Source organism: Rhinatrema bivittatum, chromosome 1 (assembly GCF_901001135.1).
Source record: "Rhinatrema bivittatum chromosome 1, aRhiBiv1.1, whole genome shotgun sequence".
Classification (NCBI taxonomy): domain Eukaryota; kingdom Metazoa; phylum Chordata; class Amphibia; order Gymnophiona; family Rhinatrematidae; genus Rhinatrema; species Rhinatrema bivittatum.
Genome location: NC_042615.1, coordinates 353,868,088 through 353,940,176, shown reverse-complemented (window position 1 = coordinate 353,940,176; position 72,089 = coordinate 353,868,088). Strand labels below are relative to the sequence as shown.

At 42.3% G+C, this 72,089-nt stretch overlaps 1 protein-coding gene across 1 annotated transcript; it reads left to right on the top strand.

Moving 5' to 3' along the window:
* The first annotated feature begins 29,917 nt into the window (after window positions 1–29,917).
* Window positions 29,918–65,243, top strand: LOC115080783 (vesicle-associated membrane protein 8-like). Its single transcript, XM_029585190.1, has 3 exons — window positions 29,918–29,974; window positions 35,841–35,999; window positions 64,876–65,243. Exons 1-3 carry the CDS (start codon window positions 29,972–29,974, stop codon window positions 65,017–65,019), a joined length of 306 nt encoding a protein of 101 aa, XP_029441050.1. The 5' UTR covers window positions 29,918–29,971; the 3' UTR covers window positions 65,020–65,243.
* Window positions 65,244–72,089: the final 6,846 nt, after the last annotated feature.

Below are 72,089 nucleotides of genomic sequence, written 5' to 3'. Positions count from 1 at the left end.
TGGTATTTTATGCATGGAAAACATGGCTTATGTGCACAAAATGTTTTCCACATATAAAATGATTTATAAACAAAAAATGCTTTCTGTGTGCATACATCGCACTTTATACTTGGAAAATAAGATTTGTGCACATAAACCATGTTTTCTGTGCTAAGCCTTTTCTTAGTACAGGATCAGGCCTATATGCACCGTTGTGGAAGTATCTTTGATTAGGTAAGTTGCTATCATAAATTTGGAAGTTACCGTATTTTATTAAATTGATTAACTGAAATAGCTATTTGGGTGACTATCAGTTTATGTAACTAATACTGTAGTTAGCTAGCAATAGAGACTGATGTTTTTCTGTTAAAGTCTATTTTGTGAAGGGTTGGGTTTAGGAGCAGAGGCCCCTGATAATAACAAAGCGTATCTCTCTGAATGGAGTAAAGCTGGCCAGAGTCCGAAGAGAAGTCTTGCCTTACAAATGTGCTACTTTTTTTGAAGGGGTTAATAAATGTGGATAAATGTGAACCAGTAGATATAGTGCATTTGGATTTTCAGAGGCTTCTAAAAAAACTAAAATGTCATGGGATAGGAGGCGATGTCCTTTCGTGGATTGCAAACTGGTTAAAAGACAGGAAACAGAGAGAAGGATTAAATGGTCAGTTTTCTTAATGGAAAAAGGTGAAGAGTGCAGTGCCTCAGGGATCTGTACTTGGATTGGTGCTTTTTAATATATTTATAAATGATCTGGAAAGGGATACCATGAGTGAGGTGATCAAATTTGCAGATGACACAAAATTATTCAGAGTAGTTAAATCACAATCAGATTGTGATAAATTGCAGGAGGATCATGCGAAACTGGAAGATTGGATGTCCAAATGGCAGATGAAATTTAATATGGACTAGTGCAAGGTGATGCATATAAGGAAAAATAACCCATGCTGTCGTTACACGATGTTAGGTTCCTTATTAGGAGCTACCACCCAGGAAAATGATCTAGGCATTATAGTGGATAATACTTTGAAATCGTCGGTTCAGTGTGCTGCGGCAGTCAAAAAAGCAAAAAATGTTAGGAATTATTAGAAAGGGAATGGTGAATAAAATGGAGAATGTCATAATCTACCTTATAAATGGGCCATGACCGACAGCCCGCAAATGCGCAGTAGAGCACAGCTCTACTGCGCATTTGCGGGCAGCGTAAAAAAAAAAAAAAAATGGCGGCGGCGGGTGGCAGCGGCGATGGCGGCGGCGGGTGGCAGCGGCGGCGGCGGCAGCAACGGCAGCGAACGACGACGAGGAGCAGCGGTGGCCAGTAGCGAGGGAGGGAGGAGAGAGAGAGAGAGAGGGAGGGAGGGAGGGACTGAGTGAGAGGGAGGGACGGACTGAGTGAGAGGGAGGGAGGGAGGGAGTGGGAGGGACTGAGTGGGAGGGAGGGAGGGAGGGACTGAGTGAGAGGGAGGGAGGGATTGAGTGAGGGGGAGGGACTGAGTGGGAGGGACTGAGTGGGAGGGAGGGAGGGACTGAGGGGGAGGGACTGAGGGAGGGAGGGACTGAGGGACTGAGAGGAGGGGAAGAGTGAAGGGAGAGGGAGAATGAGGGAGAGGTGAGAGACAGGGATGTGAGTAAGTGGAAGGGTAAGAAGTTGTGGAGCAGAGAAAAAGGGAGTGGAGGAGGGCTGAGGGAGAGGGGATGGGATTGAGACAGGGTGGGGAGTGACTGAGGGAAGGGGAGAGAGGTGGGAGTGACTGAGGGAAGGGGAGGGAGGTGAGAGTGAGGGGAAGGAGGCAGTGGGAGACAGAGAGTGAGTAAGACTGAGGGGTGGGAAGGGGGTGAGTGACTGAGGGGAAGGGGGAATGAGGGAGAAAAAGTGTAGGAGGGTGCTGTTTTCGAAAATGGACCGAAAACAAAAATGTAATGTAGCCCGTTGTGACAGGCTTAACGGCTTGTGCCTCTATATCTCTCCATGGTGAGACCACACCTTGAGTACTGTGTGTAATTCTGGTTGTCGCCTCTCAAAAAAATATATAGTTGCAGTGGAGACAGTACAAAGAAGGAAGAACAAAATGATAAAGGGGACGGAATGGCTCCTCTAAGAGGAAAGGCTAAAGAGATTAAGGCTTTTCAGCTCGGATAAGAGACAGCTGAGGTTATATGATAGAGGTCTATAAAATCTTGAGATGACTAAAACGGGTAAATGTGAATTGGCTATTTACTCTTTCAAAAAATAAAAGGACTAAAGGGCACTCAATGAAGTTAGCAAGAAGCACATTAAAAAAACATCTGAGAACATTCTTTTTCACTCAGTACACAATTAAGCTCTAAAATTCATTTCCAGAGGATGTGGTTAGGGCAGTTAGTGTAGCTGGGTTTAAAAAAGGTTTGGATAATCTCCTGGAGAAGTCCATAAACTGCTGTTAATCAAGTTGACTAACAGGTCAATTTTCAAAGGGCCATGCACGCAAATACCAGCGGTTACGCGCACAACTGCCAGGCCTCTCAGAAGGGGCGAGCTGGGGACGGGCCAAGAGCAGCAAGGTAAACAATTTAAAAAATGTAAGAGAGTTAGGTAGGGTTAGGGGTCGGGGACGAGGTGACGATATAGGAAGGGTAAGGTTAGGCATAGGAAAGTTCTCTCCCTGTCCACTCCTTAATTGGAGCAGACGGGGAGGGAACTGGGGGAGGCCTGATTGTGTCGCCATGCATGGGCTTTTAAAATTCCCCCCCCCCCCACCACACATGTGGAGGAGGCCATCTGCCCACACGTGCGCACGGATATCTTATTTTAAAATGCATGCACGCCGACACGTGCGTTTTATAAAATAGCTGTGTCCATGTGCGCGTGCTGGGAACCGCATGCTCGTGGACGGGTGCGCATTCCTTTGAAAATCGACCCCTTAGTCCGGGAATAGACACTGCTACTACTGGCATCAGTAGCATGGGATCTACTTAATGTTTGGGTACTTGCCAGGTTCTTATGGCCTGGATTGGCCACTGTTGGAAACAGGATGCTGGACTTGATGGACCCTCGGTCTGACCCAGTATGGCAACTTCTTATAAGAAAGTTACTGCACATCATTGTAGGGATTAGAAAAGGAAATGCTTGTGAGATAAGTAAGGAGAAGAGGGAAAATCATCCTACAGCCTCTGCAAGAGTGCCCTGCCTAGACTCCAAAAATACTGCAGCTAAGATAATTTGCTGAAAACAATGTTCCACAGTGGAATCTGAAAAACGCAGCCATGATTTGTTATTTTTGACACAAAGATGCACAAAAAGTAAGTTTGACTATATAAAATCCTGTATGTACCAATATTTAAAAGCAATGCTGCTCAAATTTGATGGGAGCTGAGCTGCTCCTGTTGAAGCTTATGATGTCTGGACCTTCTGGACACTATTGTTTAGAACCCTCATCTCTCTTGCTAAAATTACAAACAGCATCCATTATATGAACCCATATTTTTTCAATATGACTGGGTATTGTACATACTTTAAAGAGCTCCTTATAGCATACTTGATTAAAGACCTGAATGCCAAGATGTTATTTTTCTGAAGCCAAATACATAAAAAAAAAAGTCCAGATCCAGAAGTGTAACAAACAAGCAAATGCAAGAAAAATACTTAGGGCCTGATTTTAAAAAGCATTTACATGCGTAAAACTGGGTTTTACTTGAGTAAATGCATTTTACCTGAGTAAGTGGGCTTTTGAAAATAGCTACAATATATATCATTGACTTGTCCATAGGACTTATTCGCGTTAAATGCACTTTGCTTGATTACATGGCTTTTGAAAATTGCTGCAATAGTAGTTACATTTACGCATGTAATTCCTTTTGAAAATTACCCCCATTGATAATAAATTTAGCAATCTTAGATATTAGAGACAAAAGGAATTTCAAAAGAGTAAATGTCCCTTCACAACACTGAACAGTTTACTTAGTCAGGTCTGATGTTTCTACTGCTCTATCGGTCAAAAATAATCATGGGTCCCACAAATGCAAATTTTTACTTTTTTAAAAAATGTTTGTTGCTCATAAAAAATGAAGGGGTACTACCCGTATATTTGAGTTCCTACAGTGCTTGAATATAATACAATCTGTCAGATTGTATTGCATTCAGGCACTGATTATTTATGACCAATACAGTGGTAGAAACGTCAGACCTGACTAGGCAAACCCATTTGGTGTTATGAAGGTCCCTTTATGCTTCTGAAACGCCTTTTGTCTCTAATATCTAAGATTGCAAAATTGATTATCTGTGTGTTTTTCTTACATTCGTTTTTCTAAAGCTAACACTGCCACCTTATGGTCACTGGGAATTCTTTCTAATCAATTATGACTGCTGCTGCTTACAGGTCTTGACTCTCAAACACGCAGGCAGATGCAATAAGATGCGCACAGCAAAGCACACAGTTTTACCCATAGTTGTGCATGCATTTGTGCATGTAAACCTTACTTCCGAAGCAGCAAGCAGTTTTACTGCATAAAATGTACATGTAAAACTGTGCCTCCTGCTTAACACCCTTGCATGGAAAGCCCATGCAAATAAAAGTATTAAGAATTACCCTCCCCCCACCCCCCCAATGTAGAGAGGTGTGCTGGCTTAACTCATATTTCTTACTGCTGGAAATTTTACTCCTGGCCTGAAATGGAGTAAAGTCTCCAGCACAAGTTGGGCAGAAGCAAGAGTTTGGTGCCGGGACCTCAATATTGGTATTTTATGTGCAAAAAAAGCCTCTTTTCTAAGTATAAAATATGCATTTTGGACTGTGAGCTGAAGATCTTCCAGGAGAGGGATTGGCAGCTGCTTTTCATGTACTTCAAAGATTGCCTTCAGTACTAAACATCAAGGGAGAGTACTAGGTGTAGTGTGCTTGGATATCAGTAAGGCTTTTGACACAGTTCTGCATAGGTGACATAAATAAATTCATCACCTTTGGTAAAGTGACTGAATGGATTAGTAACTAGCTGAGTGAGAGGTAACAAAGCATAGTGGAAAATGGAGTATCCTCCAAGGAGAAGGGATTACAAGTGGTGTGACACAGGAATCGGTGGTTCAGATCTGTTTAACTTTTTCATAAACAACATGACGGAAGGGCTATCAGGAAAGATTTGCTTTATTGAAATTAATCTCTCTAAATATAGATCCTCACCAAATGAGCATAATCAAGACCACACACTACAATTCACCCGGTGTATAATTTTTGCAAAATGTTTTTTACATATAGGTGACCCTCTATATACCACCTTGGCACTGTTGATAACAACAATTCTATATACCAATTTCTTCTTTCTAAAAAATTTTTTTAGAGAGCAGGAGATGGTTTCATATATTTTATAACACCATCCAGGTGTCAATGTTATTTCTTTTAATCATTAACACACCTTCCGCCTCCAATAGTTTATTTTAAATTTTTATATTAAATGCCAAGCTGGGTTACAGAGCGTAAACCCTTTATTTTTAGACGCCGCCGGGAATGGTAGAGAGGAGCGGAGGCTCTATTGAGCACCGGAGAAATTGGATACCAGTTTTACAAAGAAAATCATTCATTAAGGAATAAATATACCCTGAGGAAGACAGCAACTTGCAAATGTCGAAACTTGCGCGAGTCGGGAGAAAAAAAGACATTCGCTAGAAAGCTAAGTACTTTGCAGTTGGTCCCGGGACGGCTTATTAAAATAAAAAAGTGCTAGACACAGAAAAAAATTTTTTTAACAATGGAACACAAACAGTGATTAAAAATAAAGGGTTTACGCTCTGTAACCCAGCTTGGCATTTAATATAAAAATTTAAAATAAACTATTGGAGGCGGAAGGTGTGTTAATGATTAAAAGAAATAACATTGACACCTGGATGGTGTTATAAAATATATGAAACCATCTCCTGCTCTCTAAAAAAATTTTTTAGAAAGAAGAAATTGGTATATAGAATTGTTGTTATCAACAGTGCCAAGGAGGTATATAGAGGGTTATTGAAATTAATAGCAAAATCTGCAACAGAGTAAATACCCTGGCAAGTGTAGAAAACATGAGGAGGTATCTAGTTTGCTTGAGAAATGGTCTAGAGTCTGCCAGCTTAGATTTAACACTATACAGTGGGTTGTGAATAGTTGAGTAGCGGGTTGAGAACCAGGGAAGCCAAGGTTCATATCCCACTACCATTATTTGTGACCTTGGGCAATTCACTTCACCCTCTATTGCTTGAGGTACTAACTTAGGGGCTTATTTACTTGGTTGCAATAAGAAACATTGTGTGTTATGAGAATTACAGCTCAAGCAATAAAAAAGTGGGCGTGTTTAGGGACATTTTGCAAATAGCGCATCGCACGATAACACTGGCATACAAATTTTTAGAAGTCTGCTTCAGAGATAAAATGTGATATCTATTATTGAAGTTGATATGCTGAATTCAAATAGGACAATTAAACCAGCTGATTAGCTACTGTTTCCATGTTATTTAAGTTTTTACATTTTACCTCAGTTTATTGCGTAGATAGTAGAGTTTTAATCATAAATTATAAAAATGTCTTTTCAAGTAGTTAAGATTGCATAATATTTCACTTGTCCTGTTTATGTAACACTTTAAAAGTTAAATCAGCAAAAGGATTATCAAAATATAATTTACTATGAAACAAAAGGCCAAAAACTATTATGTATGTATATGTACATAGTTTAGTACTTATTCAGTGGTTACTCATCTCTTCTTGGCTTGTCTCTTGTATTCATTAAATGAACATCTCTTGTCACTGTCCAGCAATGGTCTGCAAGCACTGATGGGTTCCATTTGCCCAGATACCATTTTTCCATTACTGCAATGTCCTGGTGAAATCATTCACCATGCTTCTCGCTTTCTGCTCCACAGTTTGGAGGAAAACAACCTAGATGACAGTGCAAAAAATGTATCTTTAGGTCTTTAAAATCATGAGAAGTCTAGAATGGGTAGATGTGAATCAGTTTTTTACTCTTTCAGAGATTAGAAGGACTAGGGGACACTCCATGAAGTTAGCAAGTAGCACATTTAAAACTAATCGGAGAAAATTCTTTTTCACTCAACGCACAATTAAGTTCTGGATGTTAGGAATTGTGGACCCATGGCCCAAGGTGGGGTTGTAGCTACCTGAAGGGTTGGGCCCCACAGGTCCCCACATCAGGAGGTGAGGCTGGCCAGGAACAGAGGCAAGTTGGGACTTCACCTGTGCCGACCCTCTTCCCCTCAGGTTGAGCCCCTGGGTGCCAGGGCAACTTAGGAGCACCCCTGTGTGGCTGGTCCCGGAGAGGATAGGCGAGTGAGTGCAGAGAGTGTCAGAGAGGTTAGGCACAGTTCGAGACAAGAGCACTCTCGGAGGGAGGAGGAGAAAGTCTCAACAAGTGCAAGACCACTGCAGCTCCGAAGGGAGTAGAGCAGGACCACGTGGAAGTGGCCTCGAGGAGAGAAGGTGCAGGAAAAGAGCTAGAGTGGGGAACCCGTTGTAGCCGGTGCCTGGAGAGTAGCAGCACAGGGGTACTGCCTGGGACTTGGCAAACCAGTGGCAAGGTCTTCTGTAGTAACTGCATAGAGGGCTACCCTGAGGAGCGGGGCTCCGAGGCCCAGTCTGAAGGTGTACTGCGCTGAGCCAACTCCCAGAAAGAGAAGGCACTGTAGCGAAAGTCATACAGGAGAAGTACCGTGGAGATTCCCAGGAGCTGCGGGGGCACTGCTGTTGGAGCTCACAAGTAGTCTGCTGCTGAACCTGGCCCCGAGGAGCAGGAAGCGCTGGGAGAGTCCAGATTAGGTTGCACTGAGCCAGCACCTGCAGAGCGGAGAGCGCTGAGAAAGAGTCCAGTAGGTTGCGCTGAGCCAGGACCCGCAGAGCGGGAAGTGCCGAGAGAGGAACCCTGAAGGAGAAGCGCAGAGGTCCGATGACAGGAACAATCGGTCCGTGGAGAAAGTGTGACACCAATAGGAACCATGGAACTCGTTGCCAAGTCGGTTAGTGAAGGCTACAGGTGAGGCTTAAATATCCCGGGTGAGTGATGTCATCAGGCGGGGATGAACCCAGAGTTCCCGCCAAGGACCCTTTAAAATCAGAGCAGGTATCGCGTGCATGAACGCACGTGCCTAGAAAGCCCCAGGATAGGAGCGCTGGTCGGCGGTATCCCGGCCGCCACATGGAGTGCAGGGAATCGGGAAAACCACAGTGGTAGGGACTGGCCACCGCTGCGATAGCACTGGAGGCAGAGGGCAAGGTCAGACATGCGGTGAGTTGGGCCTGCTATGGATGGCAGCAGACAGTGGTCATAACACTGGAATTTGTTGCCAGAGGATGTGATTAGTGCAGTTATTGTAGCTGGATTTAAAAAAGGTTTGGATATGTTCTTGGTGGAGAAGTCCATTAACTGCTATTAATTAAGTTGACTTAGGGAATAGCCACTGCTATTTCTGGCATCAGTAGCATGGGATCTACTTAATGTTTGGGTATTTGCCAGGTACTTGTAGCCTGGATTGGCCACTGTTGGAAACAGGATGCTGGGCTTGATGGGCCCTTGGTCTGACCCAGTATGGCAATTTCTTATGTTCTTATGTTGTAGGCAAGGCTTTTGTATGACTTGAGAGGGGGGGGTTTCCACCAATTCCTGTTACGATCCTGCACTCAGACCCCATCCCACAAGCAGGCCCTCACTCATCGCCATTGCTGCCAATGCCGCCGGACTCTGCTTAGCGCGGCCTGGACGTCCATGACACTCCTGTTGCCGCTCGCTGCTCCCCGGGGCCTTGCTTGTGCGGCCGGATGCCATTGATGCCATCTGCACGGCCTGGTGCTGCTGCTGCGGATGCTGCTGGGGCCTTCTTCGCGGCCCGGAGGTAGCCATCATTCCTCGTGGCCTGGTACCACGGCCCCTGCTTCCTCCTTTGTGGCCTGGAATGCTGCTGCCCGCCGACTTTCTTCTTCGCGACAAGGGAAGCCGCTGCTGCTGATGATTCCATCCCGTGGCTCAGAGGCTGCCTCCGACTCCTAGCTGTTCCCTCATTCTTTGCGGCCTGGAGGCTGCTGCTGTCCTCGGTCCTGCTCCACTCCCTGGGCCCTCCTCTAGGCGTGTGGCCATGCCTCTTCATCCAATTTAAAGGGCCAGCAGCAGGAAAATCCACGGCCCCACCAGAAGTCCTCATCAGCTTCATTTCCTGCTTCAGCCCTATAAAAAGGCTCAGTTCCTGTTCCTCAGGGCCTTCGGATCAGAATCCATGGTTGTCCATGTTCTTCCTTCCCGGTCCAGGTCCTCTGTGCTCTTCATGTACCTAAGATGGTTCTTCGTTCCATGTCTTGATGTTCCTGGTCTCGTTCCTCGTCGGAGCTCCTTCATTGCCTTCTCTTTGTTCCAGATGTCCCTTGGTCCTGATGTTCCACAGGTTCTGTTCCATTTCCTGAGGACCTGATGTTCCTGAACTCCTCATGTTCCAAGTCCTGTTCCGAGTCTTCCAAGCACTGAGTCCTCCAGACGGCCATCCCGAGGGTAAATCTGTATAGATCTAGTTCCTGCTTCTGGTCATTGGAGCCTCGTTTGGTTGGATCCCCTTCTGACACTTGTCTCGCTCCCACAAGACCAGCCTTCCCAGGTTGAATTAGGGTGTGCAAATGGACAGGGTGGTCCGAGACAAGCCCATGGGGTGCTGTGTAGGGCGCCCTGAGGGACAGTGCCTACCTGAACCTTCCAAGTTCCAAGTCCTCAGCCTCCGTCTGGCCTCACGCACTCATCGTTCCCAAGCGGCAGTCCAGAAGGGCTTCCGAGTGGCCAGTGGGCTACTCCTGAGACCAGCATTGCGTTGTTGGGTCTCATTTGGTGAGTGTAGGTCCAGTAGAGGGCTGACCCTGCCTTGTTCCTGTTCCAAGTTCCTTGCCTTAGTTTCAGTCCTGCTTTGTTCCTGCTCTGCCATGCTTGCATGCTCTCACCTCCCATGGGTGCCTTGGGGCTCCTCCCTGAGTTCTGCCATGGTTCAGGGGCTCACGCTCCCCCATGAGCTAGCGACCGTGCCTCCGTGCCCTCATCACCGGCCAGAGTGAAGACTTCTGTTAGACGCTCTGCTGGTATCCGTCACCCGGCCTGCTTCATCGCTATGGAGACTCCTCCTCTCTTCATCTTCTCACTCCATCAGGCCAGCCCAAGGGTCCACCGCTACGCTCGCAACAATCACTAACTGGAAGGCTTTCACAGTCTTTTCCTTGCAATGCAATGCATAGTTAAATTCATAATTTCTGGTTTAATTTGAGATCCTTTCCCTTCCTAAATCACTTATCCTCCACAGTTCCCAAGTCAATGATTGTATATACTGATCCAGAAGCATATCTTGAAAACTAAAGCCAATCAACAATTTTAAGCATCATTTGTGTTCTCAGTGACCCAGATTCAGTAAAGTTTTACATTCATTTTGGAAGCATTTTGACTGCAGACCAGTGTAATTTATTGTTTTGTTCAAAATCTGTCTGCTTTGTGTGATTTTTTTTTGTTTGTTTATATAAAGCAGCTTTTGCAGTTGTTCCTTTGACAGTGTATCAGGTGTTGGTGGAGAGAGGAGTTTGGCGAGTTACGTGAGAGAAGTTTGGTGGGTTAGCCAACTAGGAATTCCATTTCCTGAGTGATAAGTCTTGGTCTTTTGCTTGTTTCTTCATTATTTACCTTCCCCTTTGTCTGATGTATTTACCTGTGTGTGAAAGAAGTATTAGAGTTTGTGATTTTTTTGTCTTATTTGTCTGTCTGTCATTTTATGTCTAGAGAGTGGAAGAGGAGTGTGTGCATGAGAGGAGTGAGAATAGAGAGTGACAGTGGTGGGAATGAGCATGCAAGGCATGTGTATGGGGCGAGTTCGGTTAGGAAGGAGAGGCAGATTAGGAGAAAAGAGAGGGCTGGGAATGATGGAAGGCAGGCATGATAGAGGGGTGAGAGGTGGGAGAGGAGAGGCAGAGGAGTAGAGGTAAGATGGGAGAGATAGTAGAAGGAGGGATGTGGAGGGGACCAGACAGGAGAGTCAAGAAAAAAAAGTAAGGTAGAGCAGGTCCAAAGAGACAGAGAGGGCGAGGCAGTGGCCAGCGCAGGTGCAGGTAGGGAGGGGACGAAGCTGGGAGTAGAAGCGAGAGTGAGGGAGGGAGTGACACCACCCTTCTGCAAGTGGCAACCCAACCATCAGGCAGCCAAAGAGGGCAGGCAGAAACTGTGAACCCAGAAGTTCACCACCAAGGACAAGAAGGGACATTGAAGGAGTCCTTGCCAGTTACTTAATGCTTTTTGGGAACCAGGCAGCCAAAACATCTATGGTAGCAAAATGCACCATCTGGAAGATGATTGGAGATAGCATATACAGACACAGTGGTATGAGGAGGACGAGTTAACAGGTGTCTCATTGTTTTTGAGAATTGAAGGCCCAGCTGAAGGCAAAGATGGCAAACAGGAGAGATAAATGAAAGAGACAGGAGGAGGAGCACTGTGTCCCATAAAACTGATGCCAATGGAGGAGCGGCTGATTCAATGCTTGGGGCCTGATGTGTTGGAGGGCCTGCTAGACAAACAGGACACTGCAGAAGACAGGGGAGGTACGCTTTACAAAGAAATGCAGGACTGTTTGGGACATCAGACAACACCTTTGCATAAGATTATCATAATTGTAACTCTATATATGAAAATCTTATGGAAAAAGATGATTTTGAAAGAGTAATACTAGACGCTTATATGTGCTTTTATTCTTTTTCATAGACCCCAGCACTCAGGCCCAGGATCAAGCACCCAGCAGGAACAAGTGAAACAATAGAAGCACACTGAAGAGGAGAAAGACAAAGCTGCGAGGAGGCAGAGACCAGACAGCTAAAGGAGCTCCATTATAGAACTTGGGAGCAGCCAGAGGAGGAGAGTGAGCTTGAGGAGCACCTACATCTGGTCACCAGCATATACCTAGGCTCATAGAGAATACTGGTCTTTAGTGGGCCAACATGGAGACCCAGGATCCGCCCAGTGGTTTCAGCACACTGCTAGTGGAACCCTGAGACATCTCCCAGTCAGCTAAGGAGCATCCTGTAACTGAATCTCTGCCAGGAGTCTCAGGAATGATGAGCCAGGTGCTAGCATCAGAAGCTGGAGCACAGTAGGCACCTGATCTAGCAACCTTACATAGGTTAATAGACAGGCTGGAAAGATGGCAGACAGTTTACATGAGAAACAGGGGAGAGATCATTAAGCCGAGGAGGGCCCAGACACAGGCCATATGTGAACAGGCCATTACAATATCACAAGGCTTTAAGTCTTAGGTAGCAGCACTCAGCAATATAAACAGTATTCTCATGCAGGTTTGGCAGTCATTCGAGCAGGAAGCCCCAAGTTCAGCCTCATTGTAGATGACATCAACAAAGCCATGAAACAATCCTGGTCTGTCAGTAGAGTCCAGGGGACTTGGAAGAGAGGGCATTCAACCAAGTTAAAAACCTAGAAGGGGAAAAGCTACCTGAGGGTCCAACCAGTGGCCTCAAACAACTGTGGTTGCCCTGAAAATGTTGGCAGGAAGCTGAGCCCATCTGAGCTGAAGAGTCCCTATGCTCAGGGCCAGTTCTATAATGAGGCAGAGTGAGACGGCTGCCTCAAGCGGCAAAATGTTGTAGCGACAGAAAGAGCACCCCAAAACACCCCTGTGGTGGCCGCCTCACTTTGCTTTGCTTAAAGGATAAAGGATGAAGTGGTGGCACACTTAATGAAGTACTAGTGGGGTTCCTACACCCTGCCAGCAAGAAGGACTCGCGTGACACCAACACATTCAAAAGACGTGCTGGCAGGGGTCCCACTCCCAACAGCAAGAAGGCCCCATGTGACATTGGTGCATGACCTGCATGACCACTCCATATTGTGACTGCCAGTAAGAGAAAGAAAAGAGGGTATCAAAAGGGAACGAAAGGCAGGGGGTGTGAGTGAGAAGGCAAGGGAAGGAGGTGAGTGCCTGGGAGGAACATGTAGAGAATGGGAACATAAGGGCTAAGTGAGGGGGTGAGTCAAAAAGGAGGGATGGGAAAGGGAGAGAGTAACTGAGATGGAACAGAAGGGATGTGAGTGAGAGTAGAGGGAAGGAAAGGAGAGAGGTGAGTTAAAAAAGAAGTGAGGGGAGATGGGCATGAGTCAAAAGGGGAGGAAAGGCAGGGGGTGTGATGAGGTAAGGGAAGGTGGTGAGTGATTGAGAAGGAAGGAAAGATGTGAGGAAAGGGGACTGAATAAGAGGGAAGGTCATGAATGGGAAGGTAAGGGGAAAGGAAGGGGTGTTGATGAGAATGGAGGGAAGGGGAGGGAGTGAGTCAAAATGGAAGTAAAGGGAGAAGGGGTATGAGTGAGTAAGAAGAGAAAGGGAATGAGTGAGAGAGAGAGCATGTGTGTGAGCATATGTATATGAGAGAGCAAGCATATGTGCGTGAGAAAGTGAGCGTGTTTGAAAGAGAAAAAAGTTTGTGTATTGCCTGCTCCTCCCGGTAATCCATGACTAATCTCAGGCTGACTGGAAATCACAAGTTCCCAGGTATGGAGAGTGAGAAATTTTTTTAAATCTTAATTGTTTGATTATTGGGTATTACTTGATGTGTCTGCTGTTTTGAAATATTTTATTGGTTTATGAGAAATTTTTAAGTTTAGATGAGTTTAATTATCAGGTATTATTCTATTTGTCAGCTGTTTTGACATTTCTTTTCATTAGTATGGTTTATTATGATTGATGTTTTATATTTCTTTATATATTTTATGAGGAATATTTGTTTCTGTTTTTCCATTGTTACACTACATACAGAGTCTGGTTTATAGTTGCCAGTTCAGTTTTTGTCTGCACATTCATGTTTATTATCATGCTCTCTTTCTTTATTCTGTATTTGGTGGGGGTTCTATCTATGTTCTGTATTTATAACTAAGGTGAGGTATTCTGGTAGTGTGTAGTTTGGCTTGTTCTGTTTTCCTAACAGGAGGTGTATCAGTATTTTAGGGCCTGGTATAATATTTGCAGCATTTGCCTTTTCATAGATAGGATTGTTACTGTTTGAGTTCTGGCAGTTAGTGCTGTTTGATATGGGAGTTTACTATATTATAATTGTAATTGAGTTTACTCATAGCTTAGCGCACACCCAACATGCATTATAATAGGCCTAATATCAAATGAGTTCCAAGTGATGTTTTTGCAGGGTTTTCTGGTTGACACCAAGCAGCACATGTAATATAATATACATATTATTGTAAGTGATATTTGTATCTCAGAAGACCAGATTTGGAATGTCTTTTTTCATGTAATATCTCTTTCTGTCTCAAGGAAGTGTTTAATATGAAATTTAAAAATAAATGCATAAATTTTAACTGCATGTGGGGAGGGCTGAGGAGAGGGAAAGGTTGGCTCAAGACTGTAAGGGCTTACTAGGGCACTTAATCCCCTTGCTATGGCCTGTAAAAATGCACCATACACAGACCTCCACCATTCACCCATCTCCCACATCCCCAGGGTGTAGACACCGGGGAAAGGTAGAAGGCAGGTGCTAGGGTTCCTAGGAGTGTGACAGGATTACCAGCTTCCTAGGAATATTATCACTGGCACTCTATCTGCCAGTTCTCTGGGAACTCTGACCTCTGCATTCCCTCTTCCAGCGTTTCAAATCACCAAAAGGGCCAGACTCCAAGTGAGAACCATCCACCTTGGCCTCCTCAGTGATTTGACCGGTGTCATGCTTCAGGAGGGGGAGGATGGTCAAGCGCCCTCTCATCCATCGCTCCGGGCAGCAGATTGCCATGAGCCACACCTTCCTGTACTGGTCAGATGGAAGGTTTCCTGCTGGGTCCATCGGAGCTGAAGAGTCCCTGTGCCAGGCTGCTGCAATGTACTCTTATTCTTCAGAGTATTCAGCCCTCCCCTGAGGCTGCTGAGAATGCAAGTCTAATGCATGTATGCCACTTCCATGCAGTGTTGCTGCAGTAGGAGATGGTATCCAGTTTCAGGTCTCAAAGATCTGGCCTCATGTCTGCAGTCATCGGCCTCCTCCCTACAGTCACCAGTCACCTGTCTTCAGTCTTCTGCTTCCAGTTGTCAACACTTGTCTTCGGTATCCCTTCTTTACTTTTTTGCTTGGCACGCTTTAGTGCATTTTCTCAACATGGACTGTTTTGGGCCTTACATTGCTGACTTTTGTACGTGTTGCATCTGTTGTTTCCTCCCTGTTAGAGGCAGCTACAAAGTATTTGCAACTATTTGTTTATTTATATCTGGGCTAAGTATATTTCTTGTCAGATTTTTGTAATATTTTGTACCATTGAGGGGTATTTAATTTACTTGTGAAAAAAAAAAGTCCTATACTGTGTATTGGGACTGAAAAAGAAAAAATAAAGGGGTAGATTTTCAAACCGCGCGGATTTTAGTAGATACGCGTGTAGCCGCGCGTATCCGCTAAAATCCTGGATCGGCGCACGCAAGGCTATCAATTCCGTATAGCCGGCACGCGCCAAGCCGCGCAGCCTACCCCCATTCCCTCCGAGGCCGCTCCGAAATCGGAGCGGCCTCGGAGGGAACTTTCTTTTGCCCTCCCCTCACCTTCCCCTCCCTTCCCCTACCTAACCCACCCGCCCGGCCCTGTCTAAAACCCCCCCTTACCTTTGTCGGGGGATTTACGCCTCCCGGAGGGAGACGTAAATCCCCGCGCGCCAGCGGGCCGCTAGCACGCCGGGACGCAACCTGGGGGCGGGTCCGGAGGGCACGGCCACGCCTCCGGACCGCCCCGGGCCGTAGCCACACCCCCGGGCCCGCCCCCGGAACGCTCCCGACACGCCCCAAAAACGCCGCGCGGTTCGGGCCCGCCCCCGACACGCCCCCCTCAGAAAACCCCGGGACTTATGCGAGTCCCAGGGCTCTGCGCGCGCCGGTAGGCCTATGTAAAATAGGCTCACCGGCGCGCAGGGCCCTGCTCGCCTAAATCCGCCCGGATTTGGGCGGATTTAGGCGAGCAGGGCTCTTAAAATCCGCCCCAAAGGTTTCATAAGTTTGAGCCATGTAAATAGGGGGAGAGGCTCTTTGTAGATTTCATTGGTCTAGAGACCAGCATTGGGGAGCAGACATGAGCTATTGTTTGCAGTTCTTCCTATGAGAGGCAGCTACAAGCTATCTAAAAAAAATATTTTTTTTCCTGCAAGTAATCTCAACTATTTAGTTCCCTCCCTCCCACCTATCCACCCTGAGTTTACTTTTCTTATATAGTCTCTTCCCTGGACTCCTAGATAATTGCTTCAATTACTTCATCTCCCCTTACATAGTAGTTCCTTACAGCTCAGATAATAGTAACTTAAACTTTCATATTACTTGTTAAAACTGGTTTTCATATTAATCTTTACTGGCTAACACTAATACTTTTAGTTTTTATTTCATATACCTATTAAAAATCTTTGTTAGAGCCTAAATTGTACCTTACCTTATCTATATGATTTTTAGGAATTAGTGATATTTTAACAAAATGTCTTTCATTCAATGCAACAATTGTGGTGCTTATGTCCCAAGGCCTTTCATTTGGAGAAGCAAAGGTCGTCCCTTTTCCCTTCAGCTGTCTGCAATTAAAATGGAGCTGATTCATCTAAGGGAAGAATTGTCTAGGATGCAATTAACCTCCCCTTCCTTGAACCATCCAGTATCTCTCACCCATCTCCCACAGAGGTTGCAGAAACCCAAGAAAAAATGGTTTACAGTGGGCTCTGGTGGAACAAGATATGTGACAGACACCCACCTTCCCCAACTTTACAGCATCCTGTGCATCAAACTCCATTCCCAAAGAGATGACAGACATCCAAGATTCAAAAACCCAGGAACAATCGGATAACAGTGAGCTCTGGCAGAATAAGGCCTGTGATGAAGAGACACCCACTCTCCCCACTGATACCCCTACATAAAGCTTTCTCTGCATTGGAGAATGAAGAAACCTGAACAATAGATATTGAAGTGATGTTTAAAAGTGAAGTTACCCAATGCACTCAGAATCCCTTCAACAGAATCAAATGTCATAAAAGAAAGCTGCTTCTGCTGGGAGATTCAATCATCAGAGGAACCAATTTGGGAGCACATTTTTATGATGATACAACACTTAAATGCTTTCCAGGATCCTCAGCTAATAGAAATGCAAACCAGATAGTCAAAATCATTGAAGAGAAAGTAGGAACTTTGATATCAGTGTTATCATCCATCTGGCGATCAATAGAAATGATATCCATGAAGTATGGAGCAATTGGTTCAGGAACCGACAAGAGGGAGCAATTTTGGATCTAATTCTCAGTGGAGCACAGGATTTGGTGAGAGAGGTAACGGTGGTGGGGCTGCTTGGCAATAGTGATCATAATATGATCAAATTTGAATTAATGACTGGAAGGGGGACAGTAAGCAAATCCACGGCTCTCGTGCTAAACTTTCAAAAGGGAAACTTTGATAAAATGAGAAAAATAGTTAGAAAAAAACTGAAAGGAGCAGCTACAAAGGTAAAAAGTGTGCAAGAGGCGTGGTCATTGTTAAAAAATACCATCCTAGAAGCACGGTCCAGATGTATTCCACACATTAAGAAAGGTGGAAAGAAGGCAAAACGATTACTGGCATGGTTAAAAGGGGAGGTGAAAGAAGCTATTTTAGCCAAAAGATCTTCATTCAAAAATTGGAAGAAGGATCCAACAGAAGAAAATAGGATAATGCATAAGCGTTGGCAAGATAAATGTAAGACATTGATAAGACAGACTAAGAGCGAATTTGAAAAGAAGTTGGCCGTAGACGCAAAAACTTACTATAAAAACGTTTTAAAATATATCCAAAACAGAAAGCCTGTGAGGGAGTCAGTTGGACCGTTAGATGATCGAGGGGTTAAAAGGGCACTTAGAGAAGATAAGGCCATCGCGGAAAGATTAAATGATTTCTTTGCTTCAGTGTTTACTGAAGAGGATGTTGGGGAGATACCCGTACCGGAGAAGGTTTTCATGGGTAATGATTCAGATGGACTGAACCAAATCACAGTGAACCTAGAAGATGTGGTAGGCCTGATTGATAAACTGAAGAGTAGTAAATCACCTGGACTGATGGTATACACCCCAGAGTTCTGAAGAAACTAAAAAATGAAATTTCAGACCTATTAGTAAAAATTTGTAACTTATCATTAAAATCATCCATTGTACCTGAAGACTGGAGGGTGGCTAATGTAACCCCAATATTTAAAAAGGGCTCCAGGGGCGATCCGAGAAATTACAAACTGGTTAGCCTGACTTCAGTGCCAGGAAAAGTAGTGGAAAGTGTTCTAAATATCAAAATCACAGAACATATAGAAAGACATGGTTTAATGGAACAAAGTCAGCATGGCTTTACCCAAAGCAAGTCTGCTTCACTTTTTTGAAGGAGTTAAAAAACATATAGATAAAGGTGAACCGGTAGATGTAGGGTATTTGGATTTTCAGAAGGTGTTTGACAAAGTTCCTCATGAGAGGCTTCTAGGAAAAGTAAAAAGTCATGGGATAGGTGGCGATGTCATTTCGTGGATTACAAACTGGCTAAAAGACAGGAAACAGAGAGTAGGATTAAATGGACAATTTTCTCAGTGGAAGGAAGTGGGCAGTGGAGTGCCTCAGGGATCTATATTGGGACCTGTATTTTTCAATATATTTATAAATGATCTGGAAAGAAATATGACGAGAGAGGTAATCAAATTTGCAGATGATACAAAATTGTTCAGAGTAGTTAAATCACAAGCAGATTGTGATCAATTGCAGGAAGACCTTGTGAGACTGGAAAATTAGGCATCGAAATAGCAGATGAAATTTAATGTGGATAAGTGCAAGATGATGCATATAGGGAAAAATAACCCATGCTATAGTTACACAATGTTAGGTTCCATATTAGGAGCTACCACCCAAGAAAGAGATCTAGGCGTCATAGTGGATAACACATTGAAATCATCGGTTCATTTTGCTGCGGCAGTCAAAAAAGCAAACAGAATGTTGGGAATTATCAGAAAGGGAATGGTGAATAAAATGGAAAATGTCATAATGCCTCTGTATCACTCCATGGTGAGACCGCACCTTAAATACTGTGTACAATTCTGGTCGCCACATCTCAAAAAAGATATAGTTGTGATGGAGAAGGTACAGAGAAGGGCGACCAAAATGATAAAGGGAATGGAACAGCTCCCCTATGAAGAAAGACTAAAGAGGTTAGGACTTTTCAGCTTGGAGATGAGACGGCTGAGGGGGGATATGATAGAGGTGTTTAAAATCATGAGAGGTCTAGAATGGGTAAATGTGTATTAATTATTTATTCTTTTGGATAATAGAAAGACTAGGGGGCACTCCATGAAGTTAGCATGTGGCACATTTAAAACTAATCGGAGAAAGTTATTTTTCAATCAACTAAACTCAATTAAACTCTGGAATTTGTTGCCAGAGGATGTGGTTAGTGCAGTTAGTGTAGCTGTGTTTAAAACAGGATTGGATAAGTTCTTGGAGGAGAAGTCCATTACCTGCTATTAATTAAGTTGACTTAGAGGTAGATCTTTAAAAAGTACAGACGTGTTTACTTTTCTTCGCGCAAACAAAAGTACGCCGGATTTTATAAGATACGCGCATAGCCGCGCGTATCTTATAAAATCTGGGGTCGGCGTGCGCAAGGCTGCGCAAAATCAGCAGGCTGCGCAAAATCAGCAGCCTGCTTGAGGCAGGCATAACTTGTGCGCGCCGCCTCGGCATCCCCCGGCACAGGCCACAGTGCCGTGGGATTCGGGCCGCCCTCCCGGCCTGCCCCCGGACCGTCGTCATGCCCCCAGACCCACCTCGGACCGCCCCCTGACCCCGGACACACCTCCGGCTGGCCAACACGCCCTTCCCGCCTCTTTTACGAAGCCCCGGGACTTACGCGCGTCCCGGGGCTTTGCTCGTGCCGGCGGCCTATGTGGAGAGAGACGAAGAAATGGCCGAAATATTAAACAAATACTTCAGTTAGGTATTCACTAGACAAGGCCCTGGAGAAGGACATTCGCTAGTTAACAAGACTGTGGATGGGGGTGGAGTAGATGAAACTGTTTACAAAAGAGAATGTATGGGAAGAGCTAGGAAAACTGAAAGTGGACAAGGCCATTGGGCCAAATTAGGTATATCCCAGGATACTGAGGGAGCTTAGAGATGTGCTGGCGGGTCCACTGAAGGACCTGTTCAATAGATCCCTGGAAATGGGAGTGGTGCCACAAGATTGGAGAAGAGCAGTAGTGGTCCCACTTCACAAAAATGGGAGCAGAGAGGAGGCAGGAAACTAGAGGCCGGTTAGCCTAACCTCAGTGGTCGGAAAATTAATGGAGACTCTACTGAAGGAAAGGATAGTGAACTATCTATAATTTGGTGGGTTGCTCGACCCAAGGCAGCATGGATTCACCAGGGGAAGGTCCTGTCAAACAAATCTGATTTTTTTGATTGGGTGACTAGAGAATTGGATCAAGAAAGAGCGCTCGATGTGAGTTATTTGGATTTTAGTAAAGCTTTTGATACGGTCCCACATAGGAGACTTGTGAATATAATGAGAAGCTTGGAAGTGGGTGCCAAGTAGGGATGTGAATCGTTTTAGGACGATTAAAATTATCGTCCGATAATTTTAATATCGTCTTAAACCGTTATGGAACACAATACAATAGAGATTCTAACGATTTATCATTATAAATCGTTAGAATCGTAAGCCGGCACACTAAAACCCGCTAAAACCCACCCCCGACCCTTTAAATTAAATCCCCCACCCTCCCGAACCCCCCCCAAATAACTTAAACATTTCCTTGCCAAATCCTACCTCCTTCAATCCCCCACCCAAATGACTTAAATTACCTGGGGGTCCAGAACGGCAGTGGTCCAGAACGGGCTCCTGCTACTGAATCTTGTTGTCTTCGGCCGGCGCCATTTTCCAAAATGGCGCCGAAAAATGGCGGCGGCCATAGACCAACAGGATTCGACGGCAGGAGGTCCTTCCGGACCCCCGCTGGACTTTTGGCAAGTCTTGTGGGGGTCAGGAGGCCCCCCCCCCAAGCTGGCCAAAAGTTCCTGGAGGTCCAGCGGGGGTCAGGGAGCGATTTCCCGCCGCGAATCGTTTTCCGTACGGAAAATGGCACCGGCAGGAGATCGACTGCAGGAGGTCGTTCAGCGAGGCGCCGGAACCCTCGCTGAACGACCTCCTGCAGTCGATCTCCTGCCGGCGCCATTTTCCGTACGGAAAACGATTCGCGGCGGGAAATCGCTCCCTGACCCCCGCTGGACCTCCAGGAACTTTTGGCCAGCTTGGGGGGGGGCCTCCTGACCCCCACAAGACTTGCCAAAAGTCCAGCGGGGGTCCGGAAGGACCTCCTGCCGACGAATCCTGTTGGTCTATGGCCGCTGCCATTTTTCGGCGCCATTTTGGAAAATGGCGCCGGCCGAAGACAACAAGATTCAGGAGCAGGAGCCCGTTCCGGACCGCTGCCGTTCCGGACCGCCGCTGGACCACCAGGTAATTTAAGTCATTTGGGGGGGGTTCGGGAGGGTGGGGGATTTAATTTAAAGGGTCGGGGGTGGGTTTTAGCGGGTTTTAACGATTTTAACGATATATCACGATATTTTACCCCCCCAAACGGCAACAATACGATTCCCTCCCCCTCCCAGCCGAAATCGATCGTTAAGACGATCGAGGACACGATTCACATCTCTAGTGCCAAGGTAGTAGTGTGATTTGCAATCTGGTTGACTGACAGAAGACAGCGTGTAATGGTAAATGGAATCTACTCTGAAGAAAGAATGGTGTTAAGTGGAGTGCCAAAGGGATCGGTTTTGAAACTGATTCTGTTCAATATCTTTTTGAGCGACCTGGCGGAAGGGATAGAAGATAAAGTTTGTCTATTTGAAGATGATACTAAGATATGCAACAGAGTGGACATGTCTGAAGGAGTAGAAAGAATAAAAAGTGATTTAAGTAAATTTGAAGAGTGGTCAAAGATTTGGCAGCAGGGATTCAATGCCAAGAAATGCAGAGTCTTGCATCTAGGGTGTGGCAATCCAAAAGAGCTTTATGTGATGGGAGGTGAAAGACTAATGCGCACAGTCAGGGAGAGGGACCTTGGTGGGATAGTGTCTGATGATTTGAAGATGGCGAAGCAATATGACAAGGCGGGAGCTAAAGTCAGAAGAATGCTGGGCTGCACAGAGAGAGGAATAACCAGTAAGAAAAAAAGAGGTGATAATGCCCTTGTACAGGTCTTTGGTGAGGACTCACCTGGAGTACTGCATTCAGTACTGGTGCCCATATCTCAAAAAAGATAAAGACAGGATAGAGGCAGTCCAAAGAAGAGTGACCTCAGCATTGGAAGACTTATGAGGAGAGACTGAAGGATAAGACTATGAACACTCTGGATGAAAAGAGGTGCAGGGGAGATATGTTACAGACCTTCAGATATCTGAAAGATTTTAATGATGCACAATCGCTAAAACCTTTCCGTTGGAAAGAAATCAATAGAACTAGGGGTCAGGAAACGAAACTACAGGGAGAATGACTCAGAACCAATGTCAGGAAATATTTCTTCACGGAGAGGTTGGTGGATGCCTGGAATGCCCTTCTAGAGGTGGTGTGGAGACGAAAACAGTGAAAGATTTCAAAGGGGAATGGGATAACACTGTGGATCCCTAGAAACTAGAGTTTGGAGTTGAAGAAAAAAGTGCATGGGGATAACTTACTTGTGCAGCGGTTACTACCTTTAACCAATAAGCCTTAATAATTTTTAATGCAACTGGAACATTGCTCTCTGCTTCAACAGCAGGGGGAAGAGGGGAACCGGACTCAGATAGCAATAAAGGGCCCTGACTTTTATGATCTGGGAAACTGGTAAGTATGGGGGTAACCTGCATGGCACAGTAGATACTAACATAAGCTTGCTGGGCAGACTGAATGGACCATTGGGTCCTTTTCTATGTTTCTATGGATTGCCACTTCCACATTCTGAGCTCTTTGCTATAATCACTAGTTTGCATAAGAATAAAATGACCTGTATGCCTATTTATATGAGCCCTTTGTGACATTGCTTGTAACTGTTTCATATAAAGACACTTTGGCATATCTTCTAATATATCTTGTCCTTTATATTGTGAATTTCACTCATACTATCATCTGTGTGACGACATGTTGATGCCAATAAAGTGGTCTCATTGTTCAAAAGTAAGAGCTGGTGTTGTGTGTTTTATTTCCTTTAATTTATGGTTATTTGCACTGTTATTACTTGTTTAATGGTCCTCCGATTCATTTAGGTTCTGTTACAGAATAACCTAACAAACACCTCTGAGCTAGTCTTGTCTGTGCCTCTAATATGCTGTCAGCTTCCATGGCACTGACTTTGTCAACTGGCATGTTGGCCCCTGTTTCAGGAGTTGTAGGCCCAAATATTAGAGATGACACTCTCTGGCAAAGCCCTGTTATCACACAATCTCAAATCTGGCCCTGGGTATGAAGACTACAAGTGGGGGTCAGGAGTTGCCTAGTGGTTAAAGCAGTGGGCTATGAACCAGAAGACCAGTGATCAAGTCCTGCTGTCATTCCTTGTGACCTTGGGCAAGTCACTTTACCCTCCATTGCTTCAGGTACAAACTTAGATTGTAAGCCCTCTAGGAATAGGGAAATACCTACAATACCTGAATGTAATCCACTTTGAAGCACTGAAAAAGTATGAAAAGCAGAATATAAATCAAAATTAATAAAATAACTACCAGGGGAAAGTCTCATTTTCTTCCTCACTCTCTAGTTCACACTGGTATATTCACGGTTTGTGATATGTTGTGGAGCAACAGAATACCTTTTAGATTGGTATGGTGGGCCCAAGCTATATCAACATATTTCCACCCCCATCTCCATTGCCACATCCACCCCTAGCTCCGGCTACTGCCAGTTTCTTATACTGTTTATACTTAGACGCTCATTTGTACATACATTATCAACATGTACATATTATAATAAATAATAATGAGACCAACCAATGAAATACTGGATGCAAGAAAGCCAAGCATAGTGGTAAGTGAGCACAATATAAACAATATTCCTAACAGAAACACCTGAACGTAGTGAATAATCTGTTGTATGCATGGAGAGAAAGAAAGACGATAATCAAGGACCAAAAAATCCAACCCACACATTCAGACACTGTCCTAAGTGGGCATCACTTACCAGTTCTCCCGGATCCTTGGCCTATATTTTTATTATACCTTAAGAAGTCCTGAAAGTAGCTGTTTGTCCCAGTGATAGCTGTATGCCAAGTATTGGGTTATGGATTCTCCTCAGTTCCTAAAGTGTACTGGAAATCTATTACCTGCTACACACTTACATAACATCATGGACCCAGTTTAGTTTATGTGATTATTGATACTAGCAGATTGTTTATGTGATTATTGATCCAAGCAGATTGTGATAAATTGCAGGAAGACTTTGTGAGACTGGAAAATTGGGCATCAAAATGACAGATGAAATTTAATGTGGATAAGTGCAAGGTGATGCATATAGGGAAAAATAACCCATGCTATAGTTAGAGGATAGCTTCCATATTAGGTACTACCACCCAAGAAAGAGATCTAGGCGTCATGGATAACACATTAAAATCGTCAGTTCAGTGTGCTGCGGCAGTCAAAAAAGCAAACAGAATGTTGGGAATTATTAGAAAGGGAATGGTGAATAAAATGGAAAATATCATAATGCCTCTGTATCGCTCCATGGTGAGACCGCACCTTGAATACTGTGTACAATTCTGGTCACTGCATCTCAAAAAAGATATAATTTCAATGGAGAAGGTACAGAGAAGGGCTACCAAAATGATAAAGGGAATGGAATAGCTCCCCTATGAGGAAAGACTAAAGAGGTTAGGACTTTTAAGCTTGGAGAAGAGACGGCTGAGGGGGGATATGATAGAGGTGTTAAAAATCATGAGAGATCTAGAACGGATAGATGTGAATCGGATATTTACTCTTTCGGATAATAGAAAGACTAGGGAGCACTCCATGAAGTTAGCATGTGGCACATTTAAAACTAATCGGAGAAAGTTATTTTTCACTCAATGCACAATTAAACTCTGGAATTTGTTGCCAAAGGACGTGATTAGTGCAGTTAGTATAGCGGTGTTTAAAAAAGGATTGGATAAGTTCTTGGAAGAGAAGTCCATTACCTGCTATTAAGTTCACTTAGGGGTAGATTTTCAAATAGCGCGAATTGGCCTACTTTTGCTGGCGCATCAGGCGCAAGCAAAAGTAAGCTGGATTTTAGTAGATACGCGCGGAGCCGCGCATATCTGCTAAAAACCTGGATCGGCGCGCGCAAGGCTATTGATTTTGTATAGCCGGCGCGCGCCGAGCCGTGCAGCCTACCCCCGTTCCCTCCGAGGCCGCTCCGAAATCGGAGCGGCCTCGGAGGGAACTTCCTTTTGCCCTCCCCTCACCTTCCCCTCCCTTCCCCTACCTAACCCACCCACCCGGCCCTGTCTAAGCCCCCCCCTTACCTTTGTCGGGGGATTTACGCCTCCCAGAGGGAGGCGTAAATCCCCGCGCGCCAGCGGGCCTCTTGCGCGCCGGGACGTGACCTGGGGGCGGGTACGGAGGGCGCGGCCACGCCCCCGGACCGCCCTGGGCCGTAGCCACGCCCCCGTACCCGCCCCCAAAACGCTGCCGACACGCCCCGAAAACGCCGCTGCGCTCGGTCCCGCCCCCGACACGCCCCCCTCCGAAAACCCCGGGACTTACGCGAGTCCCGGGGCTCTGCGCGCGCCGGTAGGCCTATGTAAAATAGGCTCGCCTAAATCCGCCCGGATTTGGGCGGATTTAGGCAAGCAGGGCTCTGAAAATCCGCCCCTTAGAGAATAGCCACTGCCATTAGCAATTTTGTATACTGTGTACCGGGGGAAATGGCTTGTATTTACATCCTCCCACTTAAAGAGGGCTCTGTCGGTGGAAGCCTATAGTCTGCAGTCACAACACAGTTCTTTGGGTGTGTTTCAGGTGTGGGTGCCTTTAGCTAGCCTTTCCTATAAAATAAAGACCCCCCAACCTCACTCCTATAAAAAATGTATTACTTAACAGCAGTTAGTAGTAACTAGTTATACTGTAGCCATTGTTGAACATGGAATAGACTTAGTTTTTGGGTACTTGCCAGGTTCTTATGGCCTGGATTGGTCACTGTTGGAGACAGGATGCTGGGCTTGATGGACCCTTGGTCTGACCCAGTATGGCATGTTCTTATGTTCTTATGGCACCAGTAAAGGCAACAAGATCTCCCCAAAGTGAGAAAGAAGTTCCTGTATAAAGACCAGGCGAAGCATACCCTGCACTATACATGCCAAAATGAGATATCAGAGATATAAAAAGTATGGTAATACAGAGCAGACACCAAAGCTGAAGATCATCCAAGATGTCTTATAATCTTCTGAAGTTCAACAATGGCTACAGAATAACTAGTTACTACTAGCTGCTGTTAAGTAATACATTTTTTATAGGAGTGAGGTTGGTGGGTCTTTATTTTATAGGAAAGGCTAGCTAAAGGCACCCACACCTGAAACACACCCAAAGAACTGTGTTGTGACTGCAGACTATAGGCTTCCACCGACAGAGCCCTCTTTAAGTGGGAGGATGTAAATACAAGCCATTTCCCCCGGTACACAATATACAAAATTCCCCTTTATTAAAATGGTCTAAGCTCCATTACAGCGCCGCAGACTCCTTCCTCTACCCAGCAATCTTTGAAGTAACACAGCGGCCATAAACAAGTCACCACACTAACAGTCCTTGAACAGGAAGCCAGCTATAAAAAACCCCTAACTCATGCAATTAAAAAGAGCATCACTAACAGTAGATTTTAAAAGTGTTGCTTGCACAAAAATGGCCTCATATATATATGTATGTGGGCCACGCGCAAGCAACATGAATACTGGGGGAGAGGGGGAGAGAGAGAGAGAAAGACAGAGAAAAAGAGAAAAAGAGAAAAAGAGAAAGAGAGAAAGAGAGAAAATCTGACACTTTATATATCTCCCACTGTAAGAGGGGCACTTTCAACTCAGGGTGGGGTTTTTTTTTGTGGGGGGTGAATATTACATTGTCTGCCTAGAGCGCAAGGATCTGTAGATGTAACAGCCACATTACTTCCAAATGCTAAGAGATACGTAACTTTTCCACCCCCAAACACTTCCGCCAACCCAAACACTGAAAATCACAATATATTATCCTCTCTGAAATAACAGTAGCTCTAGCTTGCAAAGAGGAAGTTAACAGGTCAAAGGGCATAAAATAAAGCTGGCTTGACTAGTAAGGCCTCCTGAAAGGTACAATCTAGCTGCCCCTACTCCACTTCTTTGCGCAGAGTTTCTTGCTATACTGCTAATCTCTTATAGCATCTAATTCATCATCAGATTAATGTACTGATGCCAGGGCAAGCCACTGCTGTTATTTTATGCCTCCTCTACAGAGACGCATCAATGACTGTTTTTATGCCCTCTACATGTGCTGCCAATTAAATGATGTAGGTAGGGGGGCCTATCTACCTTTAGATTACAGAAGTTTGTAATGGCACCTCTGTGCACTGGCAAAGCAATAATATATCCTGTCGTTAATCGCAGCTGCCATACTCTGCCTCTTTATACTTAGCACCCGGGCAAAGTAACAAATCTTTGGCTATCGTAGACAGGCATATGAAATCAGACTTCAGATGGATAATCTGCATGAGATTTTGTGGCATTCAGCACATCTGACCTTTTCACTGTATCCACAAGGCTAAAGGTGCACTCAGACCCTAAATAAAAACAGCTAACAGGCACATAGCATTGCCTGTCACATGCCATGTGAACACATGAACCTTTACTAATGCTGACTGGCAGTCAGCCAGAGCAGTAATACACAAACAGCTGTAATTGTACTGGTGTGCAGATGTGCATGCACCTGATTAGGACTAAGGGGCAATGATGCATATATGACTATGTTTGCTTCATGTGAAGGGCAGTCATAGTTATAATTATAGCCCATAGTCCAGATGTTGATACACAGCCAGGCATCCAAAATCATATTGTGAAGAGAACATAAAGCCACATAACTGAGAAAGGCAGAGCCCCTATCATATTAGTGAAAAAAATAAATTTACACCCAAAACCTTAACTCTAGCTCTTTCCTGCTGTGCATTTTGTGGATAAGGGCAGGAGGTAAGAATGGATCACAAATGGCAGGCATGTCTTACAGAGTTTGTAGTCCCAACATCTCAGAGCAGTTGCTCATAAATGCCATATAGTTCAAAGGCCAGCTTATGAGACAACAAGGAAGCCATCACTGGCTCTGACCAGATTCCATCAGGTCTCTTACAAACTACAGCAGAAGGCGTTGCAGGGCCTGTGAATGGCAAGGCACACATGTGGATGTGTTCGTAGCCACAAGTGTGCCTGCTGTATTTTTTTTTCCATATCTTTATTCAATTTTTAATAAAACAGATATATATCATTCTGAAAAATACTATCCAATCAATAACCTTATACTTGATATATGCTGCTTAAAACACCAACAGTTATTTGGAAGGAGCCCGAAGCCATGAAATGAGGGAGCTCAACAGTTTCACAAGATCTGGTATGGCATGGGACCTCTCAGTGACCAGATCAAGGTCTGCTTTGAGGTCTTCATATAAATCCATTATGGCCTGAGAGCTCAAGCGGTACCTCATGATCACCTCATGGTTCAGGGATAAAAGATTTGCTCCCTGAGGGCCCTGCACGGCCTCCTGTGTGGTGATCCTGGATGTGGGCCCTGCTGCCTCACCTTTACCTGTTGCTGCTCTGCCCCCAGTGCCAGGACATTCCTAAGGTGGCATTTCTGCCTCTTTTCCCTCTTGCTGCTGCCGATTAGCTGGCTGAACCATTCAGTTGCCAATGCCGCTATAAACTGGATAGGGTTGGGATGTGGGGAGGCACTGGATAGCTAATTTGGGGAGCAGGTGGGGGATGAGAGGGAGGCCAATCCCAGCTCCCTTCAACTTTGACAATTTAAATCCTGACAGAGGGATGGGGGAGGGCTGAAAGCCTGGCCTGGCAGGGCCCAGGATTTAGAGCTTAGGTTGGGGGAGGCAGTGATTGGGCTACTAAAAGTTCACCGAGCTTCTTATATTTTAAAACAGCAGCGCCACTTACCTGGCTGTATTCCTTTTAATATAGCCAGTTAAGGCTATAGGGCTGTGCATTCGTTTTTAACAAATGCAAAAAAAATGCAACAAATGAAGCCATGTTTGGTTTGTTCCAAACAGAACATTTTCCCATCCTTCTTGGGGGAGGGTTTTTGCTTGGACACTGGTTCAGAGGCAGGTAGAGGGGCTATCAGACCATGCATAGAGAGACTGTGGCTTTTGTGATTATGATTTTCCTGATGCTAGTTATGAATTTTGCCATACTTGCATGGATTTTGTTTTTTAAATGCAAGTACATTTTTTTCATTCGACAGCACAACAGACTCCTTGTCATATTTTGGGGCTGGATTTATCAAGAGGATTCTACCCATGAGTACAAGCGGGTTGTGACTGAGATGCAAGTGAGTGACTGTGAGACAGTGCCCTACCAATGCCGCAAGGGCCCCGGAGTTGTATACATCTACCCCACTTGTGAGCCCTGGCACTTTAAGGATGAACATCTCATGCATTTGGAGCAAATAGAAAGAAACTGTGGCCCTGGGGCTCTGCTGTAGCCTCTTAATTAGGTGTCCCAAAACCAAGAGGGGGCTACAAGTTAAATCAGCCCTACTGTGGTGAGTTGTCAAACGGGCGGCATATCTTCTACTTTAAGTTTCAGAGCCTAATAAATGTGGCAATTGCTCGGTATGCCCACAGTGTCTCCTTTTGACATCCTCTGCTTCAATAATATTTGCACACAAAAGAAAAAAAAAAAAATTTGCACGGTAAAATATTAACAAACAGGTCAAACAATTCTCCTCTGCGTCATCTCACCAAAACCAACCGACCTGAATAGATACAGACATGGTAAGTCTCTTCTAATTCTTATATTTGTAAGCAAATGGATTTTACTTACAGGAGGAGGAAAGGGAGGTGTTAATTAAAAGAAACCTATAGAGCCCTGGGCAGACAGCTAGATAGTGGAACACTTGTTGAGGTTGTTTTTTGCAAGGGACCTTTAACAAGAGCATAAGTCTGTCCAAATATTTGTATAGTGTAATCTTGTATTGCAATGAGTCATGCTGAGACATTACCCCAGTTTGATTAAAACATGTCCTTCCTTTTACAGTTTCCTGCAGCCTGACAAAATAGATGTGGGTATCAAGAAAATAAAATGTGGGGCTTTTGAAACCTTGAGCAGGAATTCAGAATATGCGCCTTTCAAAATGTGCACCCAGGTGTACTCTTTTCTATGTCCATTACAAATCTGCATTAAAGCCCCTGGTGAATAGACCACAGTAACTTTGTTATGTGTAGCTTCTGCTCTTGAAACAGGACTGCTAAAATCAGGGACATAGTGGTCCATTCCCATCCACTTTGGACTCAGGCCCACCCCCAGGTCACATGGGCCGAAAGAAGGCAGAGGTATCAGCTTGAGTGGCTGGAAGGAGACAGAGCAGAGGCCCTCATGGTCTGGAGGAAGCCACCATAGCAGCTGAATCGGTCTAGAAAGGGCTGTATCCTCAGAGGTAGGAAAAGTAGGAGAGTGCTGGGGTGAGCTGGGAAGGGGGGAGAGGGGAAGTACTGGGGTTAGGCAAGGGAGGGGAGGAGTGGAGAGTGTGTGTGTGAGACAGAATGTAATGAACTAATCAGGTCCCTCACTAACCAATTGTCCCTAGTTTAAACTCTGAGTTAGGATCCAGTACTTTGCAGACCACCCCTGCAGGCACCTCCACAGAGGCTTGTCTGGATTGGTCAGCAGTGCACTATACAAGCAAGTTGTGCACAAGGAGAAGTGTGGCATTTTTTGTTAGTGTTTTGGAAAGGAAGGAGAGTTGTTGAGTAGTTCCCAATTTAGGATCCACACCCTGATCTAGGAAAAGAGATTCTGCCCTAGCCAGTAGCTCATAGCCTGGAAGGGATTGTCTTTGGGAGCATGAAGAAGACTTTTGAGAAGAGCTGTTTTGTTTAGGATCCTGTTCCTGCCTAAAGAGATCTGTTACCTCTGCCTTAGGAAGTCGGGAAGGTGCTGTGAATCATTTCGCCCACTTAAAGAAGGGACAGCAATGACCTGACAAGAGTATTGACAGAGAATGAAAGAGAAGTATTTTTGCAGAGAATTTTGTTTTGGGAGAAATATTTTGCCACCAGTTTCTGCCCAAAGAGAAAGAGGAGCGCTTTTGGATTTTGAACACTTTTGGGATTCTTTACCACCAGAAGTCCAGCTTTTACCATCAGAGAAAGAAATAGGAGATCCCAGTCCCTTTAGGAGCCTACGCTCACTCGAGAGTGTTAGAATTTTCCCTACTGCTTGATATCCAAACGGTCAGCCTGTAAAACTGAGAAAGAGGTACTTTTGGACTGTTTATTTTTTTGTGTAAAGATTATGTGGAGAATTTTTGTTGTGAATGGGACTAAGTATTTTTGGTTGCAGTAAATTTTTATTGAACACCCAACAAGTCTGTCCAGCATCTTTCTTCAGTGGTAAAGGTGCCCCCAAGTGTGAGTCCTGTGAACCAAGAGAGATCAAAGGAAGTAAAATGTATGAGGGTCCTCACCCCTCGTGAGGTTTATCCTCCTCTCTCTGCCAGAATGAACCCCGGCAGCCCGGGTCCTGTGGACTGTGTTGATGCAAAGAAGTAGGAGACTGGGAGTAAGAGTGGCCCCAAGAACAGCATTGTGCCCCCCATGCATTCTGGGAGGTCCTCAAAGAGGGGATAAGTTTGTTAGAGAAAGTGCAAGAGGAAGACTGAGTGAGTGAGAGTGTGTGTGTGTGTGTGTGTGTGTGTGTGTGTGTGTGTGTGTCTCACCAGGCTTCCTAAAAATTAAAGTCTTTTTAAGCCCAAAATATTCCCAGGATACAAACCTTACCCACCAGGCAGTGGATAGGAAAAGCACATCCAAAAATCCAAATCAAGGCAAATGCTCCTCTATACCTCCACTAACTCCAAACATCAATTCACACTACCCCCAGAGCTCTAGGCAGAGTGCTGTTCTAAAACCTTTCCAGGGGGACAGCCATTCCCGACCCCTCAAAGGGAGGGGAAGGTGCGGGGGGGTGGAAGGAATGTTCCCTCCGAGGCCGCTCCGATTTCGGAGCGGCCTCGGAGGGAACAGAGGCAGGCTGCGCGGCTCGGCGTGCGCAGGCTGCCGATTTTGCGTAGCCTTGCGCATGCAAACCCCGGATTTTAAAATCCGGCATACTCTTGTTTGCGCCAGTCGCGCGGGCGTACTTTTTTAAAATCTGCCCCAAAGTATCTGTGAGGGAAAGAGAACCTGTGTATGTTAGAGAGAGTGTGAGTATGTGAGAGAATGAATGTGTTATTGTGCATGTATGTGTGAGAAAGAAAATAAAATTTAGGCGCCCCTACCTTCCCCCAATCCACGACAATCTCAGGGTGACTGGAAATCAGAAGATCACAGGTATGGAGAGAAGATTTTTTTTAAGCCTTATTAGTTTTTATTATTGGGTGTAATTTGTTGCTCTGCATGCAGAGAGTGGCTTGTTGTGGGTTCCAGTTCAATTTTTCTCAGTACGTTTTTGTTTATACTTTCTGATTTCTTTATTCTGTATTTGGTGAGGGTCTTTCTGTGTTCTGCATATGTGACCGAGGTGAGGTATTTTGCTGGCATGTAATCTCTGTGACGGGATCTATAGCAGCCTGGTTTCCTAATAAGAGTTTCATTGGTGTTCTAGGGCCTGGTGTAATGTGTGCAGCATTGCCTTTTCATAGATAAGGTTGTTTGGGTAGTTTTGGTATGGGAGGTTTACTATATTGTAATGGTAATTCTGTTCCTTCATGGCTTTCTGAGGGCTAAGCTCACACCCAATACGCATTCTAAAAAGTCTAATTCCATAGGAGCTCCAATTGTCTTTTTTGCAGAGTTTTCTGGTTGGCACCACAGGAGTGCATGTAAATATAATATGCATGTTGTGATATTTTTGCCTCAGCAGACTGTACTTTTGAATGTTATTTTTCATGTAAAATTTATTACAAATACATAATTTAATGTGTGTGACTGTAAAGGGTGTGGGGGTGTGTGTGTGTGTGTGTGTGTGTGTGTAAGGCTGTAAGGTTTGCCTATGGTACCTAATACACTTCCCTATCCATGGATTCTGGGGTGGGTGGGGGCACATCTGTTTTAAAAAATATATAGATTGCAGGAGGGAGCTGGGCTTTAGTTGATGGACCCGGGACAGACACTGAATGAATCGAGGGGAGGGGGGCAGCACAATAATTTTCGCCCAGGCAGCAAAAAAAACTAGCACCGGCCCTGTCTTCAGCCTGTGAACAGCATTTTCTCAACTATATTGGATTAAATTCTTGTTTGAAGCAGAAACTTTGATGAACTGTGTCTGGATTCAAATATCGAAGCACATCTCCGTTTTCCTTTAGCTATACGCCTTCATTTACCTTCCTTTGTGCACTGCAACAGTGATGTTACTAAGATCCCAATTTCTCAGAAGGGGGAGGCTTTTCTAACAGCACTGCCCTACCACTGCTAGCACAGAATGGGCGGAGGGGTTCAGTAGCATTACAGCTCACAATCTGTTCCACTTTAAAACAGTGAGGAAAAGAATTCTTACTGCTGACCAGGAAATGCTTTGCGGTCAGCTATCATATAGGGTCATTCATCAAAATACATTATCTTTTAGAATTGCATTTTGGCCACATTTCTAAGAGAGAGAGAGCCTGAGCCTTCAGGGGAGGGCCTCACAGTGTGCAACTATTTATATCTCTATAGGAGGGCCATCTAATAGGTTGAGGTGAGGTGTTAGTGGTGCTTTAGGGCTTAGGGGCCGGTTTCTCATGTAGAGTGAGACGTACGAACAGCACAGTACAATTTGGTGAAGATTTGATGTCATTTGGAATGAGGAAAGTCTCATAAAGATGAAATTTTGTACTATGTTATCTCACCCTAGCTTGATGGTATCCTGTTATAGAGTCCATCAAGCAAGGTGAGAGTACATAGTAGGTGTACTGTGCTGTTCGTACGTCTCACTCTACATGAGAAACTGGCCCCTAAACCCTAAAGCACCACCAACACCTCATCTCAATCTATTAGATGACCCTCCTATAGAGATATAAATACTTGACTAATATGAAGGTCTCATATATAGATTCTCTCTCTCTCTCAGGAATTATTGCAGGGTACAATAAGTTTACCCCGCCATGCAGTACTACTGATGCAAAATATCCCTAAAGATGCCCCTTTTTCTTAATGCAGGCATTATCAATGTGTTAATAACGCATTTTGATGAATCTAGGGGATAGTGTACAGATATATCAGATATGCTAATTTTTCTTGGTATATGGTATAAATGTGGTTTTAGCTAAAGGTCAGAAGGATCGGTGATATTTAATGCAGGTGTTATAATAAACCTTTAAAGTTAGATATATAAATATTTTTCCTATCTAGTAAGTTTGATGTTATTTTTAAATACAGAAGATAGCCTGATTCAAAGTGCCCAGGTGTTCAGAGATGTGGAAGCGTCTATGATGTCACAGACACGTTCTTCATCTATTAGGAAAAGGGTAAACAGTGGAGTGCCTCAGGGATCTGTATTGGGACCCTTACTTTTCAATATATTTATAAATGATCTGGAACGGAATACAACACGTGAGGTTATCAAATTTACGGATGATACAAAATTATTCAGAGTAGTTAAATCACAAGAAGATTGTGATACATTACAGGAGGACCTTGAGAGACTGGAAGATTGGGCATCCAAATGGCAGATGAAATTTAATGTGGCTTACACACTGCAAATTAATTTCAACATATTTTATGCACGCATAAAGCTTCAATTTAACCCCTTAATAACCCATTTGAGCTCAATGGGTTAGCAGAATTACTTGGCAGACAAAGCATAATTCAATAAAGTATGTTAAAGCCAGGTCAAATGAAGACTGACCTAAGAAAACTTCCACAGTATCATCTTAAGTGCTGACAGGGTGCTTTTATCAGACAAGACTAGGGGTGTAAACTTTCAGTTTTCAAATTTCCTAACACTTGAAGATGTTGTTCAATATCTTCGCTGATGGGGTTTTCACACATGTGACTTTTATTGCCACCCTTCACCATCAGAAAAACATAGGAATCTAGAATATGATAGCAGAAAAGGACCCATCTAATCTGCCCAGCTATATTCCTGCTACAGAAGCATAGACACCAGCTGATCTCTGGCTTTTCCCTCACTTCCTTGCAATTAAAGATCCTCTATTCTTGGCTGCTGTTTCCTTGAACCTTTATTATTTTTGTCTCTATCACCTCCACTGGAAGGGTGCTCCATGCATCCATCCACCATCCTTTCTGTGAAGAAATATTTTCCGATGTTACTTTTCAGTCTACCCCCTTTTACTAGTTCAGGGGTCAAACTATTCTTTTGTAAATTTTTTTCGACCTCTGATTAAATCGCGGCCTGAAGTGTATTGTAAGTGACACAAAATAAATGTATCCAACATGGTGAATATAGAGTGGCTACTGAAGCCCTTCCTCTTTTTTCTGTCCAGTACCCCCAAAAATCTGTACAGTACAAAAACAAATCCGGATGGTTGGCAACTCTACACTAGTCAGTTCTTTTGAATTCTGAGCAGGGACCATGACATTCCTCCTTAATGGACGCCTCCCGTTGCCTCCCAGTGGGTACAGCAAACAGCACCAACACCCAGGGAATGAAAGCTGCCAGAATGGAGACAAATCTAAATAATTTTGCTATTTTTTGGTGCAGGAGACTAACAATTTGCCTCAAGGCTCAGGCGCAGTGTACACTTTGCAAGGTCAAGTTGATAATGTCAAAAACATCATGACACAGAATATTAACAGAGTTTTGGAGAGAGAAGTAAAGCTGGATGAACTGGTCATCAGAACGGATGATCTTCAAGCAAGCGTAAGTGATCATGCGTTTCCTTTCATAGAAATGGTGGGAAATGGGAGGAGTTTTAGACAGCAATCAGAAATCCAGATTATGAGTTTTGTATATTTTATTTGTACATGATATGTGTGTAATGTTGTACACCACTTAGTACAATTTATTTGCGCCAGATATTGTATAAACTATTTTTAAATAAATAACTTTTAAATAAATACAATTGCCCATCCCAACTGCTGACAAGCTTCAGACTTGCGTTAGTTCAGCCACACTCACTGCATTGCTAAAGAACCGTTCTGGATGCCCACTTAGACAAAATTTAGCCCCTTCAAAAGTGCAGATTGGATTAGCAAAAAAAAAACAAAAAACTAAAGTACTGGTTTGAGAGTGGTTTTAATTCTTATTATTTCAGCAAAATCTGGTTACATTTTTCTTTCCGTTTATATTTAATGTTGTGATCTACAGGATATACCAGGCATGGCCAATTCTGGTACTTGAGAGCCACAAACAGGCAGGGAACACACTAACTTTCTCCTCTCTCACAAAACCCTTCTACCCTCTCTTTTTCTTATTCCCCTCTTCCACATTCTCATTCCCCCTTCCCCCTTCCCCCTCACTTACTCACCCCTTCCCCCTCACTTGCTCCCACTCCTTCCCTCTCAGGCGCACACACACACACACACACGCTGGCCCCCTTCCCTTCCCTCTCAGTCCCTCACCCCCTCCCTCCCTCCCATGCGAGGACCAGCGGCAGATTCCCGATGAAGACCGGCCCGGAAATTCGCCGCCCAGGCCGGCCCAGGAGATACCATGTGGTCTGCCAAGCATGGCTCTGCCACTGCCACGCTCGGCAGACCACGTGACTAGCTCAACTGGCCCATCGGGGGATGCCCGATCCCCCAATGGGCCAATCCGCCCCTGGCAGGGACTCTTCTCACAGGGGAGGGATGGGAACCCCCTACAGCGCATCACCACAGAGTGCTGCTTCGCAGGGCCAGTGCTAGCTTTTTTGCTGCCCTGTGCGAACAATTACCATGCTGGCTCCTCCTCATCCTGTTTTGTTTTTTTTAACGTTTAATTTGTATTCTTTTTCTAATCAGGGCCAGTGCAAGGGTATTAGGCATCCTAAGTAAATCTTACAGCTAGGTGCCCAGGCCTCCTCCCAACTCAACCCTCTTTACACACAATTTAAAATTATGCATTTATAATTCAAGATTTTACATGAAAAAGGACACTCAAAGTACAGTCTTTTGAAGTAAAAATATCACAACAACTTGTATATTATATTTATATGCACTACTGTGATGTGAAACAAAACCCTGCATAAAAGCCAAAAAGACACTTGTAATACATATGGTATTAGGACTATTGTAACGCATATTGGGTAAGGGCTTGCTCTTCAGAAAGCCATGAGCAAACTATGTACTGGATATATGAAATTTCATACGCTAAAATCATTTAAAACCTCTCCCGGGCATGGAAGATTTCAGAACAGTTATATAATCTTTAATTTTCTCAGGGTCAGATTATTATAATTCGTTAGGCATTCCCTCCTCAAACTTATGCTCTCTCCAACTACTACAGAATTCTGCAGCCAGATTGCTCTCGGGCACAAAAAGATATGACCATATCACTCCAGTACTGGTTGATTTACACTGGCTCCCAATTAGGGCTAGAATTAAATGTAAGACACTTATATTAATTCATAAATTTATAAAAACTACAAATACTCCATAGGTAGATTCTAGACTTCATATTTACACCCCATCCAGGACCCTGAGGTCTCAAAATAAAGGCCTGTTAGATGTCCCGACAGTTCGGCAGGCACATATCGGTGAAGTGAAGGAAAGAGCTTTTTCAATAGTTGGTCCAGCCCTTTGGAATACTTTACAAGACAATCTCAGAACACAGAGTGACTCAAAGATCTTTAAAAGGGGACTATAGACCTTGTTATTTAGAGAAGAGTTTGCAGTGCAAAGTGTGGTCCTATAGAGAACAGCATACTGAATTATTCTGTAGTTGATGTTCTTTTTCTGTACTGTCCAAATACTGTACTGTCCAAATACTGTTTTATTTGTTTCACAATTTTTAATATGTATGGTATTCTTGTAAACTGCTATGATGGTTTGTATAGTGGTATAGAAATATTTTTTAAATAACAGAAATAAATAAATAAATAAATACATGAATGAAATACAATTACCATATTATTTATTTATTTGGCCATTTTATATACAGTCATTCCAAATAAAGATCACAACAGTTTACAACATGATGTACATATTTTACATCGGCAAGTACATTGGCTTAATGAGGTCAAACAACATACATTTTAAAAACTGGCACATACTTGGGATAAGGTATTTAGTTCAGAAGATAGGTTCTTAATGACTTTGTCCTTGAGGGTGCATGCTCTGTGCTCAGGGGATTTTAAGTTAGGTTATAGGCACTTTGAAATAACCATGTTTTTAGGTCACATTTGAATTTGTTTCTGGATTCAGTCTTAGATACTCAGGAAGAGAGTTCCATAGCATTGGGCCTACTTTTGAGAACTTACGGTCTCTTATTTTTATTAGATGAGTATTCTGTAATGAAGGCAGAGCTAGTAGTCCTTTGTTTTGAGCTCTTAATGATCTCTGTGGCCTGTGTGATTGTAGAGCTACATCTACCAAACTAGGGTTATTAGAATGGATGGTGGAGTGTATTAATGTTAGGACTGCAATTGATGCGGGATTGTACAGGTAGCCAATGAAGAGCTATCAGTGAATGTGATATGTGATCGAATTTCCTTGAACTAGTTAAGAGTCTAGCTGAGGCATTTTGTAATAGTTGTAGATTTTTTAGAAGACAGTTGGGAACTCCAACTAGAAGTGAGTTTCAGTAGTCTAAGTTTGAGAAGATAAGGGTCTGCAGGACCATGCGGAAGTCTGCGTGATTCAGCAATGGTTTCAGTCTATATAGTAAGCGCAGTTTGGCAAATCCTGATTTGATTAATTTATTTACATGCTTTTCCATTCTAATCAATCTGTATACCTAAGTCCCGTACTTGGTCTGAGGGCGTAATGTTGAAGTTACCCATGTCAAGTATTTGAGGAGTCGCTATAGGTAGATTTCTTCTAACTAGAATGATTTCAGTTTTATTAGTGATTAGAGTTAGTTTAGGTTTGGATAGTTCATGTTGTATAGCCTTCATGTGTGTTGCTAGAGTTAGTCTTGCATTTTCAATAGATTTGGTGCATGGTATTTAGAATTGAATGTTATCGCATATAGGCAGAAGGCAATTCCTAGATCAGATAGAAATTTACATAGAAAAAGCATATAGATGTTGAATAGAGCTGCCGAGAGAGCTGAACCCCGGGGGACACCTGAATCAATCGGGAAGGTGTCAGACATGTGGTTGCCCAGTCTGACTTGGAATGACCTTTTTGATAGGAATGAGGAGAACCACTTCATTACATTGCTGTCAATTCTGATTTTTCTCAACTGCTGGCATAGTAGGGTATGGTCAATGGTGACAAAGGCTGCCGTTAGGTCAAAACAACACTAACTGCCAGCACTCAAATGGTAACAACCCTACCTATGAAAAGGCAACACTGAAAATATTACACCAGTCCTTAAAACACAAATATACCACTTAGCAAAATAGAACAAACCAAGCTGCTATAGTTCCTTACCACAGAAACTACACACTAGCAGAATACCTCACATCACTCATCCATGCAGAACCTCACTAAATACAGAATAAAGAGACAATAAATAGAAGCAGGCAGACAAGAAATGAACTGGAAATCACAAGAAGTACATACAAAGTGCACCAATGGAAAAACAGAAACATCATCATTCCTCAGAAAACTTCAAGCAATAAAATCAAGAAATCTAAAGCATCAATTATAATGGTAAAACCACACTAATAAAAATAATTATTTCAAAACAACTGATGAACAGAACAACATCCAATAGTTAAAAATGCATATTTTTTATTTTTATGTTTCCCAAATTCTAATAAAATATTTCATAACATCATATGGATCAAATAACACCCGATTAATTAAAATCAATAAGAATTTTAAAAATCACTCATTTTCCATACCTAGGAAGTTTTGACTTCCAATCGCCCTGAGATTTTCATAGATTAGTAGGAGGGGAAGAGAGGTGCACAAACTTTCTCCTCTCTCATATATACACATGTTCATTCTCTTGCTCACACAGACATACACAAATACTCTTTCAAAACTCACACAGGCTCACAGATATAAACATACATGCTGGTTCCCTCCCTCTCTCTCAGGCACAAACACATGCTGGCTCCTTCTCTTTTAGACACACACACTGGGTCCCTCTCTCTCGTGCAAGCAGACACACTGTCTCCCTCTCTCTTAAGCACACACACACACTCAGCTCCCTATCTTTCAAGCACACAAATGCTGGCTTCCTTTCTGACAGACAGACAAACAGACAGACAGACAGACACACACACACACACACACTGGCTCCCTATCTTTCAAGCACACAAATGCTGGCTTCCTTTCAGACAGACAGACACACACACACACACACACACTGGCTCCCTATATCTCATACACACACAAGCTGGCTCAAGCACACACACATGCTCCTTCTCTCTCATGCATATACATGCACACTCCCTCTCCTCCAGATGGTACGAGATCCCTAAGGTCTCCTCCACTTCGGCTGCCAAGCCTGGTGTGATCCTTTAGCAATCTCAGAGCTGCTTTCACTTTGGCCGCCAGCCAGGTTGGGATCCCTAGCGGCTGTATGGGTCTCTTTCATTTTGGCCGCCGGGTGAGATGGGATCCCCCAGTGGCTGCATGGGCCTCCTGCAGTTTGGCCAACAGGCAGGATGGGATCCTCTGGTGGCTACGGGCCTCTAAAATTGGTGGTGCACTGCACACACCTTTCTAAAGTTGGTAGTGCCTGTATACCACTGTGCACAATGGACACCACGCCCCTAAGTATGCATGAGATATATTTGCATGCTCTGCCACCATTGTATGCAATTCTATCTTATGCATATTCATTGTAAATATCCTGGAAACCTGGTCTGTTTGTGGCTTTTGAAGTCTGGAGTTGGCTACCCCTGGTATATACAGTATATCAGGCAGCAGTTAGGCACATATCGAAGGGCTCTGGTTATATCATGGCAATGCAAACACTCAAAAACTAATGCTGAGTTCCAGGATGTGCTCATAGTCTTATTTATCAGACTTTAATGCCTTTTGACAAACACCACCCCCTCATTATTATTTATTTCACTTTTTTCCAACAAAGCGAGTTACAGCAAGTTCAGAGTCACAATGACATTTGTAAGCATTTCTGATATAAACAAATAAGAAAATATAACAAAACAACAGAAGATATACCACACAAGCATCCACAGTTAAACTAATAAAACAAATAACTAGTGACGCATATTCTCAAATTTTATTAATACTCACGTTTCAAAAATGTCCAGATACAAAAGATGTCAAATACAAATGGTCATTAGTGCTAAATCATAAGTTAAAAAATTCCCATAGTCCCAACTAGGACCCTAGTTTCACTGACAAAGCTGGCTTCTTCAGGAGACTTAGGACCCCAGTTATAAAAACCCACATAGGCAACACACATATATAATATAATTTACTATATTTTTATACCAACAAATACAACTATGTATATAAAGATAATGTTGAATCAATATTTGTCTCCAATGTAGTTGAATAATACAAGTATCTATTTTTTGTAATATCCAGGCAATATACCGTGTATATGGAAGTGATGTTAATCTAATGTTTATCTCCAATGCAAATGGTTAATAAAGATATCTGTAATCAAAAAATAAACAACATTGTATAAACCCCTATATCAATTATGTATAGTTGATCAAACCTAACACTATACCACACTAAAAAACAGCACTCCAACAACATGTTCAAACCTGTTTTTTATGGGGCAGATTTTAAAAGGTACTCGCGCGGGGTACATTTGTGCATGCTCCTGGCGCGCACAAATGTACGTCCGATTTTATAACATGCATACGCACAGATAAAAATACAATGCTCCATTGTAGTAGTTTTCATCCACAGGGCTGAAATAACAATATACCCATTGGTCAATTTTTGAGATTGAGCCAAATTTGCTTTTCAGTTGAAGAGTTTAAATGTCATGCAGTTGAGTTGTCTCAAAGGTTTCAGAATACAGCATATTAGGAGAGATTTTAAAAGAGCACTATATGCCAATCGAGATAATTTACTAATGCCATCTCAAAAGCATCTCATACGCATGTTATAAAATCAGGGGTCGGCGCGCGCGCAAGGGGGTGCACACTAGCGCACCTTGCGTGGGCCGAGCCCTCGGGGAGACCAGAATTAATGGTAATGAGCAGCTTCTAACATCAAATGCAATAGAGTAACACATACCACTGAAAGATGGGGCACTTTTAACTTGGGGTGAGAGTGTATCAAGCTAGGTAGAGAGTACATTGTATAAATCAACTCCTCTTTTACCTTTCATCACTCCAAATGACAGAAAATCTGGGGGGTTTTTTTATCGGCTGCGCCCGAGCCAATAAACAAAAAACTCACCCGACCCTTCAAAACAGCTCCCTTAGCTTCCCCCATCCTCCCAACCCCCCCCCCCCCCAAACATTTTAAATTACCTGGTGGTCCAGTAGTGGTCCCGGGAGCGATCTCCCATTCTCGGGCCGTCAGCTGCCACTGGATGGCCGGCGAATGGCGCGGGCCGTCAAGTGCTCTTACCATGTGATAGGGGCCGGCCAATGGCATGGATACCCTGTCACAGGGTAAGGGCAAAGGGCCATCGGCGCCATTTTTATTAGTGGCAGCCGACGGCCCGAGAGTGGGAGATCGCTCCCGGGACCACCACTGGACCACCAGGTAATTTAAAACATTTTGGGGGGGGTCGTGAGGGTGGGGGAAGCTAATGGAGCTGTTTTGAAGGATCGGGGTAGGTTTAGGGATTGTTTTTGTGTGCCGTTTTTCCCACCCTCCCCCAAAACAATAAGAGAACCCCACGAACAATTTCGTAGGGTTTTCCTATTGGTTTCGGGGAGCCCCTGATTTCTGACTACTTTGAAAATATCGTACGATATTTTCAATCGTCAGAAATACGATTCACATCCCTAATATTTATACCATTTTCATGAATCTAGGTCTAAGCATGCGCTGTCTTTGCCTATGCGAATACGACTCATATGTTTGAGAATACGTACACAAATACACCGCTTAGTCTGCCCAATATAAAGAAACCCATAGGGGCACATTATGATATATATCACTTGTGATATCCAACAATTGTATCTAGCCAACAAGCTATATTCGTGTTTCTGAGCTTCAACAAAAAAATGAGTCAGTTCACAGATATAGGGGCAAACAGAGCAAAAACCACATTAAAAATAACTTGCCAACATTGAAGGGCCTTGTGCCAAAGCTGGAAAAGCTGCAAAGGTAAGCTGATCCCACAAAGAGTGATTCTTTTGCAAAGCAAAAATGGGAGGATCCCCAAATAAGGAATCATGATTCAATATAGACCAATGCTGATGAATATTAGACTTAATGCTTGTCAAGCATGGTAAAATGGAATTGCACAAATAAATCTATAAACCAGAGATTTTTGAGATGGCATTAGTAAATTATCTCGATTGGCATATAGTGCTCTTTTAAAATCTCTCCTAATATGCTGTATTCTGAAACCTTTGAGACAACTCAACTGCGTGACATTTAAACTCTTCAACTGAAGAGCAAATTTGGCTCAATCTCAAAAATTGACCAATGAATAAATTGTTCTTTAAGCCCTATGGATGGAAACTACTATAATGGAGCATTGTATTTTTATCTGTGTGCTTCCTAAAAATGGACGTGTTCAATTCTCCTCATCTCTTATAAATTCATAGATCTAGGAACAGTATTGTTATGTGAACAGTTTTAGCGTGCCCTTGGGCCTCAGCCCACCCCAAACAAGTCCAGGACCGAACCGAGGGTTGGCAGCATGTCCCAGCATGGCAAAGACATGGTTTTACCCTCCGCCAGGCCTGCAAGCTCCCAGAACCAACAAGATGATGTTGGTAGGTGAATGGTCCTCTGACCGTTCCAAGCCCTTTCGGACCTGCCGCTATGGATCAGCATGGATCAGCAGACCAGCCTGAGGATGAGGGCAGATGGAGGCCTTGACACGAAGACATGAGACTATGACTAAGGCGAAGACATGACACCAAGGCTGATGCGACGGCATCACAGACGAGACGAGGAACTTGACAAAGTCCAGACGAGACGAGAAGCTGGGAAGGCAGACATTGGCACTGTCTCTCAGGGCGCCCTACTCAGCCCACCTTCACGGGTGGACCTAATGGGCTGGTTGCGGACCACCCTGTCCCACTGCGCGCCCTACACAGCCCAAGGAGGCTGGTCACGGACCACGCGGAGAGCGGGACAAGTGCAGGAGAGAATCCAGTCGAGGCGGGACTTCGATGACGGAGCCGGTGTCATCCGGAGCACCACAAAGGCTGGCAGGACAGGACGGCTCAGGAGCACAGGACACAAGTCCACTGCCGGCAACTCCCAAGACAGAGAAGCATCACCCGGAGATCCACAGCTGGCAGAACAGAAGGCTCAAGAGCGCAGGAACAAACATCAGGAAGTGCAGGAACATCCGGAAGCAAGACATCGGGCGATGGGACATCAAGACACCTGGACGGGGACCTCAGGTGACAAAGACATGGCACAAGAGGCGGACAACACAAGGAGCTCCCATGAAGAACACGAAGGACCTGACGGAGCGCTGGCAGGCAGGAGCCTCCAGGACTGAAGTAACTCTGATGCAAGGCCAAGATGGAATGCAGGAACAGCCCTTTTATAGAGCTGGTACAGGAAAAGGGCCCAGGGCATATCCGGCCGTGGGCCCTTTAAATCTTGAAGAGAGGCGCTGCCGCGCGCCTAGGAGGAAGCAGGAACTGTGTAGGACCGTGGACAGCGGCCCTGCACCGACGTCTGCGTCGCGGAGAAGCAGGGCTGGGCCCAGGCACAGGCCCTGACGTCGGCAGCGGCTCCTGCCTTTGTAGGAGGCCCCGAGGGTGGCTCCAGCCGCCAATCCAACTCGGGGACTGCGGCCTCCAGCCGCGAAGATGGCAAGGATGTCGGCGGCGGCTCCGTGCTGTGTTGAAGGAGCGAGATGGGTCGCATCCGGGCCGCGAGGGGCAGCAGAGTCCGTGGCTCCGGCCACGATGAAGGCCCGGCTCCGGTGGCAACCAGCCACGCCGGGCACGGCAGCAAACAACATAACGGTAAGGGCCTGCTCGCGGGGGACCGTGGGCAGGAGTCATAACAAGTATACATTCTTGATGATACTGAAAGCTAAATTAGAAATTAGAATCAAGGGTATTGATCCATCCCATGAATTTCTGTAACTGATACATTGGACCTGCCCAAATAAGAAAATGTTTCAGGGTGAAAAAAAAAGAAAGGCACTATAGGTGGCAGTAAAATGGTGCAAATGGGTAATATGGGGGGGAGGCATGATGAGATAATGGTAATAGCATCACCAGGATTTGGGGTATGGGACCTGTACAGTAACAAAGGGAACCATCCATTAGCATCCCTCCCAATGAAGATGCAAAAGAGCTGCCTCTCTCTTCCCTGATACTATCCACAGGGAAGAGTAGATGCCATATACAGGGCCAAAAACCAGGTACCAATGTATTATTCACTATGATGCCTAGATCTTTTTTCTTGGTGATAACTCCCAATATTTAACCTAACATCATGTAATATCACCTTGCACTTGTCCATATTAAGTTTAATCTACCTTTTGAATGCCCAGTCTTCCAGTCTTACAAGGTCCTCCTGCAATTTATCACAATACGCATGTAATTTAACTCCTCTGAATAATTTTGTATCATCTGCAAATTTGATCACCTCTCTCATTGTATCCCTTTCCAGATCATTTATAAATTCATTGAAAAGCACCGGTCCAAGTACAGATCCCTGAGGCACTCTACTGTTTACTTTTTTCCACTGAGAAAACTAACCATTTAATCCTACTCTCTGTTTCCTATCTTTTAATCAGTTTGCAATCCACAAAAGGACATTGCTTCCTAATCCATGACTTTTTAGTTTTCTTAGAAGCCTCTCATGAGGGACTTTGTCAAACACCTTCTGAAAATCCAAATATACCACATCTACCAGTTCACCTTTATCCACATGTATATTAACCCCTTCAAAATAATGCAGCAGATTTATGAGATAAGAATTCCTTTGGGTAAATCCATACTGACTGTGTCCCATTAAACCATGTCTATCTATATATTCTGTGATTTTGTTGTTTAGAACAGTTTCCACCATTTTTCCTTGCACTAAAATCAGGTTTACTGGTCTATAGTTTTCCAGATCACCCCTGGAGAGCTTTTAAATATCAGGGGTTACATTGGCTACCTTCCAATCTGTAGATACAATGGATGATTTTAATGATAGGTTTCAAATTTGTACTAATATGTCTGAAATTTCATTTTTTTAGTTCTTTCAGAACTCTGGAGTGTATACCATTTGGTGCAGGTGATTTGCTACTCTTCAGTTTGTCAATCTGGCCTACTACATCTTCCAGGTTCACAGTGATTTGGTTCAGTTCATCCAAATCATCACCCTTGAAAACCATCTCCGGATGGTATCTGCCCACCATCCTCATTAATAAACACAGAAGCAAAGAATTCATTTAGACATTCCATGATGGTCTTATCTTTCCAAAGTGCCCCTTTAATCCCTAAGTCAACTAATGGTCCAACCAACTCCCTCACAGATTTCCTGCTTCAGATATATTTTTTAAAGTTTTTATTATGAGATTTTGCCTGCATGGCCAACTTTATTTCATTTTCTCTTAGCCTGTCTTATCAATATTTTACATTTAATTTGACAATGCTTATCCTATTTCCTATTTTCTTCAGATGCATCCTTCTTCCAATTTTTGAAGAAAGTTTTTTTGAAACTACATAGGTTGTTTCTTCAGATGTATGATCAGAGAGTTTCACATCTGAAGATGGGACCTATATTGTCTCAATAGCTCGTGCATAATATTTTTGGAAAGATCCAATAAGTTATCACAGCCTGCCAAGAATACAGTTTATCCCAGAAGCCAAATCTACTATACCAAAAAAGCACTAACTCCCAAAACTCAAACAGCAATACTCTACCCAGGAAAAAGCAGCACTGCAAATATTACTCCAGGTCCTAAAAGGCCAATATATCTCCTATTGAAAACAGAGCAGAAACTACAGACTAGGAAAATCCCTCACTGCAGTCATACATGTAAACAACATACAAACCCTTTCCAAATACAAAATAAGGAACCACAGATTAGAAAAAGAAACATGCAAACAAAAATTATACTGAAAATCCCAAAATGTGAAACTCTGCAGTAGAACAGTGGAACAGTGTAAAACTAAACACATCACTACTCCCCAACACTGTTGCCTCCTGCCCCACCCCTGTTCTTTCCAGATGTTGCCAATCCTTGGCCTAGACTAGGGCCAAAGCTGCTTCCTGATTTCACCCCAAAAGACCCCCACCTTCTGCAACCCCCTACCCTCTCCCTTCCATCTCCCCACCCCTCTCCCCACACCCACTTCCCACCTGGTATTTAAGCCGGGCCCTGTTCTGCTTTTACATTCAAAACACAGTCTGTCTCTCCCCCTTCCCACTCAGCCACCCACCAGGAAGAAGTGTCCCGCCTGCACCCCCTATCCCCGCCAATACGGTTTTCAGCTCAGCAGGGAGCGAGGGATCCTCTACCCTGCTCCCGGTGCCTCCAAGCACTGCTCTGTCAGAGGCAGCACTGGGAGCATAAACTTGAATGAAAGCTTACTCTTCCAGCACTGCCAGAGCAGTGCTGGGGGTGCCGAGAGCGGCACCCCCCTTGCTCCCTGCTGAGCTGAAAATTGTATTGGCGGGGATGGGGAGGGACAGGAGGATGGGGACACAGGTGGGACACTTCTTCCTTGTGGGTGAGAAAGGGGGGGGGGGGGGGAGGCAGGCTGATCATGTTTTGAATGTAAAAGCGAGATGGGGCCTGGCTTACAATACCAGGCAAATCACTACTGTTTAAAAAGGTATAGAGAAAATTCCCGAGGAAATAAAATCTGTTACTACTAAGGCGTATTACCTATACCCAAATGAACGAAATCAAGAGAATCTGAAAGACCAAGATCAAGTACTACCTGATTTAACAACTTTATTAGAGTCATCCCAAGAGATGGTTGTTTCTCAACGAAGACCGCTACTAGTTTTTTTTGCCTTCCCAATGGACAAGAACAACGTTTTCAAACAGTATTTTAGAAACAGTCCAGCCCTCTTTTTCGGCCAAAATATATGGTGCTATCCTGACTTAGTAAAGCAAACGCAATTAAGAAGAAAATTATTTCTAAATATGAAGGTAGAAGCGCTCCAAAAGGGTGCAATATTTAAATTACAATTTCCTTGTAAACGTTGTTTGTTTCATCAAGGGCAAAGATATGTTTTCTTCGAAGCACACCAGCTGAGGTCCTTTTTGGATACTCACGCCACACCTAGTTAAAACCCGCTATTTGGTGAGATTGGAAAGTTGTGTGGAGGTTCTGCTTAGGTTATCCAGTATGTATGAATCAGTTATTACTATGATGAATGCGCTCTGTATTTCTCAGCTCTCCCATATTTCCTCTATTTTTTATTTAAGTGCAGAGAGTTTATTTTTGCAAATTTGATGGATACTATGTATATTCTTGTTTAAATGATTTCTATAACAAGTGGATACTTGTAAATTTGATAAAATGCAATAAATAAAAAATGTAAAAAATAAAAATAAAAAGGTATAGGGAAACGGGAGAGCTTAGGATATACACACCTGGCTTGTCTTATGCTTTCGGGGAGGGGAGGGAGGGGATAGGGCACCTTTTGGTTTACTTTAGTTTAATTGCTGATGACAGCGCTTCTTAGCGGATAGCTTTTCAAGATACAGTAAGCAGTTAATTAGCACTTTATCTGGCCACACAAAGCCGTGTAACCTTAGACCTGCTCTGAAGCAGATCTAAAGTTATCCGGCTAGCCTTGCTGGATATCCCCTATATTCAGTTAGGTAAGTCAAATATCTCAGCCCCCTCCCCAGATCGCCCCTTTCTAACATAGCTAAATTATAGTGGATAAGCAGCTGCTGCATTAGCCATTTAGATGAATAACTTGTAAGTTATCCAACTAAATAGCTTTTGAATATTGACCTCTAAATGTTTCACTGGGAGGGTGAAGGGCATGAGTGCAGCAAGTATTTTTCATTGGGGATGGGGAATGCCAATTTTAGTTTTCGCACAGGGCGCTGGTTAGCCTAGAGCCAGCCCTGGTTATTGGTGGAGAATACAGGGATCTAAGGTTAAAATGGACTAAGAGCAGTTCTGATGTATGTAGCCCCTCTTCTAGGCTGTACTATGACAGTGGGGGTCACACAGTCTTTGGGCTAGGCCCACAGGTTACATTCTCCAATGAGTGGGAGGGTAGACCTCCAGGGCCCGAGGTGCAGAATGAAAAACATTTGCTGTGTGTCTTTTCCCAGTAGGTATGTCTTATAGATATTAAGTGCCAATAATTCAGACTGGACACTCTAATTGGATGTTCCAATAAAAAAAAGAGTTTACTGTGTGACTTGTTCAATTCCTATAAGCTGGCACCAGACACATTTCCTCACTGTTGCATCGATATCCTATATCAAAATCCAAATTAATTTCAGTCTTTGTAAGTGTCCCTCAGTGTTGCAGACCCTGAGATATTCTCCTTTCCAGGGTATGGAAAGAAGGTTCCCAGGATGGAATGGAGACACCTAGCTAAAAATGGTTCTCCCCTTCCAAGGCAGAAAAATACCTGAAGTCATAAAAGATTCTTCAAAGACTCCAGACTAATTTTCCCTGTCCTCTCTTCTTCCAGGGGTAGAGACTCCTGTGGGGATCTGCAGATGAAATTCTTCACACTCCCAACTTCCCTCAGAGGTCCTAGACTAGGGCCCAGTTCTAGTGGAGATTCCAAGGAAATCTTTACATGTATGCTAAAGTAATCTTTTAAGTTGATGACTGGGTAAGTGCAAGCTAATTTCTGAGTAGCAGAAGGCGGGTCAGCTCTATGTCAGAGTAGTTTTTGATAGTGATGGTGTAAGGCACAAGGTATTTTCTACATAACAGAGCAGTTCTGTTTTGTCAAATAGTCTTTAGGTCAGTGGCATAGCCAGAACTGATTTTTTTGGACGGGCCCAAGGTTAACAAGGGTGGGCTGTAGGCATACAGGTCTGAGACCTACTAGTTGTACTCCAATGGGTTCCTAAGTAGTCTACAACAGCCCTTATGCATCATGAGTGAAAGCTTTTAGAATATTTTAACTCTTATTTCAAGCACTTACCAACATTACAAATTTCTTATTAATCTGTATTAATGTTATGTTTATTACAATTTATAAATACACAAGAATATCAGGTAAAAAGCAAACAACACAAACATCAGATCCAATCAATCATGTCATAAAACAAATATCAAAATTTTCTTTCATGAATCCTCTTCCAGAAAGGCAGAGATCACAAAATTACAATAAAATAGCAATAAACAAAAGAATAGGTGCAGAGCAAAATTACGACAGTTCACATTACAAACCAACACAAATAAAAAAGCAACCTATATTCAAATTCAGGAGTCACCTAAGCAAAAAAAAAAAAAAGACTTCCTCCACTTCTAAACTTGATGTAAAGTAATACAAACTCCTGCAAATAAAAAAAAAAAAAGGCACCTAGAACCTTTCCATATCATATCATAACAGCACTGACTCTCAGGACTCAAATAACAGTAACCTTATGAAAAAGAAGTAATGCAAATACTACACCAGGCCCTAGAACATTAATACACCACCTACTGGGATAACAGAACAAGCCAGACTGCTACAAATCCCTACAGTGAAAGGGGAGGTGAAAGAAGCTATTTTAGCCAAAAGATCTTCATTCAAAAATTGGAAGAAGGATCCAACAGAAGAAAATAGGATAATGTATAAGCGTTGGCAAGTTAAATGTAAGACATTGATAAGACAGGCTAAGAGAGAATTTGAAAAGAAGTTGGCTGTAGAGGCAAAAACTCACTGTAAAAACTTTTTAAAATATATCTGAAGCCGAAAGCCTGTGAGGGAGTCAGTTGGACCGTTAGATGATCGAGAGGTTAAAGGGGCACCTAGAGAAGATAAAGCCATCGCAGAAAGATTAAATGATTTCTTTGCTTCAGTGTTTACTGAAGAGGATGTTGGGGAAGTACCCGTAATGGAGAAGGTTTTCATGGATAATGATTCAGATGGACTGAACCAAATCATGGTGAACCTAGAAAATGTGGTAGGCCTGATTGACAAACTGAAGAGTAGTAAATCACCTGGACCGGATGGTATACACCCCAGGGTTCTGAAGGAACTCATAAATGAAATTTCAGACCTATTAGTAAAAATCTGTAACCTATCATTAAAATCATCCATTGTACCTGAAGACTGGAGGGTAGCTAATGTAACCCCAATATTTAAAAAGGGCTCCAGGGGCGATCCGGGAAACTACAGACTGGTTAGCCTGACTTCAGTGCCAGGAAAAATAGTGGAAAGTGTTCTAAATTTATTTATTTAAGGCTTTTATATACCGATGTTCCTGTACTAGTATATATCACGTCGGTTTACATAGAACCAAAGTTGGAAAATACATCAAACAAGAGGGTACAGATAACAGGCTAACTTCGTATGAACTTATAGATAAAGCAGCGAACGACTTAAAATAAAATTAAATTATTATAAATATAAATATACAAAATATAAGTAAACATAAACAATCAACAAACTTGGATTTACAGCAGACTTGAAAAGCATGAATGCATTATAACATACAGCTAGCGGGGAAATAATGAGATTAACTTATAAGATTAAATGGTTACGGCGTCGGACATCTTGCATATTGGGTTATGAAATGTGTGAATCTGACCCAGAGGGAGAGACCTTTAAGTGAAGGCTTTTGTGAAAAGCCAAGTTTTTGAGCTTCTTTTTGAACGTCCAACTACAAGTTTCTAGCCAAAGGTCTGTGGGGAGGGCATTCCAGTGAGAGGGGCTGGCAGTCGAGAATGCATGTTTCTTGAGCGATGACTTGACTGGAGGTGCATATAAGGTGCCTAAGTAGCTGGTTCTGATTGATCTCGATGATGCGTGGGGACGAAGTGGGTCACTTAGATTTAGCGAAGTTTGGGAATGAATGGTCTTGTGGGTTATGGTTAGTACTTTGAATATGATTCTAGATTTAATAGGGAGCCAGTGTAGGTTCTTTAGAATAGGTGTGATGTGTTCTCCTCTACTAGAGTTGGTTAGGATCCTGGCAGCCGAGTTCTACAGCATTTGTAATGGTTTGGTGGTGATAGCTGGGAGGCCTATTAGCAGAGAGTTGCAATAGTCAATTTTTGAAAATAGAATAGTTTGGAGGACTGTTCTAAAGTCCTGAAAGTGGAGGAGAGGTTTTAGCTTTTTCAATATGTGTAGCTTGTGAAAACATTCTTTCGTAGTGTTTGTGACAAATTTTTTGAGATTCAGCCTATTGTCGATAGTAACGCCAAGGTCTCTTACGTGAGTGGGGGAGATCATTAGCGGTGTGATTAGATTGTTGGCAGCCTGACAATTGTCATCCAGGGTGATCAGCATAAGTTCTGTATTTGCAGTATTGAGAACTAAGTTAAGGCTAGTGAGGAGGGAATTTATGGACTGTAGACAATTGTTCCAGAAATTGATGGTGTTGGACATAGATTCGGTGATAGGCAACAGGATCTGGACGTCGTCAGCGTATATGAAGTGTGTGATCTTTAGACTTGAGAGCAGATGACATAGTGGGAGAAGATAAATGTTAAACAGGGTTGGGGAGAGGTAGGATCCTTGTGGGACTCCAAGAGTGGACTTGACCGGGTGTGATTCCTTGTTGCTTATTCTGACCTTGTATATCCTAATGTTAAGGAATGATCTGAACCATTCAAGGGCTGATCCTGAGATGCCTATGTCTGAGAGCCGGTTGATGAGGATAGAATGCTTTACAGTGTCGAAAGCTGCAGATATATCAAGAAGTGCCAGGAGGTAGGGGGTCTTTTTCTCCAAGCTGGAGAGGTCTCTGTCCATCAATGAGATTAAGAGGGATTCCGTGCTGAGGGATTTGCGGGATCCGAATTGGGCTGTTGTGAGAATCTGGTGGTCTTCTAGGAATTCCGACAACTGTTTGTTAACTATTTTCTCCATAAGTTTGGCGACAAACGTTAGGTTAGCGATGGGGCGGAAATTGGCCGGGTCTGCAGGGTTCAGGTTTGGTTTCTTGAGGAGAGGTTTGACAGTGGCTAGTTTCAGCGAATCTGGTACAAGTCCTTGAGTTAGCGAGCGGTTGATGATCTCTGCTAAGGGCTAAATATCAAAATCACAGAACATATAGAAGGACATGGTTTAATGGAACAAAGTCAGCAAGGCTTTACCCAAGGCAAGTCTTGCCTCACAAATCTACTTCACTTTTTTTGAAGGAGTTAATAAATATGTAGATAAAGGTGAACCGGTAGATGTAGTGCATTTGGATTTCAGAAGGCATTTGACAAGTTCCTCATGAGAGGCTTCTAGGTAAAGTAAAAAGTCCTGGGATAGGTGGCAATGTCCTTTCGTGGATTACAAACTGGCTAAAAGACAGGAAACAGAGAGTAGGATTAAATGGACAATTTTCTCAGTGGAAGGGAGTGGGCAGTGGAGTGCCTTAGGGATCTGTATTGGGACCCATACTTTTCAATATATTTATAAATGATCTGGAAAGAAATACGAGTGAGGGAATCAAATTTGCAGATTATATAAAATTGTTCAGAGTAATTAAATCACAAGCAGATTGTGATTATTGAAGGAAGACCTTGTGAGACTGGAAAATTGGGCATCCAAATGGCAGATGAAATTTAATGTGGATAAGGACAAGGTGAGGCATATTGGGAAAAATAACCCATGCTATAGTTACACAATGTTGGGTTCCATATTAGGAGCTACCACCCAAGAAAGAGATCTAGGCATCATAGTGGATAACACATTGAAATCATCGGTTCAGTGTGCTGCAGCATTCAAAAAAGCAAACAGAATGTTGGAAATTATTAGAAAGGGAATGATGAATAAAACGGAAAATGTCATAATGCCTCTGTATTGCTCCATGGTGAGACCGCACCTTGAATACTGTGTACAATTCTGATCACCACATCTCAAAAAAGATATAATTGCAATGGAGAAGGTACGGAGAAGGGCGACCAAAATGATAAAGGGAATGGAACAGCTCCCCTATTAGGAAAGACTAAAAAGGTTAGGACTTTTCAGCTTGGAGAAGAGATGGCTGAGGGGGGATATGATAGAGATGTTTAAAATCATGTGAGGTCTAGAACAGGTAAATGTGAACTGGTTATTTACTCTTTCGGATAATAGAAAGACTAGGGGGCACTCCATGAAGTTAGCATGTGGCACATTTAAAACTAATCGGAGAAAGTTCTTTTACACTCAACGCACAATTAAATTCTGGAATTTGTTGCCAGAGGATGTGGTTAGTGCAGTTAGTGTAGCTTTGTTTAAAAAAGGATTGGATACGTTCTTGCAGGAGAAGTCCATTACCTGCTATTAATTAAGTTGACTTAGAAAATAGCCACTGCTATTACTAGCAACAGTAACATGGAATAGACTTAGTTTTTGGGTACTTGCCAGGTTCTTATGGCCTGGATTGGCCACTGTTGGAAACAGGATGCTGGGATTGATGGACCCTTGGTCTGACCCATTATGGCATGTTCTTACACGCTAGCAGCAATACTGTACCTCAGTCACAAACAGGCAGAGCACAGACTAACCTAATACAGAAATAAGGGACTACAATTTAGAAATAAAAACACACAAATGAATCTGAAATAGAAAGACTGAGAAACCAGAATCTGAACAGTTGAACACTAAAGAACAAAAACAAAATTATAAGAAATGCACATAGCCAAAGATGGCATATTCCAATTGCTAAAATCTCAAAATATATTTTTTTTTAGATTTGTCATCTGATCTTTATATTTTTCTAATCAACTGGTCCTGGTCTCATTTTTCCAATTCCCTCTTGTCAGACTTTTCCTTTCTCCAGGGTCACTCTTCTTTTTCTGTTTCTTCTTCCCTTCTCTCTCACACACACACATACACACACAGGCTCATGCTTTCTATCACAGACTCCTTTACACACACACAATCTCTCAATAGTTCTTACACACACACACAGCCCTCACTCACACATTCAGACTCCCATTCTTTCACTCACAAACACCTACACTCAGGCTCCCATTCTCACATATAAATACCCAGGCTTCCATTCTCACACACATACTCAGGCTCCCATTCTCACACACACGCACTGGGCCTCACTGCTAAACCTCTTCTTCTGCCACCAGAGTGATGAGCTCCCACTGCAGCTTTACTCCAGCAAGCCTTTATTTTTTTCCACCATGGGGATGGGCTCCCATAGCAGCCTTGCTTCAGTGGGACCAGACTTCTTTATCACCATGGGGATGGGCTCCAGTGGCGACCATGCTTTGGCGGGGCTGGACATCTTCTTCACTGCCACGGGGATGGGCTCCCATGGCTGCCTTGCTTCAGCGAGGCCTTCTTCTTAAGCCACCTCAATGATAGAATCAGCAGTAGCCAGGCCTCCTTTTATGTTGGGCAGCCCTGATTGGGTGGCCTGAGCCCAAAGTGGGTGGGCCATGGCCCATCCAGGCCCACCCATGGCTATGCCACTGCTTTAGGTGATGACACGGTAAGGCATGAGATAGTTTACTAGGTTTTATCTGAATAATCACAATGGAATTAGAGGCCGGAGAAAGATCACAGGAGTATATAAGTAGCACTGCAGTAGCTTCTGCTGCATAACAATAGTTTTCTTGGTTGCTGGACAGAGCGAATCTGGAGTTGCAGGTCATATTTCAGTTTTTGGTCTGAAAGTTGCCTCCAAGAGCCATGTTTTTACTAATTTCCTAGAGGTTGGGGGCATGTCTGATATTATGAGGTAGGGAGCTCCACAGGGTTGAAAATTAACCCAAGAAGGCTCTCTCTGTATTAATTGTGAGGTGCATTTCCTTTGATATTGTAGCTAGGTGGACTTGAGGTAGTCAATGTAGTGAGTAAAACAGTATATAACAATTTAGACAACTACTAAGGTAGGGCTTAGAGGCCAACACCAACATTTTGAACTTGGCACGATAAAGTATTGGGAGCCAATGCAGAAATTTTAGGGTAGGGTGATCTGTTCACATTTTTTTGCACTCAATTACATTTGGGCTGCAGCAGTCTGGATAAGTAGCAACCAAAAGAAGTTGATCGGTAAAAAGGGGATTCTTTATTAATACAACGTGTGGTACTATGTCATTTTACGGCTAATCCAGTTATTCTGTGTACCCCACACACTTTGTGATTTCAATAAGTTTATCCTATGATGTTAGTAAGTTATTATGGTTATGTTGATTGTTCTTCGCTCTGTCCTCTTAACTTCTTTCTGTTATCTCTCCCTCAGTCTTTCTCGCTCCCACCCTCCTCTACATCCCCTTTCCTGCCTGCTCCCCTTATCCCGCTCCTCGTTCAATGTAATTTTCCTTTTTCTGAGTTAATTGTAAACCAGCGTGATGTGTTTCACAAATGTATATTAAAAGTTCGTAAATAAATAAATAAATAAATAAATAACCGGTAAAGCCTGACTCTGGCCGAGTTTCACTTATGCAACTGAGCTGCATCAGGGGCTACAACAATCATAAAAGATATATATTAAAACATATAAAAACAAATTCCAACTCATTAAAAATAATAATTAATGAAATCTCAAATTAATAAATATGAACAATCATGAAACATATAATATAACATAAAAACAAATAATTACTTGCAAAAATATCAAATCATAAGAAAACAAATAAAATCTCAAATTTACAAAGACTTGATGAAAGTAAACACACACACATACAAAATGTAGAAAAATTTGGTTGCATTACAGTTTATTTAAGATAGCAATGTTTTGCAGGTACTTAGTTTAAAGCATCACTTCTGGTTTGACAAAAAATGCTGACAACCGGAGACAAACATCGTTGAAGGAGGACAGAGTAAGAAATATTCTCAAATTTTGCTAAATTACAAAAAGCTTGTTATTCATCATCCGCTGTGCCGCGATCTGTTACTTCTGTGTTTAGGCCTTCTTGATGGTCTTAACATAAATTTCAAAATATATGCCAACGATATTCAATTCATCATACCTTTTTCTGATTCCTGGGAAAACCTTTTCCTTGTTGCAACTATATCTAACAGCTATAAAAACTTGGCTATCTCATAATAGATTAAAACTAAATGCAGCCAAAACTGAGTTAGTTTATCTCTCAACAGTACCAGATTCCACTCATCAACCTCCTTAAACTTTTTCATTTGATAAACAACATATACCCATAAAACCCTTTGCAAGGAATTTAGGAATAACCATTGAGTCGAAACTATCCCTCTCCAAGCACATATCTGAGACTGTCAAAAAATCTTTTTTCAAACTGCATATGCTTAAAAAGCTTAAACCACTTCTAATACCATCTGACTTCTGGACAATTGTTCAAGCTCTGATATTAACAAATCTAAACTATTGCAACACACTATACCTAGGATTACCACTATCTTCAATCCATCCATTACAACTTGTGCAAAATGCAACTGCAAGAATAATATATAATTTACCTCGCAAAGAACACATAACATCTACTTTACAACATTTACATTGGCTTCCCATAACTCACCGTATTAGATACAAAATTTTGTCTACCATCCATAACCTACTTTACAATGTTGACTCAGTATGGCTTTGCTCCATGTTACGTATATATGAACCCTCAAGACAATTACGATCTATGAACAAATGTCTACTAGAAATACCAACAGTCAAAACTGTCAGCTTAGCCTTAATCTGAAAAAGAACTTTTTCAGTAGCAGGACCAATCTTATGGAACTCTCTTCCCGAAAGCTTCCGATTTATATCAAACTGCAAAGAATTTAAGAAAATGTTAAAAACATACTTATTTAATGATGCGTACAGTATAACATAACTTCAACAATTTGTTATATCTAACAGACTTTTATTTGTTTAAACTTATATTGTGTCATTTTGTTTTAATTTTATGTATGTATATTTGTAAACCGCCTAGACGGACATGCAAATGTCTTATTGTCGCGGTATATAAAAAATTTTAAATAAATAAATAAATAGGTGGGTGCCTTTAAAATAGCTGAACAGTAAATGTGTCATTATACAATAGTCAATTAAATATTCTGTTTTCATTTAAGAGACTGGGAAGTTAGGTTAATAATAAGTATGCATCTTTCACAATTCAATATTAATTGTAATTGTTTTTGAATGGCTCACAACTTTTACAGTAACTATCCCTACTTTATTCGTACTGTAATTTTTTTAATTATTTGTTATATGTTGATTTCACTTATATAATCCAGTTTTATTCAATAGTATCACCACGTGTTAGTTTTTTTTTTAAACTGCCCTTCACTTTTTTAACACTGCCCTTCACTATTTTATTCACACATGATAATCATTAAAAAGTATATACAGAGTATTTAAGATAATGTTTTCTTGTGGCACCAAGTTCAGAGTCCCACTTCCGGTTTGACTGATACGCTGACACCGGTAGACGAATGATGTTTAAGAAAGAAGAATGTCATATGGTTACAAAATATTATATGCTATGTTATTCACTACCAATTGTGCTGCTAGAGTTTTGGCATGCATGAGGTAATTAGTATTGCTTATTAAGCAGGAGTCAGTTAATAACTAAAGATTATTATTCGCTTAGGTAGAGGCTAATCATTTTAATGTAATGGTCCACTTACAGATTAGAAATTTGTTAAGTGTATTTCGGTTTTTAGGCAGTACATATTTCGGTTTTTAGACAGTACATATTTAATAAATAGACAACTTTCAAAATAAAAGGGGAGTTTTTACGTTATCTTGTTGCAACGTTTTTAGATTACACGTGAGTAATGTTTTTGAGGGATCTCATTTTTAGATTAAATGCTCAATTTGAGCAATAGGTACATTGAAGAATTAGTATTATATTTTTTAAATGAGAACATGCCATACTGGGTCAGACCAAGGGTCCATCAAGCCCAGCATCCTGTTTCCAACAGGGGCCAATCCAGGCCATAAGAACCTGACAAGTACCCCAAAACTAACTCTATCCCATGTTACTATTACTAGTATGTGTACTGTTTAGTTAATATATCTTTTTTAATAACTTTAATTTGGCACTATTGATGCAACCAAGGCATTTAAAAACTAGGTAGTAATTATGAAAAAGTGCTAAATCAAACAAACGTTGCTAAGCATACTATGGCTAGGGCAATATCAATTGCTTTGCTGACACCATGTATCCCTGTTCACTGCAACATTGTAGAAGTTCCTATCTGAACAATGAGTCTGGTAGCGAAGGAAAATTGAATGTGATCTGCAAACACCACTGAGAAAGCTTATTAGATCGATACAGGTATTTTATAAATGTCCAGCATTCATAACAAATATATGTGATATCGTCGCTATAGTACATGTTGTATGTGTGTGGTGTTTCCATTCATCAAGTCTTTGTAAATTTGAGATTTTATTTGTGTTTTCTTATGATTTGACATGTTTGCAAGTAATTATTTATGTTTTTATATTATATATGTTTCATGATTGTTCATATTTATTAATCTGATATTTCATTTATTATTTTTTTATGAGTTAGAATTTATGTTTTTATATGTTTTAATATATATGTTTTATGATTGTTGTAGCCCCTGATGCAGCTCAGTCGCATGAGCAAAACTCGGCCAGAGTCAGTCTTTAACCAGTTACCACACATTGTATTAATAAAGAATCCCCTTTTTACCGATCAACTTCTTTTGGTTGCTACTTCGCTACATTGCATTGGCTTCCATTTTGTTTCCTGGCAATCTGGACAAGTTGCAGGCACCAATTAAATCAATTTTGGGAAGGAATTTCAGTGTACAGTAAATTACAGTAGACCAGGAGAGTTATCACAAAGGTTGGGTGACTGTACCAAACGCCAGGCCCTCAAAGAAGGAGTGGAGATGATGTAGTTGGCGAAGTTGAGAAAAAAAAGTCAATTTAGATTCTGCTAGAATTTAAGCTTCCATAGTGAACTTGGAGTCTGGAACAAATCCTAAGCTGTGAACTTGGTAGTTAGAACATAAAAACATAAAATATGCCATACTGGGTCAGACCAAAGGTCCATCAAGCCCAGTATCCTGTCTCCAATAGTGGCCAATCCAAGTCACAAGTACCTGGCAAGTATCCAAACATTAAATAAATCCTATGCTACTAATGCCAACAACAATCTGTGGGTATTCCCTATTGATTCTAATAAATTGCTCCACAATACCCCACCCACAATTAATATAATACATTTTTAATATGGGATGAGGTAGGTTTCATACTTGATCTGTTGCATGCCTCCATGGCCTTGCTACAGCAATTATTCAATTGTAATGATAAACCTACCTCTCTCCCACTCTCAATTGTAAATTTTATTAAATATTTTGTTTTTTTGTTAATAAACTTTTATGTAAAAGCCATGATATTTATGAAAAAGCTCTTTGTGCATTTAACACCAATCTGACTAGCTTAGCGCTCAGCACTGTCTCAATTTCTTACACACTTTCAATGTCGGCTGTACACACCACTTGAATTCCTTGTTTACTTTAGATGTCCCAAAAGCACTTACAAAGTGTCTCTGTTTTGTGTGCCAACCTAAATGGATTTGCGCTAAGCACTACTGCAAATTATTCTGTGCTTTGAATCTCACTTAAGTCGGCTGAGCACACCGCTTGAATACATTAAAAAAAAAATGCCAAGGGAATGCTTAGCTTTCTCACAATCCAGCTATAGGCCTCTTAGAATTTTTATTAACTTTAAATGTCCCAAAAAAACTTATCTGTCAAGTTCTCCCAACATGGACATGTTTTGAAAAACAAACTTTTCTTCATCAGGGGAGTCCACGTTGTGTCTTTTCTCCTCACTGTCGGGTTTCATCTCCTAAGCAGTGGTCAAAAATTGTGTATTGGCGTCGGTACATTGACGATATCTTTATGATATGGATATCGTCAGAAAAAGAGTTAAAAACTTTTTTACAATGGATTAACACAGTAGACTCCAATCTATAGTTTACTTCTATTAGTGATCAGAAAAAAATTAACTATTTGGATGTAGAGATCCAGAGGACAGGATCCCAGTTAAACTCAACAGTTTACCATGAGCCGATAGAGAGAAATACTCTCTTAAGATATCACAGTCAAAATGCTCTTTCCTTAAACAAGGATTGTCGGTAAGTCAGTTCTTCCAGTATCGGAGAATATGTTCCACCAAAGAAGAATTTGAGAAGCAAGCAGAATGGTTGAAACAAAAAGTTTAGAACTAGGGGATATCCGAAGAAGGTAATTAATAGAGCCTATAAGAGGGCCAAATACTCCAAAAGTTGTTCCTAATCGGTGTATCAGAACAAGAAAGATCAACGTAGACTAACATGCATACTGCCACAAAGTACAGCTACAGCGTCTATCATTGCCTCGATAAGTAAGGACTGGCACATCTTGTCAATACATAATGAATTTGAAGAACCGCCCCTCATTGCTACAACTAGGGGACCAAACATTTGGGATTTGGTGGTACATGCAGATATTTTGAGAGGAATTGCGAACGAGCCACAGCAGGGCCAACACAGATCATGTAAACGGTGTGACATGTGTGCAACCATGATAGACGGGATAGAGTGGCAGGATCCCGTCACAGGATGCCATGTGAAAAGGAAAAGGGATTCTAATTGTGCCTCTAAGAACATGGTATACATTATACAATGTCCATGTCCAAAGAATTACGTAGGGAGAACATCGAGAGCCATTAAAACTAGATTAATTGAGCACAGATTGAGGCTCAAAACTAGAGCAATGGAGGCCCCAATAGTCAATCACTGCATAAATCAAAATCATCAGTTTGATCAGCTCAGATGGACGATCATCGATACTGTGGATGAAAACATACGAGGAGGAGATCTGAAGAAAAATTTAAACTATCATGAACAGCATTGGATTTCTAAACTCAAAACCGTAACACCCTTGGGGTTGAATGAGGAAATTGAATGGGCTTCATTAATATAATCTTGTTTGGTGAGCAACACTGCACAGGAGGCATTTAATTTACCTGACCAATTTCAATGAATGTGAGTGGCTGATAAGCATGATGACGTATGACTTAGTAGCTCTCCATTGGTGGATTTTCGATCTGCTGACCAATTTAAAAAGAGTGTCTAATGTGAATGTTTGTTAAAAAAAAAAATAAAAACGCCATTTGTATTAGATGAAACCCGACAGTGAGGAGAAAAGACACAACATGGACTCCCCTGACAAAGAAAAGTTTGTTTTTCGAAACATGGCCATGTTGGGAGAACTTGACAGATAATTTTTTTCGGGACATTTAAAGTTAATAAGAATTCTAAGGGGCGTATAGCTGGATTGTGAGAAAGCTAAGCATTCCCTTGGCATTTTTTTTTTTAATGTATTCAAGCGGCATGCTCAGCCGATTTAAATGAGATTCAAAGCACAGAATAATTTGCAGTAGTGCTTCACTGCTTAGCGCAAATCCATTTAGGTTGGCACACAAAACAGACACTTTGTAAGTGCTTTCGGGACATCTAAAGTAAACAAGGAATTCAAGCGGCGTATGCAGATGACATTGAAAGTGTGTAAGAAGTCGAAACAGTGCTGAGCGCTAAGCTAGTCAAATTGGTATTAAACGCACAAACAGCTTTTTCATAAATATCATGGCTTTTGCATAAAAGTTTATTAACAAAAAAACAAAAAATATTTAATAAAATTTACAATTGAGAGTGGGAGGGAGGTAAGTTTATCATTCCCAGATTTTCTTCCTGTCCAGAGACACTGTAAAAAAAAAAACTGGAGAGGCAGGGCAAGAACCCTTCTTCTTGTATTTCTTCCCTTTCTCCCTGCTCCTTTACTTCACACAGCTGAGATCAATACCAGAGTAAATCTTCAGCCTAACACCAAACTCTGTCAGAACTCCTTCAAACTCCTGTAGTGCATTGTGGGAGGCATATTTTATACACCTCTATTTGTCCCACCCCCTGTGGAAGAAGAACATAGAAACATGATGGCAGAAAAAAAACATACGGCCTATCTAATCTGACCATGCACACCCCTTGAACGTCCTCTGAACTCCTTTGCTAGAAAGTACCTCACATAGAAAATACTTCAGGACACCTCTGAACTCTCTTCAAACCCTCCGATGCTGGAAGATTTGCAGTGTTAGAATTTAGTCACGTCCCAGGACACTGCTAGTGTACTTCTACTAGTATGGTCTCCATGTGTAATGACGCCTGAAATCTGATTGGTAAGGCTCCAGCCCATTTGGTGATCAACAGGAAGTCAGACAGCTTATATTAGAACTGCTTTTTCAATGATGTTGCGCAGAAATGGTAGGTTTGAGACTGGTCGATAGTTACTCAGCTCTTTAGGGTCCACATTGGGTTCTTTAAGGTTGATCTGGCTATTTCTTTTTATAAGCAATTGGATATGTGATCCTCGGCTAACAATACAACATTACAGGACTGAATACAGAAATGCCCACTGTTTCTAGGAATTAAATAGTTCATGTTTTCAATCTATAGTATAACAAATATGAGTTGAAAAGTATGAACACTATTATTCCCATCTCCACCAAACAAACACAGGAGCCAGATAGTAACTGACAAGAGATTATAGTGCCCAGAGGCATAGAATGAAGAAATAGGTGCTCTAGTGTAGTGGTTAAAACAGAGCTGTGACTCTTGGAGACCCCTTTCTCTATCCACTTTGCATTGTATAACCTTGAATAAATCATGTAACTTCCCTTTAAGAAAACAGACTTGAAATGGTAAATTCTTTGGTTAAGAGGCGCATTCAGCTGTGTGGATCATCTTGTATAGTGTTGTCTTTTGTATGCTGTTGGTCCAAAATAAATAATAAATATGATTAATATTCCCTGGAAGTCACTAACACATGATTAGACACAATCTGTCTGTTTATTTATATTCCTTTACAATGTCAGCCTTCACTTACACCCATCTTTCATAGGGTTGCCAACTGTCTCCATATTTTCAGGATAGGTTGATCCAGTTCTGATTTTACCCCATTGCATGCAGGCACATGTAGTTCTGATTTCTCTATTGCAGTCCCATAAAAAAGCAAAACTACAAAACCCTGCATGCAGTGCAGTAAAACCAGGAACAAATCTGTCTGTCCTGAAAATATGGAGCCAGTTGGCAACCCTAGTGGAGTGCTGCTCTATGGCTTATTACCCAGCATCAATATCCAACACAGGTCATCAGTTTGCATGTAAAAATTGGATGAGGTGACCATATTGGTCAACTAGGACCTTTCAGGACAGCAAAATCCTTGAATGTTGACAAATCCAGGAATCCAAAAAGTGTTTGTAACATGCCAGCCAATTGTTCTTCCTCCATGCATTCATATATAGGATTCAACATTATGAATCATATTGGGGCTTAAGTTCTCCTAAAGTATTTCCTGGAGCTCTCTCTCCTTTCCAGCACCAGTCATGTCTCTAGTGCATACAATCATGGGATCAGTGCTGCTGGCCCACAAATTCTGAAAATGTTCTCTCAGTGCCTGCCTTTTGTGAATATATTCATTGAAGTTTGAGCTCTGGCTGAATTTAAGCCCTCAGTCATATCGTTATTGTTCACTTGCTGTTATTTTGCTTTCAGGCCCACGCTTTCCAAAAAACATCTGCAAAGATCGCCAGGAAAACATGGTGGAAAAACAGGAAAATGACTGTAATTATTGTTTTGGTTGTTCTTATGGTTGTAATTATTATAATTCTCTTGGCTACAAATGTCATTCCTACATAAAAAATGGAAATACAATTTTTGAGTAATTATTGTACAAGACAGTAAGCAGGTATATTTGCTACCAGTTCTTATACCAATTATAAAAATGTGATTGCACTGAACTGAGTGACCCTTGATCCTGGAATGGAGCTGATGTTGCTGTAATATCACCTTTACTTTGGCATGACCGCATATTAATTTCTACCTACAGAAACTGCTATCTAAAGAGAAAACTTAACAAGTTCTTAAATACATTTTCCAGAATGATTTTATCTTTTTAATTTTATAATATATAATCCAAGTTTGCCTAATTAAATCGAGGTGGTATGTTTTAAAGGAACTCTCCTTCCCAGACATAGGAAATAGGAATTTTCTGTCTGTCAATTATTTCCTTTCTAATAACACCTACAATAGTTAGGACCAATTGGTACTTCTTCTTGGGGACCGTAAAAGTTTAGTTACTCCTGGTCAAATTGTGTATTTCAATGAATCTCTAAGAAGCTGGCACAACCTCTATACCAGAAGTGGGTAAACTATAGCCCATGTGCCAGCCCATCCTCTCCTTCTTTGCAGCCCACTTACATTGCATACATTCCTTATTGGATCCAGCCCCTCTCTGTCCTACAGCCTGCCCTATGTCATAAGCAATGGCCCATAATGATATGCTGATGCACACAATGCTGGACAAAACACTGCTGATGCTGGGCTGCTTGGGCAGGCTGCTGGATGACAGCAGTGTCTCGTCAGTGGCTTAGGGAGAGTGGATGGGTCATCATTGATGTCTTCTTCAGTTGGCTAATCATGTGCCGCCAGAGGCCAAAAAGAAGGGGTGACTATGGGGTAACAGAGCACAATCCGCTGCCAGCCAAAGAGAAATGGGGTCCCCTGAAGCCTCCAGCAGTGGCAGAATAAGTGAGTGAGTGGGGGTATGTGTATGAGTGAGAGAGAGAGGTATGTGAGAGAGAGAGAGGTATGTGAGAAAGAGGGAGAGAGCATATGAGTGAGAGAGATTTGGGGGGACCCATCCCCCCTTGTCCCAGGAGGTCCCAAGAGACTCTTCTATGCTCCCTCTTGAGGATGATCCCTCCACCCCAGCCCCTGTTGCAGGCAAAAGCCATAAATGTAGTACAACATTAAAAAAAAAAAAGTTTACTCACCCCTGATTTACAGCTTCAACAATTAAAATAGATTTAGCAAAGGGAAGTTTTGCCTTACCAATCTGTTTTGGCTTTCTCCCATTAAAACATGTCTATTCATATGCCCAGTTAATTCCATTTATAAGAATATCTTCTATTTTATATATGTACTTATCCTCCCAGACCAGTGCCCATGGGTGATAATGCCATGCAAATTGTTTTGTATTCAGGCCTGTTGTTTGTATCCCTATGGGAGGCCCACCTAGTAACTCGAGGTGAGGTTTAGGTATTAATGTAGGGGGTTAGGGGCCACTTTGACATTCAACGTGAGATGTACGAACAGAACAGTGGTCTCTTGTGAAGATTTGCTGGCCTTCGGAGTGAGGAAACTCACTCCAAGATGAGATTTGGGCAATGTTCTCTCCACCTAGCTTGATGGACTCTCTACCTGGGCGATATTGGAAAATGAGGCCCTATAACATAATAGACATTCATAATAAATAATTCAAATAAGCATCAAAAACAACTATACATAAATTATCAGAACACTAAATACAAGCACATCTACACATAAAACAAAATCCCAACAGTAATAAATCAAGAAAAAAATAAACCAACCCACCCTTAGAAACGTATCCACCCAACAGCTTATAAAAGTAAGCCAAAGACAGCTCAAAAAAACAGAAAAACATCCTTAGCATTCCAGGATCCAAACAACATTCCCTGGCCCTATTTTGGCACCCTATCTCAACTCAAACAGTTCCCTCAAAGATAATAAGGAATCCCTGAAATCAAATGTCATGCTGAAGCTGAAGTATAATTAAAATATAAGAAAATAAGCTTAGCTCTAATTCCACTAACCTAGCTCAACAGAAGAGCCAGGATTTACATCACTTCTGAAATGGATCTATCTACTTTGGAAGTCTGACCTCCTTCTGGCTTCTGTTCCAGAGAGGTGGGGCAAAGAAGCAGAAAGCTGTATTCCAGGCTATTGCAGATTTAAAATTATGCCATGAAGACTACCTAACATATTTTAATTACATGATCTCAAAGATCATACTGGAGTGTATTGTTGAAGCTGGTCTCTGAGATATACAGGGTCCACCCTATTCAAGGCCTTAAAACTAAACATAGATTTAATGGGCCTTTTTAGTCTTTATCTACCTTTATTTACTATGTTTATTATATTTAAATTGGACTGGAATAGCAATTGGCAGCTAATGCAGCTGCTTAAGATAAGGAGAGATATGATCCCTTGGGCTACATCCAACCAGAACATGGACCACCATGTATTCAATCAACTGTAACCAGCACTGGAGCTTGATGGGCAACCCTGAGTATTGCAGTAGTTAATACATAAATTATGTGCGCATAAATTAGAGTAGCCAGGTCAGACAAACTGAAGTAAGGTTTTAGCTTCTTAATCAGCTGAAGATGACAAAAAGCAGTTCTCAACAATGGTGATGTGTGTGTGATTGCAAATTTGGGGTTTTATTTACTAAGCAATAATTCCATAGACACAGAATGGAAAAAAAAAGTCTTAGTAAATCAAGTCCTTAAACTGCTTTTCAGATGCATGCCCACATTTCTAATTTTCTTCTAACTGGAAAGTGGGACCCCATTCAACATTATCTGTCCTATTGATAAAGGTATGGCAGCATCACTGATAAATACTTCAGACTTATGAGTTTAACTTCAGCTGTTTAACTACTGCCCAGTACCAAAATACCCAAATAGTACCTAGACACACTGATTTCTCCAAGGAATTCTTAATATTCCCACTTAGCATTCTACCATTTTGCCCGGAAATGACACCAGGCTCATTGGTCTATAATTTCCTAGTTGAGCATCTCCACCGGAGAATTTAGAGGACAATGAGGAAAATTTAAGTAACTTAAATTTAACCTCCTAGTTAAATGTTATTGTCCTTAGTAATAAATGTTCTACATATTTATTTAATTAAGTTCCAATAACTTCTCAGCATGATCTTGAGTGAACTTGGAGTGCTAAGAAACCTCAGGTGATAAAGTTCCAAGGAAAGCCAATGCCGTGTCAATTTTGGTGGACAAAGATTTCCCTAACTTGGTAATCACTATCCACATGTCCAAAGTGCCTGTCACAGGTGGAACAAAAGAATCTTGCTCAGTCCCAGATATATTAGGAATAGGTGAGTGGATCTCTCTAAGGCTGAATGCTCCCCACTGGGGAGAAAGGAAAGAGTAGAAAGATAAGCGACTCCAGATTCTGCTCCAGCTTTAGCATACAGTGTAGCACTAACCTGCAAAGTTGAGGACCCCTCAAGACCGGTGTCACTGATAGAAGAGAGGTGGAGTCTACTAGTTCACACTGCCCTGAAGTGTTGAGTCTTTGAAACTGAAATGCTTCCAGAGTCATCTGGGTGACGGGTGACAGACGGAGGCACAGGAGACTTGGAGGGGAAAAGCACAAATTTGGTCTTTTTCTTCCCCATTTGTTTGCTTCTCATCTATGCAACAAATGAGAAGACAAACAAATCTGCCCAAAGGGGAGAATTGGCTTTTATGAGCAGAAGGTCCTATAAGAACAAAAGAACATGCCATACTGGGTCAGACCGAGGGTCCATCAAGCCCAGCATCCTGTTTCCAACAGTGGCCAATCCAGGCCAAAAGAACCTGGCAAGAACCCAAAAACTAAGTTTATCCCATGTAATAGCAGTGGCTATTTTCTAAGTCAACTTAATAGCAGGTAATGGACTTCTCCAAGAACTTATCCAATCCTTTTTTAAACACAGCTACACTAACTGCACTAACCATATCCTCTGGCAACAAATTCCAGAGTTTAATTGTGCATTGCAGAAGCTTTCTCAGCAGACACCAGTTAAAACTTGCCCTTGTTATCTTATGTTTGTTAATTTCTTTTAAATTGTAATAGGTTATTGTATTAGTTATACGTAAAACCTAGTTTTATTCAATTCTGTACATGCTATTGTAGTTAGTTTTTAGGTTTTTTTCTTATAAGCATTTTATGCTATTATGCCTTATTGTATTTTATGTCTGATTTTATTGTGATGCAATGTACACCAGTGTGAAGGTTTACACCAACATCGATTTAGAAAAAAAAAATAAATATAAATAAATAAATAAACATTGAGTAAAAAAGAACTTTCTCTGATTAGATTTAAATGTGCCACATGCTAACTTCATGGAGTGCCCCTAGTTTTTCTATTATCCAAAAGAGTAAATAATTGATTCACATTTACTTGTTCTAGATCTCTTATGATTTTAAACACCTCTATCATATCCCTCCTCAGCCGTCTTCTCCAAGCTGAACAGCCCTAACCTCTAAAGCCTTTCCTCATAGGGGAGCTGTCCCAGTCCCTTTATCATTTTGGTCACCCTTCTCTGTACCTTCTCTATTGTAACTATATCTTTTTTTGAGATGCGGCAATCAGAATTGTACACGGTATTCAAGGTGGGGTCTCACCATGGAGTGATACAGAGGCATTATGACATTTTCTGTTTTTTTCACCATTCCCTTTCTAATAATTCCCAACATTCTGTTTGCTTTTTTGACAGCCGCAGCACACTGAACCAACCATTTCAATGTGTTATCCACTATGACGTCTAGATCTCTTTCTTGGGTAGTAGCATCTAATATGGAACCTAACATTGTGTAATTATAGCATGGGTTATTTTTTTACCTTTGAGGTATGTGAATGTCACATTCTTCCCTTTGTAAGAGAACGGGGTATACACAATATTGAAGGTATACAGATTTAGATCTTTATCTTATTTTTATAAAGCTTTTGGCATAAGCCTCTGCCTCCTTTTTCTATCTCATCTTCTCTTCAGTACAGCCTCAGGCAATGAGACCTCACCAGCAGTCTATACAACTGAATTATTGTTTTGTTTCTACTAAGGCAGCCATCCACACATGACCCCCTTTGCCTCCCTCCTCACAGTTTCAATGCCTTGAGATGAGATAGGACCAGCTCACGGTCTCTTGTGCAGCTTGACAGACAACACTATCTCCCCTTATATAAAACATTCCCTTCAATTGCATAACTTAGCACTTTTTTTTTGTATCAAGACCTAGCTGCCAAATACTTGAGCATTACTCATCACACCCTGCAGTCAAAGCATATATGTGAAGTACACGGGACTCCCCACCTACAAGAACCCAAACAGCTTCTATTTGCACCATGGGGACCACAGGAGGGAAGTCACCCTAAGAAAATAGGAACTGTAGAAGCTATACCTGTTTAGAAATGCTAGCTGCAGGTTTAGGAGAAGCAACTCAGGGAAAGTAGTAGAGAAGGGACTGAAAAATTAGGTTAGAAAGGGACAAAAGTAGAAAAATAGGACTCTAGGGGAAGAGCAGGGATTAGGGGACTTAGATGATGCCACAACAGGAAAGATGGGCAGATGGGGGATCAGGGATTTAAGGATTAAAGGAGAGAATAGAGGAAGAATAGGGACTGAGGAAATCTCAATGAACAGGAGCCACCAGTGCGGAACCGGAGCCGTGCTTCAATGGCGACTGGTGAAGATGTTTGCGGGATCTCCCTTTGTACTCTGACCGGTCTTGTTCCAGCGCTGAGGAAGCACAAGATCCCAATCTCTGGGACAGCGGTGAAATCAAAGACCTATTACCGTCCCCGCAATCCCTTGTTTATTTACATAACCAGTGGCAATGATTTATCAGGTCTAATCAGAATTCTCTTTACGGAAGATGCAAGAAAACTTTCAAAGCAAGGTGAACTTTTTTTTAAATTTCTATTCGCAGAAGTTTTTTGTTTTTATACTGCCTATAGCTGAAAAGCTATACTAAGCAGTTAATAGTAAAACATAGGTAAATACAATATACAAGTACATCAACAATTAAAACAAGATATATGTCCCATTTGATGACAGAACTTAAGACATCAGGAAAAAGCCAAGGAAAAGTGCACTCTCAGCTGTTTTTTGAAGGATCTATAAGGGAGAAATTACTTACCTGATAATTTCATTTTCCTTAGTGTAGACAGATGGACTCAGGACCAATGGGTATAGTGTACTCCTGATAGCAGATGGGAGACTGAGTCAGATTTCAAAGCTGATGTTAGACTACATATACCCGTGAGCATGCTCAGCTCATCAGTATTCTCTGCGAAAAGCCAGTGTGGATACATGTTGCTTAATACTTGATTACCCTTGAACTGGTTCAACTGATTCTATGTAAAATTTGAAAATGGAGACCACCAGTGCACTGAAACAATGAACGCAGACACCTGGGCAACTGCAGGATTTGGATTAGAGGTAGGCCATGGCTTACCCTTACTTGCTCAGTCTTGAGATTTGATATCCGAGGTTCTCTATTTCTGGAGCAGCCGTGGGCGCGATGCTGAGTCCATCTGTCTATACTAAGGAAAATGAAATTATCAGGTAAGTAATTTCTCCATTTCCTAGCATGTAGCCAGATGGACTCAGGACCAATGGGATGTACAAAAGCTACTCCCCTACAGGGTGGGAGGCTGCCCGTGGCCCACTTAGTGCTCCCCTTGTGTAAGCTGTGTCCTCCCTGAAGACTGGAGGATAGCAAATATAACCCCAATATTTAAAAAGGGCTCCGGGGTGATCCGGGAAACTACAGACCAGTTAGCCTGACTTCAGTGCCAGGAAAAATAGTGGAAAGTGTTCTAAACATCAAAATCACAGAACTTATAGAAAGACATGGTTTAATGGAACAAAGTCAGCATGGCTTTACCCAGGGCAAGTCTTGCCTCACAAATCTGCTTCACTTTTTTGAAGGAGTTAATAAACACGTGGATAAAGGTGAACTGGTAGATGTAGTATACTTAGATTTTCAGAAGGCATTTGACAAAGTTCCTCATGAGAGGCTTCTAGGAAAAGTAAAAAAAAAGTCATGGGATAGGTGGTGATGTCCTTTCGTGGAATGCAAACTAGCTAAAAGACAGAAAACAGAGAGTAGGATTAA

Bases quoted from the DNA above. Each gene is read 5' to 3' on its own strand.
- LOC115080783 (XM_029585190.1), top strand. The intron at 36,000-64,875 runs GTAAGTGATCAT...TTTTGCTTTCAG, and splicing joins CGGATGATCTTCAAGCAAGC to GCCCACGCTTTCCAAAAAAC.